The sequence below is a fragment of the Bacillus rossius genome, chromosome 11 (assembly GCF_032445375.1).
Source record: "Bacillus rossius redtenbacheri isolate Brsri chromosome 11, Brsri_v3, whole genome shotgun sequence".
NCBI lineage: Eukaryota > Metazoa > Arthropoda > Insecta > Phasmatodea > Bacillidae > Bacillus > Bacillus rossius.
Window position 1 is genome coordinate 8,554,668 of NC_086338.1, and position 72,089 is coordinate 8,626,756.

The following is a 72,089-nucleotide window of genomic DNA, read 5'->3' on the forward strand; positions in this document are numbered from 1 at the left end:
GACGAAGAGTATTGGGTTGGAGGCTCCACGATGGGTGACAGGGCAAATGGATTGCCCTGTGGTACAGAAGAAATCAAGGTAAAGAGAGGCCGCGATTTTGATTTTTACCCTCGTGGTGCTGCACTGGTTTTTGGCAAACCTAGTGAACTGTGTATTTTCCCATACTAAATTTTATTTGGACGGAACTTTTATTAGCCTGTTTGGTGAAGAGGCCCATTTGTTTCACACGTTGTTCCAGTGTGGGATTTTTTAATAAGGTCGCCCGTTTGCCTGTAGTTGTAATAAAAGTATAAGTTTGGAAGAAACGAACATTTTGCAATTTTTTTTTGAGACTTTGTCTTCGGAATTTGCATACTTAAAGTTGCATTTAGCTAATATATCAGCTTGTGCAGTATAATTAAATGTATGCGATCGGTATTGGACTACATGCGCAGCCTGATGTTGGTTGGTTGGTGCGGCCATTCTACGTTTTTATGAAATCATTGGCAAGTTAATAAAGAAGTAAGACTTTGTTTGAAGTATATGATAAATACTTCTGTGGTAACATAGTTATGTTACGTGAAGAGTTTTTGCTACATTTCCCTTAAAAATAAGATAATTTTTTTTTGATCATCGTTCACGCCTTTGTGAATTCGTACCTATGGCCCGGCGTGGCATTAGACTCTGGAGTTGGTGAGGAAGGTCAGGAAGCCAGCGCACGCCTAGGATATTAACTTTGTTTTTTTGGCAAGTCTTTAGCAACGAACATCTGAAGAAAGACTAAACCGTTGATTGAGAGTTTAAGAACTTTATTTAAATAATTTGTTTGTACTTCAGTATTATTTTTGTAGATTTTTTATATATTTGTATTGATTGTCTTGTTTGATTTTTTGGTATTAGGGCAGTCAGTATATTTTGATATTTTATAGTGGCCACGCCTCACGCCCTTATATATTTTTATACTTGTTGTTATCAGTATTTATATTTTTACGATTTTTTAAAGGTTATTGTTAGTATCGCAAATGGGGATAAGACGCTGCCATTATTAACGTCAGCTTTTGTAACTAAGCTTGTATGGTTATGTATAGTAAAAATTATTTTTGCAAATTTCTATTTTTTAATAACATACGTCCAAAGTCTTGCCTCTTGTTTGTTTAATGGTTACTCTACTATTATATCCTTTGATTTTTTTTGGCCTGACCCCTGGGCAGTGGTGTGGGGAATTTATATTGTTTAGCTTTTTATGCCTGGTTTTAATATATATTTTTTCCCTTCGCGCCCAGAGTGAGTCGGGGACGCAACCCCTCTTCCAATTAAGGAGGAAGAAGGGTTACATTATGATGAATGTATTTTGGAAAGTATGATGCATGTTTTTGGTTATGTTAGTATGGAATATGTATTTGGGTTGGTATGGTGTATATTTTTAGGATAGCATGGAGTATGTTTTGGGTTAGACAGTACAATGCATGTTTTTGGTTTAGTTAGTGTGAAAAATGTTTTGGGTTAGGTATTACTACTATGTGTTTGGATAATTAGCAGGGTCATTGTTATTCAGTAAAAAAAATAATTGGCCCCATTCTTTTGGAAACAATGTCATGTAAAAATTTAGAATTTACCGAACTCAAAGACACGTCACTGAAACAAATTTAACTCTGTTGCAGTAAATGTCTAAAAGAAAGAATGTAAATTATTTCAAATGTGGTCATAAACTTCCCGTCAAATATACTCAAAAGGCTACATAACCTTTCTGATCTGTCCAGTCTCCAAGGCGATGGTGGTTCATTTAGTGACCACTTCCAAAAACTATGCAATTAGTTGCAAAAAAGGATAAATATCATCTTAGTGCTTCATTGTAAATATATTATGTGCTTATGCATAAATATGTTTATTGTTACTCTACAAGAATTAGCTGATGGTAAACTCTACCAACAAAAAATTATAAAATAAATAAATAAATAAATAATTAACATATTTACATACATATATACTCACACTGGCCAATTTTATGAGTGGAAAAAATTTTTTATGAATAAAGAGAAATGTCCGACAAATTATTTTTCAACAGCATACATTATAAATATAACGCACAAACAATAAGCACAAGCTCAGAGTAGAACAAAATCACGAAACAAATACAAGTTTGACAAGTATGCGACAAAATATCCTCAAAATGGCTGCCCTGAACAGGTGGTGGTCAGTGTTGTAACCACCTAAACAAAAAAACATTGCTCACAACTGCTGCCAAGGGATCAATGCGAAGGTGGTTATATAACTGATAACCAACCATCTACGCACTAGAAAGGAAGCAGTACCGTCCAATATGTATGAGCCATTTAGGAGATATTGACCTTAAACGTTAGTGGTTATTGAAATGCATGAGGTAAACTGGAGCATTGCATACCATCCTACACTAGTGACAGATACTACAGTGGAGGAAAAACTTAAACAGATTTCATGACGATACAGTATGACTCTGCTATGCATAATGACAAAACATTTATTATTGTTTACAGGAAATAAAGGGACAACTGTTATTGGGTAATTCTCTGATGTTGCGGCTAGGGTACCATGTCTCAAGAACAAGGTATGGGTCCCGCCTACCATGGGAAAGAAATGGTGAGTGAAAACTGCACGCATATACTATTGAAGCTAAAGTAGTGTACAATTGGAACGAATACAGTTTTTTTTTCAGCAAGTGGCAAAGGAATGTTAGGTTTTGCAGTTTCGGGAAGCAAAATTTTCAATAATATCAAGACAGTAAAAAGGAGGCAGCAAGAATTAAGTGGACCACAAGTGCTCCTGTTAACAGGGACAAATGATGTGATGGTGAATAGAGAGATTGAATCAAATTATATCTCTTTACAGTTATCAATACGGCTCCATTATATGGAACATCATCAGCAAAACTGACAGCAAAAAACTTGAAAAAGTTCAAAACAAAATAAACAAACTTAATTAATCAAAATAAAAATTGTACTAATATTGTAAATTTACACTTCCTTCTTGGCTCTTTGTCATCAAGAAGAGACATATTAAGTTCAATGAACTTATCAGGAACATGGCAGGTATGTCTTTAGTGTAGCTTTTGATGACACACATCTGTGTTGTTGACACTGCTGTACTCGTGCAGTTATTAATTTTGCTTCGTCTGGATTACTGTGACATTGTACACAATTACAAGGCAGATGAACTTAAAGAAAGACTCCAAAAAATTCAAAATATTTGTGTTCGCTTGATGTATTTAACCTTAAATTGCGTGATCACTAGCATTCTTACTATAATAAACAAGGCTGGTTTAAACTTCATCACAAAAGCTCACTAAATGCTCTACAATAAACTTTAAAGCAGATACTCCTCCATATTTATGCCTGTGGTTTACGTTTATAAGTTGAGATCACACACTTAGGGCCCGTTCAAAATCAAACCGTGAATACTTAAGGCTGTTCAAGAGGTTAAAAACGTTTCGTAAATACTGCAGTTGTAACATTATGTCTATGTTATAAGTTGTTAACACTTACCAAAGAACTTTTTAATTCCAATTACAATAAAATAAAATATTATTTTTTATTGATTAATTTATATTTTGATACTGTAACTAAATTTTAACAATTGAGAGAAACTACTTAACTATGAGTAGTGAAAAAATTAATATCATTGCCAAATATATTTGTGAATGTTATGAGAAAATTTTATAATTTTATGCAATACCAGTTAAAAGAAATGAAATATTTGGTTTTACACTATTTTTAATCGGTAAAAACATCGTAGACAACATTTTATATCATGAATAAATTACATATTTCTATACTTATATTTTTACATAATGACATAGCCACAACTATTGACTTTGCAATGATGCATCAGCCGTATCTGTGTGGTCAACAGTATAATAATAATAATGTTTACATAACGTACGCCGTGTGTAACCGCAGCGCGAGGTTTGAGCCGTGTCGCCATTCCCTGCCCGTCGTCTTCTCCCGAGTGGCCGTACGCAGGCGCTCCCCGCGTGGCCCGCGGCAACTACTTGCAGCTGGCCTGCAGCGGACAGCTGGCTCCCTCCGTGAAACACGAAGCAAAGTTTCGCGCGCTTTGAGCCTGTTCAATGCAGTTATTTTGTAAGCGTTTGTGAGTTGTGAGAGAAGCGTGTTTTCTGGCAGAGCAGAGATTGTTTGTCTGTGAAGCATGCCGAAGAGCCGAATACCACCGAGCCGGAGATACAAAAGAAGTATTAAATCTAAGATCAAGCGAAGGTTTTGGAGGGAAAAAAAAGCACAACTTTACTAAACGGAGAAATATTCGACACAGGCAAGGTAAGTAAGCTGTGGATTTAAGTGTACATTTCAGCTACAATATTCCTCGCAATAATTTTGGTAGTGGCATTAAATAGAAACTTAGGTATACTTATGTACGCGCGTTAGAAGTTGTACATTCTTGGCATAGTAAAAACTTTAATTACGCATGAAAATGATTAATAGAAATAAAATAATACATACGATTGGTGAAGTGTAAAGCCGGAGTTACAATAGCCCGTCGCCTCCGTCCGTCGCCTCCACCCGTCAGTCACGTGATCTTCGGCCAATCAGAGAGTCCGAAAAATTTCATCCGTCCGTCCGTCCGTCGAAAGTTTATCAAACTCATACTTTCGACGGACGGACGGATAGATTATGTCTGTGGTTTCAACTGTGATAGTCAATTGTCACTAGATTAAAGGCCTATGGTATTTGTATTGTCTCTTTCGGATGGTTTTATTATGAAATTTGCGTTTCTTAAAACTCATTTCCAATCAATTTAATTATGACTCTAAAGTTTTCCAGTGATATACTAATACAACATGTGCAAAAACATGATGTAAATATTAAATAACATCGATATAATATTCTGAGAGATATACACTGTTGGTAGTACTTACTTGGGAAAATACTTTGACGGACGGATAAAATCGCGTTGTAAATCGTTTGCGAGCTGCGTGGTTTTGACGGATTTAAAAGTGACGGACGGATGGCGGACGGAGGCGACGGACTATTGTAACTCCGGCTTAAGTTCAATCAAATAAATATGTATTCAATATTAAGTATTTAGCAAGGCCGTCTTAAACTATGCTGGGGCCCTTGGGCACACCAGAATTTGAGGCTCTTTTGGAAAGTAAAGATAGCGAATTATACTAACTTTTTTTTTATTATGATCTTCTATTTATTATGGGCAATCAAATAAACAATATAACATCTATTTTAGGCCTCGTTTAGACTGTGTAGCTTGACTTTGGAATTGGAGTGGTTTACATTTTTGATCGCTAGATGGCATATTTAGTAAATTAGGATCCGTTCTGAAATATTATTAATTAGTGCAACCCGCAAACAAGCATTTTTACGGCGGCGCTGTTAGGTACTGTGCTCTACAAAAATGTTTTGAGAATAAATGTGAGAGCAATTGTTGGTCCTTCGGGGCCCCATAAGGATGGGTGGCCCTGGGCACGGGCCCCGTGTGCCCTTATGGTAAAGTCGGTATTGGTATTTAGTATTTATAATTCAGAAATCAATATTGATATAAACTCATGTATAAATTAAATATTTTAATTTAGTAAACTAATCGAGATTAATTGTAATTAATAATGAAAATATATAACTTATACAAATAAATCGTTAATACAGAATCACCACCTCACCTTTTATAAAAACAGTTGAAAAAGTTTATAAATACAATTTCTAACACTAATATTCACAATAAATAAATAGTTTTAATAACATGAACCAGTATTTGTATGTAGCCTTTTTTCATCCCATCAATATTTGTTGCTGGTGCGCACATATTGTAAAAATTCATTCATACATTTTTCCGTAACGCGGCTAAAGAAGTATAACTCCAAAAAAAATGTGTTTTGTACATAGCTGCTACTTGTGTCCGGTTGAAACATTGAAAAACAACAATGACATTTATATCACGAAAGCTGGTTAATTGGGAATTACATTAAATTTCTAGCACATTACTTTCACCCAACCATCAGTACTACAGTAGGTAGGTATATTGTAGCGACCCGAGAGGCGAAATTCTGCATTGGTAAATAAAAATAAATTAAATAAATACTCATTATTTAACATTTAATTCCATAAGATAATCTAGATAAATTTTATTTATAAAAAAAATTAATACGCATAATATTTGTAATAATAATCTAATGTTTAAAGGGTGTGAATGGTTTTCGCTACCAGTACCTACTAAATTAAAATACTTAACCGAGTTGCTAGAAAGTTTAGACGAAATCTGGATTTAACTTACACGTGTAGGTATTTACAAATGATACAAAATATTTATACTGGTAAATGTTAAGAATTATAAATTGAGATAAAAGTTTACAAAAGTTATCACTGAAGCGAAATTTAAAAAAAAATATACTACAGTTAACCACTACTTAGAAAAATATAATCAGGAAATATGCTGAACTGTCACTTCTACGACTTTAGATTACAAATTCATAACTTTTAAATTAAAGTATTTTTATATTAATTGTAATTTTAATACAGAAGTGATGTTTTGGTAACAATGTCAGGTTAGAACACAGACGTCTGAAAGTATTATTAAAACATTAAATTTATATCTATTATTTGCAGAACAAATTCAAGTTTATAAGTGATTATCAGGTTATATCTCTTGCATGGACTTTGAAATTGCCATAGTAACCAATTTAAAAAGAGTAATGGATGTGTAAATTCTGCATACATAAAAAATTCATAGCACGACACGTGGTTGTTTACCTGCGAAAATATATTTTTTGCGCGTGCCAAGAGCTGTGTGATGGTTGGTTTCCTGTCGTTAGACCGAATGATATGTCCACCAGGATCAAACAATGTTGCAGCGGAGGACATAGTTGCCAGCTGCTCCAGACTAACCGACCACACCACTACGTACTTACTCATATACATAGTTCAGGGGAATGCAAACGCAAACGACCGATCAATTTTGTCGGCTATAGTTTCGGTGCGGTGAATTCAAAAGTAGAAAACATCACCTTATTAATATTTACATTTACTTATGATTACGTATTTTCAAAATAAAATTTTCAGTTTAAAATTCACAATATTCTTTTAACTGCGATAATCCTTTTTTTCGAGTTTTCAATTGGTATTTATTACTAAAATTATTGATATATTAATTGATAGCATGCCAAGAAAAAAGGATACAGAAAGAAACTCGTGAAAACTAGGCTGGACAAATAATGTGAATAATCATAAGAAACTTTTACGGTGAATGTGTATAAATTTGTGACCAGCCGCGATGTCTTAGGTTCAGGAGTACTTAGTAGTACTTAGCTCCTGATTGTGGTCTAAATATGAATTCGAACAAGGATGTGTTTTCACAAAAACCTTTCATTCGGAGAATTTATCATCATTGTAGGACTTAGATCTCAATGAACCTAAATTTCCTGCAATGTAATTACTACACCTAGACAGAAACGGTGGTTATAAAAAGTAAAATATTTATATTACATTTACCTTTTGATGAGTGCTTAGTTATTATGTTTACAAAATTTTCAGATCAGGTGAAGAAATATCCAGCTCAGAAAAAAGATCACTTTCAATAGCTGATCACGAGAAACCCAAGGATTCCTGTGATGACTTCAATTATTTGGACAATAATTACGAGGAAAGTGAAAGTGACTTCCCCGAAATTGTGGTCGAACATGACAATAATCACATGCCTCTAGAAGAAAGACTGCTGGGAAATAGATGTGTAAATATTTGCCACTTGATGAAAGAAATGGCAGTAATAGAGGAGCATAAAAAAACCTGTACTTTGGGAAAATTCATTTTCAAATCTGAAATTCGCTGTGGACTCTTTTCTACATGGAAATTCCAATGCGAAACTTGTAATGAAATAAAAAAGATTACCTCACATGAACCAAAATATTTTGATGACATCAACGATAGTGTAGTATGGGGTGCTCTGTCAATAGGAATCGGACACAGCCAAGTAGAAGAATTGCTCTCTATAATGGATATTCCTTCACTTTCAGGAGAAAAATTTAGAAAACACGAATCTTCAATTGAACAGGTAAAACCAAAATCTTCGTACATTTTATAATATATTATTCTACTAGATAGTAAAGTTATAGTTATTAGCCGAGTTTCTTATTTACATCACTATATACGATTATTCAAAATACGTGTTACAATGCAAGAAGTTTGGTATGATACGGCCAATCTAATAACAGTTACTAGTAAACATGGAATCAGAAACGAGTAGTTACTTTTATACAGGACGTCAAAGTATGTTGGTTGGGCAATAAAAGTGATAAGTGATATGCGCTGACCTTGCAATTAATGCCATCTAATAGTTGGTCATAAAGTTAAAGGTTAAAGAGACTGTTAGAAATGGTATCCAGCTATACGGATGCACGGTTGATAACGACGGAGCATGTTGTTTTCAGCCGTCGTTAGACGGGGCGGGATATCACAATGGCGCCACATTCCCCTGACCTCATCAAGATAGACTTTTCTCTGGGGCTACATGAACTCACTAGTGTACGAGACTCCCGCGGATTCTGTGATGAACCTCATCACTCGCATTGATTCTGCAGATGCTGACGTTTAGGCTGCCCAAGACGTCATAACAATGGCTGAAGACAGCATGCTCTGTCTTTGTTAATTGTGCATCCGTGAAGGTGGCTGCTATTTTATACATTTATTTTTAATTTAGTGAGTAACTTCTGGATGGCATAAATTGCAAGGTCAACGCATACCACGTTGATTGTTGGTAGTATTCCAACATACCAACAAACTTTGACATCATGTAGCAAAGTAACGACTCGTTTACAAACCCATGTTTTCTAACAACTGTTGTTCCACTGCCTGTGTACTACCAGCTCTACTGCATTGTAACACAAATTTTTAAGCAGCTTACATACTTTACATTGGTTTATAAACACTGAACTAAATAACTGAAGGCTATATAAGTCGTAAAGTGAAAACTTATGTCATAACAGTTAAGTTAAAAGACTCCAAAAATTATACAAATCGTTATTTTCAGGCCTGGGAAACATATTTGACAGAAAAGATTCAAAAATATGGCGAAGAAGAGAAGAAAATAGCAGAAGGCAATGAACATTTTTGTAATGGAATTCCATACATAACAGTTGTAGGTGATGGTGGTTGGGGAAAACGCACTTACGGACATGGATATAATTCATCTACAGGAGTAGTGAGTATGCATTGACTACTGAAAGTAATATACATACAGTAATTCACATACTGTGAATATTTTTTTCTTTAGGAATGTTTATTACTTTTCATAATAGTGAATACCTATACTAATAATCAACTGGAGAAAAACCTGCGTCCAATGACATAATGCTAGAAAACTTCACAATATCATCTACTGTCTCCTTTTAATTTTTTTCTTTGGCTGCTGATTTTGTGAAAAGCTGTTAATTTTGTTTATCTCATATGACAGATAAATCATAAATCAACTCTGTTATTTTAAAATATCCGATGCTGGTTGAATTTCTTCAATGGTCACTTATACCTATATTGTAGAAAAAAAATCACTCTTTACAGTCTAGCCTATCGCTAAGAAAATATCTCATCTTGCCTGCATGTGTAGATAGTTAATGCAGCAAACTAAAAATTAAGCTCTGTTTATATTTTATACATAATTTTAAAGCTACATATACTTGCATATTTGTAATTCATGTTAATTGGTTGTGTACATGTATTCACTCAATCGCCTATAAGTTGTTACAAGTTACTTTTCTGATTTACAGGCTGTTATAATTGGACAAGAAACCCAAAAAATTATTTTTCTTGGAGTCAAAAACAAATACTGTAGCATTTGTTCCTTGGCAAAATCAAAACACAAAGATGTATCAAAACACGTGTGCTACAAAAACCATACAGGTTCTTCAACTAAAATGGAGAGAGATATTATCTGCGAAGGATTCAATCGCAGCATTGAAATGCATGGACTCATGTATAAGCATTATACTGGAGATGGGGATTCTGCAGTTATTGCAGCAATTCAACAAACATGTAGCTACGGACGACTAGTTACAAAAGTAGAGTGTGCTAACCATGCTACTAGGGCATTTTGTGAGAAAATGCATAAGTTAGCAACAAACACATCATACCCATTAGAAGGTAGAAAACTTCTTTTGGAGACTACTGTTGATAGTAAAATATCAAGACTAGAACGACTAGTCAAAGGAGTTAGAACGGCAATAAAAGAATCTGCTAAACTTGATGGCATTTGTGCAGTTGAAACACTTAGAGCAGATTTGCGAAATGCTCCAGAACACGTGTTTGGGTGCCATGAAAATTGTAGGTCAACATTCTGCAAAAGAAAATCAACTGGAGAAACAAATCTTCTTCCTGACCTGGAAAAATCTGGACTCCTCCGACCTCTCCGAATTTTAATAGCTAATTTGGAAAAGAAAGCTGACAAACTCGTTAGTAACAGCACCACGAACTCCGCAGAACGGTGAGTACCATTTAATATTTTCATAGCTTATGTATGTTAAATAGTTTATAAGCTTATATTTACAATGTTAAATATTATCCTATATGTGGGCAATGTTTGTTACAGGTATATGTCTCTAAATACTAAGTTTACTGGAGGTAAACGCATTGATTTTGGTAAACGAGGAAGCTACTACAGACGTTGTTATGGAGCAGCTATCGCACACACAAATGGCCCGGGCTGGCATTCTAGTCCCTGGAAGAAAATGCACGGCCGCAGTCCCGGTTCAGTGTGTAAACAACTATGCCACAAACGTGAAGAGAAGTCTTCGAAACGAAAACTTTACTATCAGGAAAAAGGTGCGCCCAAAAAAAAAAAGGAAACGAGGAGGAGGCCCCGATGAACACTATGGAGATGAAGATTTAATACCAGAACAAGATTTGGCATACCGCTGCGACCAAGTTTTACGTAAGCTTAAAGAAGAAGCTGACACCAAAGAAAAAATATATTCCATAGAGATCGCAACACGTGGTCAGCATGATAGTGAAAAATGGCACGAGTATCGCCTCAATCGTCTTACTGCATCAAATTTTGGAACAGTTATCAACAGACGCGATAACACATCCTGTCACAATTTCGTCCGAAATTTGTTATTTCCTAGGGAATTTAATTCTTTATCAGTAATGTATGGGAGGGTACACGAACCCGAAGCATTGTTAAAATACAGTGTTGCAAAAGGAGTGACTGTAAACCCATGTGGTCTCTTTATTTGTGGTGATCAACCTTTCCTTGCTGCAACTCCTGATGGCCTGGTGGATGAAGATGTGATAGTAGAAGTTAAGTGTCTACCCTCTGTAAAAGACAGAAAGTTAGTGGATGCAGTACAAGACAAAAAATCGTCAGTTTGTTTGGAATTAAAAAATCATCAGCTACGATTAAAAAGAAATCACAAATACTACTATCAAGTTCAAGGGCAGCTGAACATTTCAGGGAGAAGATATTGTGACTTCGTAGTATTAACCGAAAACAATTTCTTCGTTGAAAGAATAGAAAAAGATGAGAACCTATGGATGAATGTGATGATGCCAAAACTCCAGAAATTTTATATGAACTGTGTATTGCCAGAAATTGTAGATAGCAGAATCAAGAGCCAAATGAGTATTCGAGACCCAGTCTATATTATTCAAGCACAGGAAGAAATGAAAAAGAAAGCGAAATCTAAGAAATAAGGCGCTGAAGTGTTTTCACATCAAATTTGTGCATATGTATAATATAATATTAAGTAAATGGCGTATTGTTTGAGTAAATTTTCCAATAACTTATTTCCTAAATCTTAACAACTGACAAAAATTGGCACCGCAAGACTTCGTTATTTTAAATCTCCATAACGGTGCAGTGTTAATTATATTGTGTTCATATTTGTAAATACTCTTCACAAAAAGAGTTATGTTATGTTAGTTTTTGAGCTGCACTACTCTTAAAAATATTATTGTTACATTTTTTACAACACATCTTGAAATAATATGCAATAACATTATTTGGATTCGTTATAGTAGGCCTACAGCATTACGAACTCAGGAGAATATTTAAGAATGTGTTTGGTAACGAAAGTGTTGAACAATTTAAGCTTAAAACAATTTAAATATCGCAATGTTCTAGACATAGTTCGATGTCCAGTGACTTGCAAGTTAAAAAAAAATAAATACCCAATTCTGTGATAGATTAAATAAACTTATTTAAGATGCTACCAACTATGTAAGAGAACTAAAGCGACTCGAAGCAGAGACCATTCCGGCGTCGATTATGAGAAGACGGATGGGTTTCTGCACTCGACGTAGTGTACTTGAATTGCTGCAGTTCTCATTGTCCTCATACTGCTACCGACTACACCGACGGAACACCATCAGCCACGACGCATACTATATACGCCTCTCTGTCTCAGCAAGCGTAAGTCATTCCAAATCAAAGTACCATTTGTGTGTGTGTGTGTGTGTGTGTGTGTGTGTGGGCTCTAGTGCTTTAAAATAATATTTTATAAATATAACGTTTATTCCGGTTTGGCCTAGGCGCATGGCGGAAGTATTGAAATACTTCCAGGGTATTTAAGTGTTGTAATTTATTGTGTGTAGCTACTATATATTTATACTTTGGTATATGTTTTCTAATTTAATCTTCACGATCAAAACTATTTTAGTATTCACTATATTTGTTTGAAATTGTATCAGATATCATAATTTTAATTTATATTGTGTAATATTTAATTAATTTGGTCATTTGGTATATATCAAAAACAGTTTTACAGTCATTAATGCAATTTTATCTGTTCTCTGAGCATTCCTCTTTCTGTAAAGAACTTATGTCACTGCTTAGGCACAGAGAGTACACGAGCTGCAGCCATCGGCAAGTGTTTGTTTGATGTTTGCAGTCTGTTAGGATACCGAGTCCTAGGAGCTGCAACACATAAATCTTTAATATATATATATATATATAGCCTATATATATATATATATTCATACTCAAACGGTATTTTTTAAACAAACCTTGATATTCTAAGTAGGTATATAATTTTCACATTTTACACATTGTAACCTTTGTACACCTACTGTATAGCAAACGCCACTTTATTCAGTGAGCTCTCTCTTGAATCAGTTAGCTACATAGAAGGTTACAGATAAAGATTAACATAAAAAGTGACCACAAACCCTAGTATGCAAAATACAAATAACAACAATTTAACATTAGGGGCAACCAATAAAACATTTAATTGTAATTATCGAAAAAAAATGTATTCTGTTTAAACAAAATTTCATTTGAAGCAGTAAAATAACAATTATTAAAATTGGACAAATACTTTAGTTATAGAAATTAATGTCAATAAAATAAAATTTAGTTTGATGCAGTAAAATAACAATCATTAAAATTGGACAAATACTTTAGTTATAGAAATAAATTTCAATAAAATAGATTTTTCAATTAATTTTACACAATTAATAGAAATTATGACCAAAGTGATAATAATATATATATTTATATATCGGGTCAAACCAATCCAGTCCAAACTAGACTAAAATTGTAAAATTGCATTTAGGACGGCACACTAGAACAAAAGTTTTAGTTTTCTCAGGGATAATTGCACTCGGTCTAGCTCAACGGTGGAATCAAGTTCTCTTGGTTACAGACCTCTGAGTGTGCCGTCAACAGTTTAAACTCATTTAATAATTTAAATTTCAGGCCACAATGTTCAAAACAGTTAATGGAATAAAGGGAAAACAGTTTGTAGAAGCTTATAGGGCTTTAGGGGGCTCATGTAAGTCGCAGGAGGTACGGCGTCAGTATCCCCGAGCCACGCACAGGAACGATAATGGCCTACCTCTAGGCTGATGCTGTCTCTGGTGGTATGCCGCAGATATCTCGTCCCAGAAGCGTGCACTCGGAAGTCCTGTTGTACAACCACACTACGGCTATAATGGGTAGATTTTCTAACCACTCAAACGTTCTATATTAAAACTTTTACATCGCCTGGAGCAGCAGTGGCCTGCTCCAAGCCTACACCCTTATCAGCAAGATGGCGAACTTTTTTAAAAACTTGTTCCTTCGGCCCTAAAACCCACGCTAACTTCGTTTGAAAGCCGGGGCAACAAAGCATTGTTTCCCGGAGCCAATCAACGTCCGCATAGCATGATTAGATCACGGAAAAGCAGTTCAAAACGAAACTTATCAAAGTCACAAAAACGGTTCAGAAATAAAATATAATGGTCCGAAAATTCATTAAAATCCACCAAAATAATAATTTAGTTAAGTTCATAGCCGAAAATGTCACTTTTAAATACCGTCAGAAAAATGTAAACAAACAGACTGGTTGCTATGGCAACGACGGCATCGTGGCTAGCGGCGCGCGCATAGAGAAAATAACTCTATAATCACGTGTGATTATAACATAGACAAGGAAAAATAATAATTTTATATTTATTTATGTTTAAAAAAGACAAAAACAATTCCAATAATTCTTAGCATGCCTTGCAGTAACCTTCAACTCATATTTTTTTTCAACCTGTAAAGCTAAAATTGTGGGTTTTAGCAAACAAAAGTGCTACTCTTATGAAGTGCAATACATTATAGGAATCAAATGTTTTTTTCATATTAAGATAGTAATGAGGATTTTCTGTATTAAACTAAACTAACCTATTTATTATCCCTTGGACGGATTTTTTCCTACAAACGATTTTGTCGAGAATCTTCATCACTAGTCGGGAAGTAATTAGAACAAAATACGACAGTTATGTGATCCGATATCGACACGCTTTTTTTCGTGGACGACTATTTTATAATCTCTGTGTCATAAAACGAAAAACTACATAATATATTCCCGGCAGTCGCAACATGGTAACGACTACAATAACGGTAAACATTTCTAGCAACCCCAACAAATATGTTAACATTTTCTTACTGTTTATAAGAAATCTGATTAGTGCCAAGCTTTATTTATAGTATTTCAATAACAGACAAAACATGGCTACGTTTTTATAATTAAAAAGAATATAATAGGAAGAGATCAATTAGTCAATGTGAGTGGCACAGTTGTTCTTTTGGGTTCGGGCCCACCCATAATTTTGTAATAAAAAAAGTTTATACTATTTAAGTGCAAGTTTTTATACAATTGTGTTAAGTAAAAATTTACTATTATAGGTGAGCTGAGCAATTATTATTCAACTTGTTACATATGCATATAATAATATAATAAGACGCAAAAGAAATGTTATACATACATAAGTATAGATACATGAGTATTTTTGTTTGAAGGCCTGTATACAGTAAAGAGGCAAGCCTACTAGCTCCCCTACTAAATGGCCAATAAACGAAATAATCTTGCAAAAGAAAATAAAAAAATTACCCTGGAAAACGAAATGTTTTTATTGCAAATTATATGTAAAATGTCTAAGAAATATAATAATGTAAAAAACCTAGTACACAACTTTTCTTTAAAAATGGCCGGATTATAGGTGGAAATACTCAAGTCTGAAAAATTTGACAAATGTTTCTGTATTTAAAAAACCTATTTGTTATTATTCATTGAGATTTGATTATTATTATTATTTTTACTTTCGGTGAAAGCGTGTCTCTTATTTTTGCAGTGTTGAGTTTCTTAAAATTATAAGCAATTAATTCGCTTACCAGTTAGTTTCCATGTATTTCAAACTAGGAAATATGCAGCGCATGATACGTTGATAAATTTCAATGTATTTATTAACATCAATAATAATAATTAATCGACTTATCTTAGATACGAAAGCTAAACGTTATACAATTATATATATAAATATATATATATATATATATATATATATATAGCACACAGTGCGCAGGAAGTATATGTGTGGATGAAGCATCAGAGAATTGAGGAAGAAAATTAAACACAGTCAAATAACTATCTGTGAAAATACGGCATTATAGGCGTGCCATGGAACACATGTAAACGCAAAATTTTGTTCCTTGCTGACGTCAAGCTTCGGAACGGGCAGCAAGTACCAGGCGACCGACTACGAGTGGGTTCTGCAACTCTCAGCTGCCTCTCTGTGTCACCATTTCCCCCTCCCCCTGAGCACACACCAAGCCATCGCGACTACCTGCTGCCAGCCTGCAGGCAGTTAGCCAGCCCTCCGCTAGGAGAAGCACGGTCGATTTTCTTCCGCGCGTCCCCCTGTCATTGTTCGGGAGCCCAGCGACATAACCTTCCCCCTCGAACACTATCTCGCAACTGAGCGCGCAGCGGCGCGACCCTGAGTCTTATACAGTGCTCTTGGGGCGTTCAGTGGTCAGTTTTTATGCTATTGTGAGTTAAGTATCAGTCTGAAGTAATTCGGAAGTAGGGACGTTTTTTGGACCTCTTGAACAGCCTTAATACCAGTGTATAAAACAAAAACAATGTCGAAATCCTTCACAGTTACAACATTTTGTCTCTGCAACAGCCTCGATCAGGATGATAGACATATACGGTCTATCAAGGTCTTTCAAAATATATTTAAAAAAAAAAAAAAAAACAACAGACTATCTTGAATCTCAACACGTAACCAAGGTAACTGAATGAATGTATGTGAGTATGACAGTCTAATGCTAAAAACTTTATTATTTTTTGAATATATGCCTATTTAAAACAATGTTAAAAAATGATTTAGGTTAGTAATTACTTATATTTTAATTTCTTTGTATTTAAAAAATATTCTGTATGATTTAAACTAATACTTAACTTAGGTGTTAAATATTTATTGGTTTTATTTTCTAGTTAGTACTATGTTTCATTCTTAGGTGTAACATGCAGGCCTGGTAAATCAGTCACTTTTTCACCTATTGTCACTTTTTTTGGACTTTGTCACTTTTTGTCACTTTTTTCCTCTGTTGCAGTGCAATTATTATTATTAAGCTCACTTGTAATAATTTCCGGCGTCGGGATGTGGCGAACCCATCGCCCAACACATTGTTCTTAATGTGTTGCAGCCAGCCACTAACTGTCTCACGTTCCTATTTTTTAGTACTCACTATATTGTTTTTTTAGAATGTGTAGGGTACCTTGCAAAAGCAACAGAATTGTGTGTTTTTGAGCATATGTGATGTATAATATTTGTGTATATTTGTGTAAACACTATGCAGAACATGTGTAGTTTGAATGTGTTACTAATCCTTTTTTCTTCCAGTGCATCTTGGTTAAGAAATAATGTACTAACGATTTTAAGTGTTATAAAATATTAATTTCTGTATGTTTCAGATAGAATTTTGACATAGAAAAATAATGGGGAAGTGTTCAGTAAGAGACGAGTGGCTTCAAAACAATGATGGACAGGGGCGTAAAGTGTGTGAGTGGGCAGTAAAACATAGTAACTGTGAAATTTTTTGTAAAGTCTGCAACAAGACAATTAGTGTTTCAGGCAAAGGTTTCCAAGCTATAACACAACATGCTAGTGCAGTGAAGCACATGAATGAATGCAGAATCAAACTTTCACAGAGTCAATTACTACTGAGTGTGGTCCATAGTACACCCAGTACAAGTATGGGAGGGTCACTGACTTGGGTTTATGTTCTACCAAAGACTATGCAACAACAGCAGAACTGATATGGACAATGAAGACAATTGCTAGTAATTATTCATTCTTGTGATCGCATTCCTGCTGTCTTTAACGCTATGTTTCCGCCGCGCAAAAGTGCACTACCTCATCACTGATGCACTAGGGCCATATTTGAGGGATTCTGTCATTAAAGATGTGGAAGGTTCACTGTATACGTTGTGCTATGATGAAACGATAAATAGTGGTGGAAAGAAGGAGCTCCAAGTTACTGTTCAATATTGGTCGGAATCTCAGCAGCAAATTGTTTCACAACATTTGGAAACATTTTTCATCGGAAGAGCCACAGCAGAAGATATACGTGACAAGTTGATGCTTGCTATTAATGGGGCAAGTCATGGACCTAATGTTAACAAAAAAGTGTCACGTCTCATAAATGAAGAAATTAAGTTACTTCGTGGGAAAGGGCTTGTTGACATTGGCTCATGCAGTATCCATACCATACACAATGCGTTTTTGAAAGGAATGCATGAACTAGGGGAAGATGCTTCATATTTAATTACGTCTGTACATTCATTTTTTGATGGATGGCCTGTAAAATGATAAATTTATCAAGCATTGCAGTTAAAGATGGTTTAGCAGATAAAATACAGCAGCTAGGTTATTGTAACAGTGAAATGCTGTTCTATTCTATTTTCTTAAATTTTTCCCAGAAAAGAGGCCAGAAATATCCAAAAAGTGTCTTCAAGAGGATAGTAGGAGTGCTAAAATTGTCTACTATTAAAGCAGAATTGCTTTTTCTGTGTTCTAGTGCCAAACTTTTCACACGGTTTACAGGATAATTTCAGAAAGATACACCTCTGATACATCTTCTTCACAGTGAACTGGTTGCATTGATGCAGGCACTAGTAAGCAGAGTATGAAAACAAGAAATGGAAGGTTCTTCCAGTATGAAAAGTCTTACCTCAGATATATTTGTGGAGCCAAACCTTCTTCCACTAAAGAGACTGTTTGTGGAGATGGTGTTAAAGAAGCATTGAGTAAGAAAAAGAGCAGTTGTGTTTCTTGAAGAATGTTCAGACACACTATGTGCATGCATGTAAGCATATCATGGTTAAAGCTCCGGTCTCCTCATCTCATTTTGTGAAGCATTTCCGCTGCTTACATCCAGATGAGAGGAAAAGTAATCGTAGCTGTCAAGGTATTGTACGTATTGCTCAAGGTCTTACAATAAATGTTCGGGAAGATGTATTATTGGATGAATGGAAACTGCTTCAGCTTGAAATAGATGAAGAAGGGAGCAAGGGACTGGAGATTGATAAATTCTGGAAACAGTTTTTTGGCAAGACAAGGGAATCTGGAAGTTTGAAATATCCTAATGTAGCAAAAGTAGTTAAAGCTTCGTTGTCACTGTCCCATGGAAATGCTGATATTGAAAGGCGATTTTCAATATCAGGTAAAATGATGACAGATGAGAGAGTGTCTTTGTCAGAGAGAACTTTGAATGCTGTATTGACAGTGAAAGATGGCTTGAAAAAAACAACCCTGACTATGTTCCTATCACAAAACAACTTATTTCTATGACAAGAACTGCACACAAAAGTTACACTGACTACTTAGAAGAACAGAAAAGACAGAAAGAATTAGAAATAAAAAGAAAAATGTTGCAAGTAAAAAATGAGCAGGAAAAGAAAACAATAGAGCAGAAAGAAGAAGTGCTTAAACTTTAAAGACTGGAGACAGAAAGAAAACGTAAAGCTGGTGATATGCTGCATGAAGAAGGAAGTGAGCGCCTAAAAAAGGCTTTGCAGAAAGTAAGTTTGCAAGAGGTAAAAGTTGCTCAAGCTATGCTGCAAGGTGTTTATAAAGTAAGGAAAGAAGAAAACCAGCAAAATTATTGGCTGATAACTTGCAAAAAAAACCTGGAAAAAAGAAAAAAATCACTTTTTCGTGAAGGTGGTCACGAAAGCCACGAAAAGTCACGTTATTGAAGAGGTGGACACGAAAATCGGGGAGAGAAAAAATATTTCATGCAGTCATAAATGTCAGTACTTAATACATGCTAGAGATTTTTTTCCGGTTTAGGAAGCTTTAATAATACTGTACTCTTTATTTCTAAACACGCGGAAATAATTGATAACGCAGTCAAAATTTGTTTATACAAACGAGAATGGAAAGCAAAAAGCTGTATTGTGAAATGTTAACTACGTCGAAGTCGAACCTCTATCTATCGAACTAACTCGCATATATCGATTGTCCGTGTTATCTCCGTGTTATCGTATACTTGTTATGGTCCCCGGCGAAATGGCTATTCAACTACAGTTAAAAAAGAGTACGCTTGTACCAATGTTCAAATATTCGTTTTTCCCGTATTGATCGTACAAAACTATATGTTCCCTTCACTATAAATTATAGTCAATGATAGTTTAACCATTAAGATTTTGCGTAAATATTCATATTTTAAAAAGAAAACGTGTGAAAAACAGTAACGAAGTATTAAAAATCACCTTAAATCTGCAGCCAATTTCATACCTGTCAAACTCCCGATTTTATGCCCTTTCTCCCGCCCTCCCGATTTGTCATTCAAATGTCCCGTTTTTTGGTTCTGTTCCTCTTGAAGTTTCTAATGCCATACATTTATAGAATTAATATGTTTGTACCATTATTCCGTACAAGAGTATAGTAACTACGGTTCGTACCATAACGTGTGGTTATTTTAATCAGAGATTAGAGAAAGTTACAGATGGAGCATGTCACCAATTTCTGCGGGAGGGGTCTGCATACCTGCCAACTTTTACGGATTTTAATACTATTTTACGGTTTTACGGACGTCTTTAATATCTTACGGATTTATTTTTGCGTGGTGGTTTATTACCGTTCACTGTAACGGCCATGTATACCTGCCAACTTTTACTGTACCGGCCATGTTACCGACGCACCGACGGAAGGCGGAATGAAAACAAAACAAGAGATAGTTATTTGTATTTTGTATATGGTTTGGACTGAACGGTCTGCGGTTGTTTTCCACTTACCGCAACGAAAAAGTGCTTCCTTAAACGGAGGAACGGACCACAATAATTGTGACGTCAGCCTTACCTCCTTGGTCTGTTCCTTGTTCCTTATATTTTGTTTAAAATGGCTGACTATTGTTCGTAGTTCCAATTTAGTGCTGCGCAACCGTTTTTTTCGTGTGTATTTGCGTGGTGGGTACCATGAGTAAGCCAGCCAACAAGAAATATGTTCAGACTTACCGTGCTGCGTATAACAACGAATTCCCGTGTATTCTGAAATCGCAAAAAGGAGAAACTTTTGTGTTTTGCACAGTGTGCCGATGTGATTTTAGTATTGCTCATGGAGGTAGGTCCGACATAACTACACACGTTAAGTGTCCTAAGCATAGGAAAAACGTGCTTTCTGAGGAAGAAAATAACAAGATTGATAGCTTTTTCACCAGTACTGCACACACGGGGTTGGAAGTGACGAAAGCAGAATGTCTCTTTGTTTCGTTTTTGAATGAACATAATATTGCATTAAATGCAGCAGACCACGCTGGTGCATTATTTAGAAAGATGTTCTCGGACTCTGAAATAGCAAAGAAATTTGCTTGCGGTCGTACTAAAGCAACGTGTATCTTAAATGAAATGGCGTGTGATGTAACATCTGAAGTTGTGAAATGTTTGCAGGTTAGTGCATTTTCCATTGCCACAGATGGAAGTAATGATACAGATAAAAAGCTGTACCCGATTGTAGTTATGTTTTTTGATAATGATGAGAGTAGAATAGTTAGTAAGGTTCTCTCAGTGCCTAAGTTAATCGATGATTCGACTGGCAAGAACATAGGCAATATGTTGCTTTCACAGCTGAAAATGAAAAATATACCTCTAAAAAATTGTGTCTCGTTTTGTTCTGACAATGCACCGAATATGGTCGGTTCTAAGAATGGTGTTGCAGCTTTGCTGAAGGAAAATCATGAAGAAATAATAGTTATTGGGTGTTCATGTCACCTAATAAACTTGGCAGCAGAGAATGCTGTAGCAAGTTTGCCACTAAAAGTAGAGGACATCCTGATAGACATATTTTACTTTTTAGAGAAAAGTGCGAAACGAAAAGAGAGCCTGCAGAAATTTCAACAGTTGCACAATAAAGAAACAAAAAAAATTTTGAAACATTGCTGTACGAGATGGCTATCACTTGGCAGAAGTTTGAAAAGATTGATGGATCAGTGGGAACCATTATTTAGTTTTTTTTAAACAAGAGGTGTCTGCAGCAAAGAAATCAAGTAATGCCATTTCTCTGTCGTCATACAAGATCCCTAAAATTCAGAAACCTGCAGATGATCCTGTTCCATCAAAGGGAAGTGAAAAACATGGGAAGAGAGTATCCGACGTGGTTGCAGACACTGAGGCAAGTAGCAGTGTAAACGAATTGCATTGGATGATAGATATAGCAGTGCTCCAGTTTTGAAAAATCAGAATCTGTCTTTGAGCCGTGAGGAAAAATTATTTCTGTTTCTTTCCTCTAAACTGAATTGTACATTTTGTACGTTCCTTCTAAACACGATACCTATGTTTGACAAAGTAAATGTTTTACTTCAGTCTGCTTCACCACAAATACAAATTCTTCAAGAAATTCTCACCACATTACTGAGAGATCTATTATCAAAATTTGTAAAGCCAAAAGTTGTGAAAAGTGGCAATATTCTTCTGCTTAAGTACCATTTGATTGAAAATCAAAGAGAAGATGATGAAGTAGTTGTTGAGAGTGAAACTTCAGCTTTAGTGTCTCAACTAGAAAAAAAAGAAAAAGTTTTGTTTTTTGCATCAGTGCGGAAATATTTTGTTACTGCATGCGACTATATAGTAAACAAGTTTCCCCTCAAGAGTGAAGTTCTGAAACATGCAGAAGTGGCTCGACTAAATGAGTTTGAAATTGCAAAGTTCTACTCTGTTAAGTTTTTTGTGGAAAAGTTTCCATTTATCCTTCCTTTGAAGGACAATGCAACAATAGATTCAGCCATGGATGAAGTCCAGCAACAATTTGTGGCACTTCAAGTTGATGACATTTCATCTCTTCTAGAAAAAGAAGGCACTGTTGATGTCAAGTGGGCTGAATTATCTAGAGTTCGTGGAGTAGATGGCTTCCTGAAGTATAACAGACTGTCAAAGATAATGCTATCAATTCTGTCAATCCCCCACAGTAATTCAGAATGTGAGCGCATTTTCAGTATGGTAAAAAAAAAACAGAACCCAATTTAGGTCCTCCATGTCATCTGAAACTTTGCAGTCTATTTCTGTGTTGAAATCAAGAAATTGTGTTTGTTATGAACAAAGGTTTACCTCAGATTTGTTAGGTAAAGCAAAGAAGGCAACTGCTGCACATTTAAAGTTTTAAAATTGCATCAAGGATGATAATCAGGAGATGACTGAAATATGTAACAAACATGTGATATAGCAAGGTATGTCTTTATGTAATCTTGTTTAGTGAATACTATTGCTTTTGTTTTGTACTTGATCATTTTGCTTTTCATATACATGCTGTGTAAATTGGCACATTCTGGATAGGTTTAGTTTCCCAGTACATTTACAATATTGACTGTATTAGATTTTCATTCTAGGCCATCATTATGCCCTTCATGTCATTAGCAAATTAGCAGAAACCAAATGGAATAGAAAAATATAAAATAATTGCACATAAAGCATGTAAAAAATTGCCGCATTTGATTTACGATACATTTTCCCAATTTAAAAGTTTTCTTGATGACCAAACTAAAAAGTTGGCAGGTATGGGTCTGAGGCGCTGAGACGGAAGGGAAATGCTTTCGTCCGCCATATTGGAACCTGAAGAAAGTTGTGTTTTCCCGTAAGAGTTAAGTTTTGAAGTGCTTGGATTTAATTAAGTATATTGTTCGGTTTCGAGTGTTATTAGTATTTTTGCCAACATATATTTAACTTTCGTTTCCACAATCGTGTGACGTTTATTACTTCAGGAAGTTAGATTGTGTTGAGGTGACACTCGTATGGGAAATGGGAAATGGCATCCTGTGTAGCCTTTGGTTGTACTAATATGAATGCAAGGAAAGGAACAAAACAACTGGAATTCGAAAAGGATAATAAAATAACGTTTCACAAGTAAGTAGCAATAAATGGCGGGGCTGGCTTATAGCCTTTTATAATGTTTATCAATGATATAGGTTATCTCCCCATAAACGGAATAATGTGACTGTTGATACGCAATATGGAACATTTACCACCCAAAATATTACAAAATAGAGCTGTGAGTAAACTGGGTAAATGTTCCGTATTGCGTATCCAAGTACTGTTGGTCCTGTTTAAGTATTTTTACTGTCAGAAGTTTTATTAAAACTTTTTTTAAATTTAATTTATAATATACAATACTAACCTAACCAAACGTCAAAAATGTTTTCTTTTTTTTAAATATTTTTAATGTAGCTACACTAACCTAAACCGTTCATAATGTTTTTAAGGACGATTGGAGCAGAACATGTAAGTAACCAGGGGCTTTATAGGCCTAAAATGTTTAATGTGAGGAAGAACTATATAGAAAGGGTAATTAGGGAATTGAAGCTCAGTAAGGAAGTGGGGCCAGACGGAATGGAAAATGATGCATTAAAGTTTGGTGGGAAGGAGTAGAGGTGTAGTTAGATTAGTCGCTAGTGGTAGACAGTGGAAACAACTTGCAGGCAGATTATGATAGTTTGTGGCCTTAAAACTGAGAACCAATTTTTTGTTATTTTTTAATATTTTATTTAAGTATTAACATTGGTTTCCATAAAATTAAATGAACTTAAAGCCTACTAAGTAGGATGATGAAGAAATTGAGATGGAAAACATTGAAAGACAGGAGGAGAATAGAAGACTGGTCAGGATGTATTTGGTGATGAATGGTGAGGTTGGATGGGAAATGTTGCTCTGCAAGCTAAGTACAGGATTGTTAATGGGGGAGGGACTAATAACAAAAAGATTCAGAGGGCTTGAAGGAAAATGAAGAGGAGTAGACAATCTATGCTTGTGAGGACTGTAAGTACAGGAGTGGAATGTAACATAGAAGTAATTGGTTACTGTGAGAGGGGTTTTAGGAAGGGTATGGAAGGCTAGCATCATAGGTATGAGGATGAATCCACTCACCAATGGGTGTTAGCCCAATTGCAAAATTAAATTTATAATAATTTTTATTATTGTATAAGCCATTGTTGTCTCTAGGATAGAACCATGTAGAACGCCATGAGAGATTATTACATAACTTAAGATTGACTGGGAATAAATTTAGGTGCCTTAACAGTAGTAAACGTAGGCCTAGTGCTTCAAATTTGCAAGTTTACAGATATGGTTTATTAGGCCATGTGTTCCAAATAAATTAGTGAATTTTTTAACAGTGTCATGTTTGTCTTTTTTTCTGTTCTAGACTATGTGTTCCTTAATTTATTTCATTACAAATAGAGTAATATGTTTCAGGTTTCCAAAAGACACATGCAAGCGCCTTCAGTGGATCAGAGCTGTGAGAAGGGAAAATTGGGAACCTTCAACCTCAAGTGTTCTTTGCTCGTGTCATTTCACTGAAGATTGCTTCGATAGGACCTCTCTTTGCTGTGTACGCTTGCAGGAAAATGCAGTTCCAACATTATTTCCTGCACACCCACCTCACTTGCAGAAGGTGGGGATTGTTTAAAGCGGTATTTGGTTATACATCAGAATATCTTGGTTTCAGAAGTGTGCAGACGGAATTTGAAAGTTATGTTCTATGGTGCCACATATCTATCAAAGTTGTTAGATCATTGGTAGCTATGGCTAACAAATGTTTTCTGCTTAAATTTAACCTTTTCAAAAATATGATAACTCTGAGAATATCCTGTCGATTTGTTTCGAAACAATTTTTAAAAAATTTTGTGGTATTGAAGTTTACCATTTGATGTGGCCATGATCATTATTATTTTGACAAACAATTTTGGCAAATAGCTTGTGAAAAGGCACATATTGTTTTTCTCAGCATTTTGTTTCTTCTTTATTTTTTATTTAAAATATACACTCTGAGAAACTCGTAAATAGCCCAATTGGGCTACAGATAGGTCTATACAGCATCTCTAAATCTTACAAATAACACAGTACAACACAACTAGCACATTACAAACATTTAGCACATTACAAACATTTCTCACAACAGGCACACAATAAATTTGACACTTTCAGCTGGTGGTTTTCAATGAATAAGGCCACACATTTGGAAACTCTCCTATAAGTTCTTGCTGGTACATTCAACTGCAGATTCTTATTCATGTGTCCCACTCATGAGCTGCAGTTTGAAAATTTTGTAATTTTATAACTACAGTTTAATTCATTTAACTTAAATATTTTACCATTATATTGTTTAGTATACTAATTACTGGAAAAATGAAGTATAACAGGTAAAGTGTGATAATAATACCATCCTTTCATTAATTTAGTTTGCGGAACCTAAAAATGCAATTTTTTTCCCAAATGTGCAGCAATGTCATGTCTTGCACCTTATCATGGCTTTATGTACAGATAGGCCTTTGTTACATTCCCAGATTTTACACATGTTTTCTCTGGTCCCATAGAAATGTACAGCATAAATTTCCCTCATTTTACACTTTCCTAGATTTTATACCAGTTTCCTTGAGTAGTTTAAGAAAGAGGGGAGGGGGGGGGGGGCATTTCACTGTATTGGAAATAACAGTTATTTCCAAATTTACATGATTCCATGATGGCCGGTCATTGTTACACTTATCAATGGTAATAGCAATAGTTAGGTAGGCTACAACCTTAAAATTGAATGTGCCTTTTGAACATTGGTAGTAGTAGGTAATGACAATCAGGAAATGGTTTACAATTCTAACGTCAAAATTAATTTTACCCAATTATCTCGGCCAGTACTCTACCAATAGTGCACTAAATAAATTGAGCAGTCTATGCGCAATATATGTATTAACACACTTAGGTGTTAAATGGCATGTATTTGTAATAACGAGCATTATTTAAGAGAACAATTTAAGAAGTAATTTACGTTTATTCTCAACGGTCGTTTGGTATGATTACATATGATTACATTGTATTTAAACTTGACTTTTTTGTATTAGTGTTGAGCTTTTATATTTTTTTAATTTACAGACTCAGAAGAAGAGGAAACTACCTCGGTCCGTAGCAGGTGCCAGTACAATTTTTCCTGACGGTGGGGAGGAAGAAATCCCAGCCAAACAGGTGCACCATGATTCACCCGAAAAAAGAAGTAAGAGTGACCAGAGTACATCAATTTCTCCTGGTAAATTTTCAAAGCCCAAGCAAGCAGTGTCTCCGGTCAAAATTACATGAAATTGGAATGCGTTATAAGAGGAAGCTTAAAACTTTGCGACAAAGTAATAGGCGATTGCGAAAGAAGGTAGCACACTTAGACAGTGTCATTGAATGTTTAAAAAACAAAAGCCTTGTGAATGGCAAAAACCGCTGTTCCCAAAACGTACAGCAAGGAGTTGCGAACATTTGCTATAACTCTGCATTATTATTCTCCACGTGCATATTGTTATGTCAGGTCACATTTCAATTCATGCTTGCCTCACCCTAAGACTATCGGCAAGTGGTACTGTTGTGTGAATGGGGAACCAGGTTTCACAGCTGAGGCATTTCGTGCTGTGAAAATCAGAGCAAGTCAGGAGAGTCATGAGATAGTTTGTTCCCTCACTTTCGACGAGATGGCTGTGAGGAAACTTGTTGAATTTGATGGACGTGGTTACCATGGATTCGTAGATACAGGGTCTGGTGTTGATAGTGATGAACGGCAGCTAGCCAAGGAAGCGTTAGTTTTTATGCTAGTTGCTGTGAATGCATCATGGAAAGTACCTGTTGGATACTTTTTAGTGGACGGTGTAAATGCTGAGCAAAAAGCTAACCTTGTTTTGCAGTGTATAAAACTTGCCGAATAATGTGGTATACGTATTGTTTCTGTCACTTTTGATGGAACATCCACAAATTTTAGTATGGCAAAGGAATTGGGTTGTTCCTTGGATCCAGCGAAACCTCTGAAAACTTGATTCATACCACCAGGTAGTAAAAATAGAATATCAATATTTCCTGATCCTAGCCATATGATAAAACTTGTACGGAATGCATTGGTAGAAAAACGTGTGCTGGTTGACAACACTGGTGGGGTTATTATGTGGGAATTTTTTGAGAAGTTGCATCATATCCAGGAGCAGGAAGGTCTACATTTATGAAATAAACTGAAGTCATCACATATTTTATACCAAAATGAAAAAATGAAAGTTAGTTTGGCTACCAAACTCTTAAGTCGTTCAGTAGCAGACGCTATGGAATTTTTGTCTCACTCCATTGCAGATGCAGAATTTCAAGGTTCAACGCCCACTGCAAGATTTGTTAACATTATGAATGACCTGTTTGATGTTTTAAATTCAAAAAACATAAGGCAACTTGATATCAAGAAACCCATTTGTGAAGAAAATCATGTCAGTGTGTTGCAATTTTTTGATGAAGCTGAGCAGTACTTACGTAGTTTGAAACTGAATACAATTCCAGTAATCTATTCATGTAGGAAGACAGGCTTCTTATGTTTTATTATATGCATTGAAAGGATAAGAATTTTGTACAATGATTTATGTAGTGGAAGTGGTTCACCTTTGAAGTACATACCGACATATAAATACTCACAAGATCATCTGGAGTTCTTTTTCGGTAACATAAAAATGCATGGTGGTTTCAATAACAACCCTTCAGCACGACAGTTCAAATCAGCATACAAGAAATGTCTGGTCCACATGGAATTGAAGCCATCCAGAACTGGAAATGCAATACCTCTAGAAGAAATTACAATGTTGAATTGTTCCTCAGTAAAAATAATAAATGCAACATCACAAATGATTAACTTGTGTAGTGAAGAAGGAGAAGATGGTTTGAGTCTAGAACCTGACACAGATCATGTATATTTATTTCACCCACAGGAACTTACAGAATTTGCACGTCATATCATCATCTACATAGCCGGATTTGTCATTCGTCGTCTGAGCAAAGATATAAAAGGTGAAGATTGCCTTAACTCTTTGTCCGGGAACTCAGAAAATTTGGTGGATTCATTAATTCATAAGGAGGATCGTGGTGGATTATTATACCCATCCAATAATGTAATTCAAGTTTGCATAATCTGTGAGAAAGTTATTCGAACTCCACTGGCAGAAAGTGGTGAAAAATTTCTTCAAAAATTTACAGTTTCAAGACTTGTGTATTTTGCATTGAAAAATTTTGTGAACTCAAAAACCCATCTGTTTGCTCACCTGGACGAGCATTCAAATGACCAGGAGCCCTTGAGCAACCACCGCATTCATTTGATTCGAGCAATAAGTGAAGCCTATTTTGAAGTTCGTGTACATTATGTTTGTAAAAAGGCAGTTGATAGGTGCAAAAGCAAAAGGAAAGTGTGGACCGAGCTTGAGCTCTTCAAAGGCTATTAGTACCTACTTACTGCAGTAAATTGTCTGGAAAGTTTTTTCTGTTTTAGTCACAGTTTGTCATTAAACTTCTGACGGTGGTAGAAATTTAAGTATGTAATTTTAATTTGATATGGTATTTAAATGCTAGAAAATATTTTTATTTGCAATGAAAAACACCCAATTGTTTGCATAATGTATGTATTAAGATAATTTTTACATTGTGGTTATAGCTATTTAAGTGAGAAAATTTTGTACATCAAAATGTGTATCATATGAAACTACAAAGGAATTGTTTGTCTCTTACAAATTGGTTTTCTTTCCCCTTGGATTGAGGTGAGCAAGTTGTGTTCTGGTTTACATAAATTACTTTCTTCAAACATTTTAACATGTTTAAACTGTCAGTGTTGTGTTTAATTACTTATGTTGGAGTTGTTTTTGTTGTGTGTTGTAGTTTGAAATACATAAATTCATAATCTTTTATGTATAGTTGGTGCAAATATTCATGGGTTCTTAAAACATAATAACACTTGATTCTTTGCTTGTGGGTCCAATACCAAAGTTAAATATGTAAGATTTTATTTCTAGAACTACAAGGACACTTCACCTTGTAACGTTGCAAGACCTCTGCCCTCCTAGCTAAATATTTTTCTTTTAAACTATTTTTATGAATGTAAACATTTCTTGAAAGGTCTCACTAAGAATATTTTACCGTTTTTATGACTTGCTGTATGTTTTAAAAATATACGTTGATTTTAACAGACATTTTAAATCATTACTATTTTTTATGTAATTATTCACAAATAAGTCGTCGTACTGGACTTTTGCCTGTTTTGGCCTACTTTTTCAGGTTTTTCTAAATAAGTTTAATTTTGTAAAGTAATTTGTATTATGATTGCTGTTACATAATGTTCTAGAACAATGGACTTGGTGTGGGATGTATTAGAGAGAGGCATAAGAGGCCTGTAAGTGTGAGTGAGAAAAAACAGGGATTTCCCGCCAACAGAGACAAAAGTTGGGATTCCCCACTGGTCATGGGAACTGAGTGATAACTGCTGTCTCACGGTGTGGGAGAGAGAACAAGAATGTAAAGTCCCTGGCTCTGTGTATAGAAAACTGTTTTCAATGTATGTTTTGGCTTGTAATTTGTAGTGTGAATGAAGCGTGTGTGTGATTGGTCGGTGAGGTCATGTGACTTCTCCTCCCTGCGTGAAGTACACAGTGCCATGATCTCACCAGTCGTCTGTCGATCGCTGCACAACGAGGGCGCGTTCGGTGGCTTCTCACTAAATATGTAGTAATTGTGGAATAGAAAACTTATCGTCGGTAGCTAGAGCCATGCCGAAGATAGTAATTTAATCATTTGTTGTTTTTGGAACTTTTTGGACATTTTTAATTAGAAATTGCGGCTACCGACGTCGTCGTATGGCTCATGGCAAAATCCATTTTCGCGGGGTGCGGCCACGTTTGAGGTCGCACTGATTTCGTGTACTTACAGTAAAATGTTACTGAAGGACTTAATCTACGTTATTTTTCGTTAATTCTCATCGCCCGAGCTGCGAGCAATTCTCGACAGGCGGATGTACGAGTTGAATGAGTGAGAAATATTTTGAAAGTGATTGGATTCGTCTGTGCATTCTATTTTGAAAATTAAAACAAAAACTATAATTAACGCTTAACATTTTTTTTTTTTTTACATAACAAAACGTTATAACCTTACTAGGAAAATTGCTTGGTTTTTAAAAGAAAGTATATGTAGCTGTGTGTACTTTGTGGTTAACTTGATTTTGTTTTCTTGTCTGTTTGTAAAGTTGATATTTGATGTGTATTTATATAGTGTTAGTATATGGTTTACTAAATGCAGGAGATGCAAGTAACTTACCCTGAGATATAGTGTATTTATTATGCAAAATGTTGTGCTTAAATGAGGACTGCTTGGTTAACTTTGTTCATCTGATTTGTATTATCTTTTATTCTATTGTGTATGCATCCTCTCATGTCAAATAAATGCAATAGTTCTTACCTTAACTAGACAGCTAACATTTTTAAAACTGTTTGAATTTGTAACACATTTTTTACAACTAAGAGTGTTGTAGTTTGTGTCTGTTTTGTTATGTAGTGTATGTTTTCTTATATTTGTTAGTTTTCAGGTTTTTATGTACTGTATTGTTTTGTTTTGTATGTTTTACGTTACCATAATTTTGTTTTCAGTTACTTAAATTAATTTTTTTGGTCACTAAGCACTGTACTTGTAATTATAATGTTATGTTAATTTCAATATTATGATGGTACAGACTGTTCACAATAAGCATAATTGTTTGAAAGTCCTGATTAAATTATATTTTCAGTCAGTTTGTATCTTTCCGCTGCTTGTAAACATAAACATTCCCACCTCCTTTTATTTAGACGTACAGCCGGCATGTCGAACAGTAGGAAAAAAATGTTGGAAAAAGTGGCATTTTTGTTAGTCACTAAGGGGTACGAGTTTGTTGTATTTATTTTGTTCATTTTTTTACAATCCAATTACGACAAGTCTTGGTATAGAACTTGTCTGTTTTCATACATTAATTTTTTTACAGTATTTTACAGAGGTGCATGACAAGAATCTTATAATTATTTAAGCCTTGTCGCCAACTAATTTTTAAATAGGGCTGTAACATATAACTTGTTGGCTTGGCATTTGTTGAGGTATGTTCTGCAAAAAAAAAAAAAAAAAAAACCCTGGTAAAAATCCAACGATAGCGTAAATAAGAAAATGTAACCATAACTACTGAGTCAATTCTACATACAACATTTTTGTAAGTGCCTCTTGGAAGTGAGAAGCTGAGAGGAAAATATTGTGCACCATTGCCATTAATGATGGCTTACCCAAAACTTAGTAGTTTGATAATATTACCAGATACACTTTCCCAAGTGATGCTAACAGCAGCTATTTTTTTTCCTCCTCTTTGCTGGTACTAGTAATAACAGAATTAGCACATAGGCTACATTAAATTTGTTGTAGAACTCATTTGAGTGTACCAACCATAATGTACATTGCACAGATTGCAACTTGTAGTTTGCATTGTTGCTTTGAAGAATAATTATACTTCACATTTGGATGCTCGTGGAAAATATTATCTGCTACCTAGTTAGTGTTGAAAATTGGATAACAAGCTAATATAAAGGAAAGTATTCAGCCTATATACTAAGAAATTAGCCTACATATAGGGCAGGGCTTAAGTTTGGCTATGTTATTAGATCTCACATTTTAATTGCTCACAAAGTAACATATGTAAGAATAGTACTGCAACAGCCACTTCACTTTATTTTTGAAACAATCCAGGCCTTTTTTTGTTGGTAGTCCCTCTTGCACTGCATGTAAGTTATACTGTATACACACAGTAAAGCCCATAATTTTATTTATTTATTCAGTTTTTGATCTGTAGATCCCATATGGAGGTAAGGACTCCGGGATATAGAACAAGTCAATTAATACAAATATATACATATATACAAACCTACTGTACAACCACAAAAACTAAATATTACAGAGTACCTATTTTTACATTTCAATAGTAAGAAAGAAGAAAAAACAAAAAAAAAACATGGGTACATAAGAAAGGTAATTTTATGACATGTAGGCTACGTTACAAACTGGGTAAGTAAGTTTCTGGTTTAATGGGTAAGTGCAAGTAATTTTTAAATAGGCATTACTAGCAATGGTATTTCTTAGGATGGGAGCAGTAAAATATTAATGAAACTGTAGAAACCAATTTATGTTGATTTTGTGAACAGCTGAATTTTCATGCCGATGGAACCGGTGGATGAACTCAATTCAGCCTGAATAATTGGTTAAAAATAAACACTACGATTTAACAGTAGGCTACATTATCCTACGGACGTGATAGCTTCAAGTACTTACTACAGCAAATTACAACAGATCTGTCCGACATTAGCATTGATAATAACTTATCAAAGTCTAATAATTTTATCATTTACTGTTAGAAGTCATTAATGAGACCGGTAATAAAAGAAATCTACATAATTCATATTTATTACAGCATTTCGCCAACCTAAACGTAATCAGCTGACTGAAATTCAAAACAACCACCTGCCATATTGGAACCTGAATGGCGAAACCTACTCGGCCTCACCATAGCTAGTTTATGCTCCATCTGTAACTTTCTCTAATCTCTGATTTTAATAGCCTAAATGCCCACAATTGTCGGCTAAAACTCTTGGTTAAGCGTGCATCTAAGAAAGAAACGTAGTTATTTACAATAAAAATGGGAGCTGTTTTGGTACACGTTCGTCATTGGTGGTGTTAGCCAAACAGAAAAAGGTTTCATTTGTTTTCCAAGATGGCGTGTGTTGTCAACATAATAAACTGTGTTTTCAGTGGTGTTGGTTTGAAATAAAGACGGACTGGATTAATAATGAGTTTATGATACCACTGTTTACATTCGTGCCCAAATTCGCCTCGGTTTGTCAGCCGGCTATGTGTGAATTGTTACTTCGTGCCCGAACAAATTCACCTTTTTTCGTGTCTGTGCTCACAGACGAAGAATAGAGGTGGTAGCATTATAGTATAGTCTTCGAATTTATTCAACGGTGTATTAATAAAAATATTATTTTGTGGAAGCATTTTGTACGCGTTGTTTATTTGTAGGCCTACTCTGCTATATGGATTTAATAGAAATGGCGCTAAGTAAGCCTACAGTGAAGTATCTTGCTGTGTACAAGCAGACATTCAGTGACGAATTACAGTGCATTTTGCAATCGAGGAAAGGTGAACATGCTGCATTTTGTTCTTTGTGTCGTCGTGATTTTTCCGGCTCGCATGCCGGAAAGGGCGACATTGTGAAGCATATAAATACGAAGAAACATGCTGACAATGCTAAATGCATATCATCAAATCAGAAATTAGACGTTTTTTTTGTGACACAAGTCGGAAAGAAGATAGTGTGACAAAAGCAGAGTGTTTGTTCACGTATTTTATTTTAGAACACCATTTTCCCATTGCTTGTGCTGATCATGCTGGTTTACTCTTAAAAAAAAAATGTTCCTAGATAGTGAAAAGGTCAAAAAGTATGGTTGTGCTCGCACAAAAACGTCTGCCATTGTGATAGAAATAGCAAAATCAGAAGAAGAAAAACTTGTGTTAACACTTCAGCAAGGTACTGTATTTTCATTGGCCACTGATGGTAGCAATGATAGTGATGCCAAACTGTATCCTGTGGTGGTAAAGTACTACAATAAAGATAGACAAATGATTGAGAGTTCTGTGTTGTGTATTTCTGTTTTGAATGGTGATTCGACAGGTGTAAATATTATCAAACTTGTATTGGATTCATTAAATGACGGAACATTCTTCTTCAAAATTGCATAGCATTTAGTACTGACATTGCTCCAGTTATGGTTGGGGTAAAGAATGGTGTTAGTACTCACTTCAGGAAAGAGATGCACACTATGTTTGTAATTGGCTGTCCTTGTCATTGATAAATTTGGCTGCAGAAATGGCGGCTGGGCACTGCAGAACACATATATATTGGAAAATGTCTGGAGTGACGATGCGCACATTTATTAAATAATGAAGTGTCTCTTATGCTCGGGTTCAAAATATTATACACAGATTCAGTAAGCCTATATAATTATAATTACATAAGTTTTACCTCAGCTAGATCAAAGTAATTTAAGTCGGTAGAGCTTTGATGCTCTCTCTCCCAGACAACTCGTTAATTACAGTTGTGTGTAAAAATAGAGTGTCAAATTAGATTCACGTAGTTAATTTTACAATATTTCAGTTTCTCAATGTTTTCCTTGAAATTAGGCCGCAGAATAACTAAGTATGTATGTGATACGTGTTTCGTACTAACAAAATGGAGTAACAGACACAGTCATTTCTTACTCACGTATTTATACACTCCTAGTATCTTTATCCTTTTGGATAAAGCCCTATTACTATACACTGACACTTAAACAATCAGTTCCTTTCATCCTTTGGTGCGGATGCCTAATTCTAATTAGCTATTTTTCAGGATGAATTTTCGACGATGTCTTATACGTGTCCATTCATTAATAGGCCATTACATACTTCTTAAAAACCTTCTTAATTTAAGTAATTTAACAATGCGTGCCGCATTTAAAATACTTCTTCTGATTGGCCGAGAACTAATGATAGTTACATTATTTTAAATAAAACACATCAATAGCGCGGAACTCAAAATCTCACATTAAATTCAAAATAAAATTATATAGTAATAACATTTTACATTAATAAACACGGTGTCAAATTAGCAATTTACCGTTTAAATTTCAATTGTTCCTAGAGGGGTCCTTGCAATTGCCCGTCTCAAACATTCGTTTTAGTCATAGAGTTTCAATTAGGTACATATATATACATATTAAATCCAAAGAGTTTTAGAAAAATAAAATATATACATGGAACGAAGAAATATAAATTAAAATAAATTATTAGCTTAATCTGGGCTGGAAATATACATAGTTGCAGTACATTAAGAACTAAATTTGTAATTGTGGTTTGCTGTAGGAAACATAATTAATTAAGACTTGCATCAGGTAACTCCCTTGCTGATGCTTTCTTTTCCATTTGATTTGGCTGAAATGTGAAGACGATCAACAGGAAACTTTAATGCACATCAAGAACCTTACCACTTTTATGCACTCAGGTTGGTATTTTTTCCATAACAGCACTCTGAAAGAACCATATTAGTCGTTTAGAGGGGGCCGAAAACCATATTTCTATCAAACCATCCTCGAGTATTTTATAAAACATTGACCCATAGATAAACGTATATTCTTTTCATGTACAATCCTACTGACAAAACGTTAAGTACTTTGACTCAGAAAATAACACGAATGACATGCTATTATAACATTATTTAGCAGCCAGTAGAGATTTAAGTTAAGATGAATGACAGCAGTGTGAAATAATGTTAACATTAAAAACACGATAATAGTAACATTGTTTGGCAACAATAGTATTTAAACAGAAAAAAATAACACAGTCATAACACAATAGTAACATAGTATAATAGTTACAGTGTATCCTAGTAGACAAAGCCGAAGTACTCTGAAAAAACACCTTTTTTGACAAATATGTTTTAAAACATTTGTATTTAGATTAATAGAACTCTCTCAAACATAAAAGTATGAATTTTGGCCATTATCTTTGAAAGATTAGTGCAATGGGAGTGCATGACTTGATGTACGCTTTTGGACGTATGCCATTGCTAAGCACATGTATGTCTGTAGAAGAAAACTACAAAAAACACAAATGACAAAAACACAAATTAAGCAAAAAATTGCTGTTGTCAGGATATAAACATCACACAATACTCCACAACAGGAATATGGTCAACAAACAAAGAAAAACAATGAAACATGGACTAACGAACGAAAAAAACCCCACAAATGATGACAGCACAAAAATACTGAACCCAAAAAATTCAGCACAACAGTTGAAACGAGACAAAAACACAGCAAAACGAAAAGACGAAACAAACATAATAGTTTTCCAAAAACAGAAGAGAACGAAAAAAAAAAAAACCCACAAATGATGACAGCACAAAAATGTTGAACCAATAAAATTCAGCACAACAGTCAAAACGAGACAAAAACAAGACAAAACGGAAAAGACGAAACAAACACAACAGTTTTCTAAAACAGAAACAAGCGACATTTCGGGAACTTCTATCTGCTCCCGTCCTCAGGCAGAGACGCACATGGTACGAAAACACAGGTGCCGTTTTTGTTTATTTATTTATTAATATTGTAACATGCCCACCAACAGCCGAGGGCTTTAGCAGTGGGCACGACACATATATACAAAGACAACATATAAACAATACAAACAAGTAAAGTTAAAATAAGTATAACTATTAAAAGTAAACATAAAAATGTAAATAGCATAAAAAGAAATACAAAACATAGACATTACAGTATAATGAAATTATTACTAATTGCAGGAATATGTAAAAATTAATTTAAAAAAAATACATTATATATCTAGCTACACTTTCACAGATTAAGATGATCAATTTTATTGAAATTAGAAATGAGTCGAAAAATTATATAATTCTTTTTGTGGTATGTACATAGGGTAGATGTTAAACGACTGTTAAATTGGGGAATTTAATGCCAGTATTATCAAGAATGGACTTACAATTTAATTTTGAACAGTAACAGTTTTTAATAAATACATAATCCAGATAGATACGGCATTCAGAAAGAGAATCTATAGTAAGCTGAGGGAAGTTTTTAAGTTTATTATTTTATCAAATTTATTCTGAATGGATTCTAATTTATTGATATCGGAAGCATTAATTGAATTCCAAATAACTGAATAATATTCTAACTTAGATCTAACAAGTGATAAATAAAGACAAAGAAGAGTGTCACTGTTGGTAGCATAGAACGTAATATATTTGATTAATGCTAATGTTCTATTTGAACTAGTAACTAAGTAATTTACATGCAAGTGAAAATATAATTTTCAGTCAAGTAGTATACCTAAATCTTTTATAGAAGAAGTGATTGGTATTATTTTATTGTTAAGAACATAATCATATTTTACAGGATGATATTTCCTAGTGAAGGAGATAATTTTAGTTTTACTTGTGTTAAGATTTACTAAATTTAACAAGCAGTCATTGATAGAGTTAATACTTCTGGAAATTTTAAAATCATTGGCAAACAATACACCACTCGAATGTTTAGGTACAAATGTAATATCATCAATGAAAATATTGAAAAGTAATGGAGAGAGAGTGCCACCCTGCGGGACCCCAGATGGAACTTTAAAATATGAAGAATAACTGTTGTTGATGGAAACAAAAAAGCATCTATTATGAAGGTAGTCGGATAACCAGGTTACAAAATTGCCACATAAACCAAATTTAGCATGTTTCCTGAGTAAAATATCATGGTTAACAGTGTCGAATGCTTTCGCAAGGTCAAAGTAGCAGGCATCTACCTGACCCCTATTCGTTACCTCATAATAAATAGGATTTAGAAAGGACACAAGGTTAGTTGCTGTGGTCATACCAGTTCTAAAACCATGTTGTGAAGGAGACAGTCGGTTTTTAATTGGGAAATTTAAGAATTTAAAGATAATTTTTTCAAATATTTTAGACAAACCATTAAGGATAGAAATAGGACGGTAGTTAGATACCTTTAGTTCAGAACCGCTTTTGAGAATGGGAATTACCCTTGCTATTTTCCATTTGGTGGGAAACGTTTGACTTTTCAAACTTACGTTAAAAACATCAGAGGCTGTTTCACGGTCAAAGAAAGGAGTGTAATATATATGTAAATATAAACATATAAATTGTAAATAAATAATATATTAATATAATATACATTAATATATATCATAAAATCATATATATCATAAAATATATATAATGTATATGTATCTATGTATAATGTATGTAATGTAATATCATGTAATATAATGCAATACATATAATGTGTAGCAATATTGGCTACACTTGTAGCTAACAAATATTCTAACAAGCGGTGCAGAAAGTCTGGAAAATTGCCAAATGCAAAACAAACAAACCGCGGGTGAAATTACGGGAAATGCGTTGAAAAACTAATAATGTAAGTATTATTATTTAAAGTTATGATTACCTTTTTTGCCTGGTGTTGTTTGTTTTTTATTTGGCGTCTCTCTGTTGTGTTTTCGGATGCGCGAAACTGATCTTTGGCTTTACCTGTGTATCGCGCAGGTCTTTCGGTTGCTTTTGCCAAAGGTACTAAGCAGACATTTTTTTTTGGCAGCTTCATCACAGCACTGGATTACACTACTTATAATTCCCCTCTCCCCACTATGTATTATCCATTGTTCACTTCAGACTGAGAGCTTGGCGCCTGATGTTTTTTGCTATGAACCGCATAGCGGCTGATGTGCGCGCGCAGCTGCTTCCCCTCTCATTTACTCTTCCCCGCTTCCCGCAAAACGACACGCCAAGATGTCGCGGCCCTACAGTAGACACCCTGTCTACGTTGCTGACAACCTACTTTTCAAAGATACCCAAAGCTAAATGTGACAGTTTATAAAAATTGCTGTACAAAACTTTACTTAACTTTCAAAAAATATTACTGCACTTGTATTTTTACTTTATGCTCATTGTATTGTTTTTTTGTTAACAATTAGTATTTTTCTATTAATGCTTTTGTAATTTTTATTTTTTAAAATTGTGATAAATGTCTCAAGTATGGATAGGCGTATGTGATTTTGTAATAAAAAAAAAGGCAATGACTGAAAGCTTTTCATTTGAGCGTTAGGCGGCTATGGGGATGGTGGAGGCCATAGCAACTGAAAATATGTAATATTAGGTGCTTTACAAAAAATAATTTCTTTATGGTACAAAAATGTCACTTTTCTCACTTTTTTTCATTAAAAATAGTTACCAGGCATAAACATGTAGTTAATAATTTTATGTTTGGTTTGTAGATGTAAAATAATGCTCATGTCTCAAGGTTCAGAGTAGGAGAAGGCATACATGACTGAACTACGCCAAACATAAGCCAAAATAAATACCTAATTTTATAAGATTGACAATACAGGAAATGCATCCATATGTAATGGATGTTATGTGTTATTGATCAAATTATTGGAATACATTATACACGTCTTTTATTTATTTTATTTATTTAATATTTGTTGCATGCCTACCTACAGCTTATGGCCTTGGGTGGTAGGCACGATATAAACAACACATATACATACAGACAGAACAAAACAATACAAAATACAAGACAACAAAACAAAACAAAATGATACACACAACATGCAACATTTAATAATTAGTAAATAATTTATTTGTAAATTTTATAATGTAGAAAATAAGAATAACACAAAAAAAAACTAACTTGAAATAATATGATTATTCACCACAAGAAAGAGAAAAAAAAAAATTAAGTTAGGAATAGTTGTATTTTTTTTAAATTTTATTTTGCTATCTAATTCAGGAAATAACCTTGCATATTTATTGTAATTTTTAGTTATTCTGTTTAATAGATCATTAGTTTTACTTAACGTACAAATTAAAGATTGATTACGACTATTGAAAGTAGGTATTCTAATTCCAGTGTTGTGAAGAAAATAGTTACAATTAATTGTATTTTTATAACAATTGTGTACAAATAATGCATCTAATACTTCTATTCTTAATGGTAAGGAACCAAGAAGGGAGTGTAAATCTACATTTAGATTAATGTTACTTTTTAGGTTTATAATTTTGATCAGTTTGAATTGTATATTATCCAATTTGTCACTATCTGATTTATTAATGTTATTCCAAATCAAAGAACCATATTCAAATTTAGATCTCACCAAGGATATATAAAGACTAAATGTTGAATCTAAATTAGATGCATTAAATGTGATATATTTAATCAACGCTAACATGTTATTAGCATTTGATCTAAGTGTTTCAATATGATTGTGAAATCATAATTTTGAATCTAGCAAAATACCTAAGTCTCTGACACAGTTTGATTTTGCAATAGTACGATTGTCTAGTTTATATTCAAATACAATAGGATGATATTTTCTTGAGAAGGTTATTGTGGTGGTTTTACTGTAGTTAAGTTTAACAAGATTAGTCTTACACCATGCAACAACAGAAGAAATGTCATGTTGAAGTAAGTGACAGTCATTTAATGAAGTAATTTTTCTATATATTTTTAGGTCATCTGCAAATAACAAACCAACAGAATAATTTAGTGCTTTGGTTATATCATCAATAAAAATGTTGAAAAGAAGGGGAGAAAGGGTACCACCTTGAGGTACTCCAGAGTTTGCCATATGTAAATCAGATTTAGTTTTATTAATAGAAACAAAGTATTTCCTATCTTTTAAATAGCTGCCAAACCATTTGATATATTTGTCACTCAATCCCATAATGGATAATTTGCTGAGTAATATCTGATGGTTTACTGTATCAAAAGCCTTTGCTAAATCAAAATAGCAAGCATCCACTTGTCCTCGGGTTATCACTTCAGAATAAATTGGATTTATGAAAGTTATCAGATTGGTAGTAGTAGATTTGCCAATTCTGAAGCCATGCTGACAATCAGATAGTTTATTTTTGAGATTGAAATCGAGGTCCTTAAATATTATTTTATCAAAAACTTTAGCAAATCCATTTAAAAGAGAAATAGGCCTATAATTTGTGACATTACATTTACTACCTTTTTTATGTATAGGAATGACCTTGGCAGTTTTCCATATATTGGGGTAGATGCTGTTTTTAATACTGCTATTGAATATAAACTGAAGGATAGGAACAAGAGCCAGAGAGTATCCTTTTATTATGAAATTAGGAATACCATCTGGACCTGTTGACATAGTAGATTTCAAGGATTTGATCCCCCAAAGTACAAGACTCTCAGTAATAGTGGACATAGGAATGGAGCAAGCAGTATTATCAGATATCAGAGTGTTGTTATTGGCTGGAGTTACATATACGCTAGAAAAATAGTTCGCAAAACTGTTTGCAATACAAAATGTGTCATTAGTGACAGTATCATTGACCTTGAGAGAGAATGGCTGATTGTATCCGTCTTTCATGATTTTTATGTAACGCCAAAATTTTTTTTGGATTTTGTTTGATTTTGTTGTTTAGAGTTTGTAACCAAAAATTGTTGTCTCTTGAAATGAGATATTTAGCCTCTTTACGTTTCTGTGAAAATAGAGCATAGTAATAAGGATTCATGTTTCTTTTGTATAATTTATGGAAATGTTTGTTATGTTTTAGTGTTCGTATAAGTTGCTTTGAGAACTGAGAACCAATGCGGATAACTATAAGTAGTTTTCACAGTGACAGGAATGTAACTCATAATATATTGATTAACTGTAGTAGTTAGAATGTCTACCATAATATTCACGTCCGTAGTGTTATATAATATAGACCAATCATGATTTTTAATAGCATTATACAAACTTAAGTAGTCTCCTTTTTTATAATTTATAAAGGTTGTAGATGTATTTTCTTTTCTGATTGTTAGACTTATTTCAATATTAACAATAAGAGCCGGATGGAATGTGTCTTCTTTAATTAATGACTCTAAGGCTTTACTAACCACACAATGCTGTAAATTAGAAAAACATAGGTCCAAAAGGTGGATAGGAGGCTGAGTGACGTTACATTGGGACAAACCCAAACCTGAGATAAAGTGGAACACAGCTTTAGCTTTGGATGTCATACCAATAGGATTTACGTTTTTTGAATGTAAGTAAGACCAGTCAACACCAGGCACATTAAAGTCACCAAGAATAAGGATATTATCTTGGCATGTTGCAAACTTTTCTTCGAGCTCTTCAAAGTAGGCACCATACACTGCAGGTGATGTATCCGGTGGAATATAAAGATTACCAAGCACTAAGGTATTTGTTTGAGAGGTTTTAACTTTAATCCATACAGCTTCAATGCCTGTATGATCGAAAACATGGGTTGGGTAAGCATATTTAAATTTATTTTTGTTGATAGCAATTAATACCCCACCTCCCCTTTCCTTCATTGTTAAGGCTGGATCTCTATCTGTTCTAAAGATGAGGTATTTATCATCAAAGTAATGCGAGTTAATGCTATTATTGTTAAACCAAGTTTCAGTAAGACAAATTATATCAAAATCATTAGCTGCTAAATTATCGTAAAACTCAATTGATTTTGATCTTAGACCTCTCACATTTTGATAATAAATGTCACACACGCACGCACACGGACTAGCCAGAAGAGAGAGGGCCAGGCGCTCCTCCAGACGCTGACGTGGAACATGATGATAAGGGCGCCTCGTTTACTTCTGATGACGTAGCAGATGACTGCGGTTTTGTGGGGTTTGTGCTATCGGTAACGATAGATGCTTGACTTTTGGCTTGATCATACCCGAATATTTTTTCATTGTGGAGTCTACCCCGAAATTCCGTAATTAAGCATCCCGAAGGCCAAAACACAGTATTATTAAGTCTATCATAGTCCTTCTCGTGAACAGCCACAAAGAATGATGCGTATGTATTGTATTTGGTCTTGAGCTTGGCTACGCGAAGGTAGGAGATATCAAGTTCACCTTTAATATATGCTGTGACTTCACTTTCAGTAACTGAGGGGTCGAATCTAGAGACAAACAGGGCTTTAGATTTAAACTGCCTAGGGTTCGTTACGGTTTTCAAAGTGGATGTGGTTCTAACACCAATTTGCATTTCACGTTTTTTCTCGGAATGCTGCGCCGTTTTTGTTAAATTATTTTTTGATTTTTGGCGATACCTTACTTCAGTAAATCCTTCTTCATCTTGCTGTGTTTTTGTTAATTCATTTGCTTTAGTTAATACTGAATTGATCTGAGCTGACGGACTATGGACTGGGTGATTTTGTACACTCCTGGCATTCTGTTTCCGCTGCGGTGACGGTAACCGGCTATTGTTCACTGACCTACTTACCGCTCCCTGTTGTGTAACACAGATGTAGGTCGCCTTGCCTGGAGATGCATTAACAGGATTAATGTCATGTTTCTGCTGCGTTACCGCAGCATTAGTGAGCTGCGATAATTCACTTCTTGTGTCATTCAATAATGTTTTTAAAATACAATTTTCATTTCTCACTTCTTCCATTTGTACTGTGAGTACATCCAGCTTGGCGCATATTTTTTCTAGTAAAGATTCCGTTCCAGGAATGACATTATTCAAAGATTCATCAGTCTGAATGCCTATCTCACAAGCAGTTACACACATCTTATTTTATTTATTTATTATTTTTATTTATTAAAATCCACCACTAGATCCCCTTACAAGCATTACACTTGGGGATATGGGCTTAGTCAAATTAATATAAGTATACATATTTACTATATATACATACATTCCTTTTTCAATACTCATAACAAATTACAGTCACAAATTAAAATTAAAGAATAAAATTTCCCATATTATAGATGTATCAAAAGGCCTGAATTACATAATAATAACATGTTAAAAATCATTGATATCAGATATTGAATAAAAATTTATTTTAATTATAAAATTTCTAAGTTCTTTCTTAAATTCATTATGATTGTTTAGAAGTAATATGTTTTTAGGCAACTTATTAAAAAGCGTAATACCTTTATGTTGAACTCCCTTTGCATATAACGTAGTTTTAAAACACTTAGGTTTGAGTTTATATTGATACCTAGTTTCATAATAATCGATAAAATGAGTTTCTTTAACATTTTCCACATTTTCTTTTGTAAATAACAGTAAACGATAAACATATTCGGAGTAATATGGTAAAATATTTAGTTCTCGAAAATATGGTATACAGGAAGAATTTGGTTTCTTATTACAAATAATTCGAATAGCTCTTTTTTGTAATCTAAAAATGTTCACACTGAAACTACTATTTCCCCATATTTCAATCGTAAGTCATGTAAGAGTGAAATAAAGCAAAATAAGCAGTACGTAAGGATTCCTTATCTAATGTATTGCTTAAAATTCTAAGTGCATAACATGATTTGCTTAATTTTTTTACTGTTTGTTCAATATGTTCTTTCCATTTAAGACTTTTGTCTACTATTAAACCTAGAAATTTGGTTGTATCAGTCATATTTGTTTTTTGATTTAATATTTGTTCTAGAATACTTTTCTGATTAATGTCATAATTAGGCCTAAACCTATTTTGAAAATACATAAATCCGGTTTTATTAATGTTAATTTTCAAGTTATTAGCAATTATCCAGTCACACATGATTTTAAATTGTTGTTCTGTTTTAGTCTTATGTTCAAATAATGTATCAGTTGATACAATTAAATTAGTATCATCAGAAAATGATATGAGGTTTCCATTTGTAATTTGATTAGGTAAATCATTAACATATAATAAGAATAATAGAGGACCCAAAACACTTCCCTGGGGTACACCTTTTTTCATATAACCCCAGTCAGAATAATTTATATCATTATTACTTTTTAAAAATACTCTTTGTTTCCGCATATGTAAATATGACTGAAACAACTTCAATTCTTTTCCTCTTATACCGTAAAAATCTAATTTATTTAGAAGTATTTCATGATTAACTAGATCAAAAGCCTTAGAAAGGTCACAGAACACTCCAAGTACATGGCGGCCAGAATCCAAGCTATTCAGAATAGTTTTAACAAAGTGGTACATAGCCAAAGTAGTAGATTTGCCTTTTTGAAATCCAAATTGCTCAGGTCTAAGAATGTTATTATTTTCTAGAAAATTAATTAATTTAACATGAATGATTTTTTCATAAATTTTTGAGAAGATAGGAAGTAAACTTTTAGGCCTATAGTTATCAGCAGATGTAAAAGTCCCTTTCTTGTGTACAGGAATTAGTTTTGTAATTTTCATCCTATCAGGGAAAATACCTTCCCTAATAGAAGTATTAATAATATGAGTCAGTGGTTTAGAGATTTGTTTTGCACATTTTTTTATCAAAAAAGAAGAAAGATTGAAAAAGTCAGTTGACTTTTTATTACTAAGGGATGAAATAATTTTAATAACTTCTCTTTCAGTAACTGGACACATATGGAAACAATTTACATTTCTAGTAAGTTTAGAAAGAAAATGTTGATAAGAATTTATATTAATTTTTTTTAATTCATCCGATATATTCAAAAAGTAGTTATTAAAATAATTTGCGATATTAACCTGTGAAGTAATTAATCCTGATTCACTGTTTAATTCATTAATCATATTATTTTGAGATTTGAGTTTAGTTTCATTGTTTATTATTTTCCATAGCATTTTAGTTTTATTATCGCTTTTACTTAATAACCTTTTTGCATGTAATTTTTTAGCTTCTTTTAATACTTTTTTATATATCAATTTATAACTTTTGTAATATTCCAATATTTCATCACTTGATTCATTTCTTCGTACTAAGGAGTAAAGCTCCTTTAGTCTTACACTCAAAGTTCTTATACCTTTTGTAACCCAGTGTTTATTATTTCCTGTGGGCATCTTATAATTGTTTACTTTAAGTGGGAATACATTTTCAAAGAGTTTCAGAAAACTATCTAAGAATTTATTATACATAGTATTTATATCATCAGATTCATATACCTCTTCCCAAGTGTTATTAGTCAATTTTCCAATAAAATCTTTTATCTGGAAATCATACATAGGTCTATACATTTTTTTATTTATTGTATTAGTTGAACTTGATATATGTACAGGAAAATTTATTAGTTGAGCAAAATGATCAGACAATCCAAAATCAATATTATCTACATTGATAGATGAGATATTAGATATCACATAATCTAATGCGGTGCTGTTTTTATTTGTTAGACGAGTATAACCACTAATCTTGTTTTTTAAATTGTATTAATTCATTATTTCCATAAGTCTTTCCCTCTCCCTAGACTCTACCATAAAATCAATATTTATGTCTCCACAAATTATAACATTTTTATTAAAATTATTTTGTTTAAATAATAGATACACTAGTATCTCAAACCTTTCAAAAAAATATTTGTAATTTACTATTTGGAGGTCTATATATACAGACAAATGTAACAATTTTCCTACTACATTCTACTGTTATTGCTACACATTCAAATTCACTAGTGACACTGAGATCTTTTATATAATTCAGTTCATTGCACATTGGTAAGTAGTTATCACGAACCAATATGCAGCTACCTCCATACCCTTTTTCTCTACAATATATGGACTTTATGGAATATTTATATAAACCTATTTTATTGGAGCCTGCTTCTTGTGGATTGAGCCAATGTTTAGTGAGACAAATTAAGTCAATTTCTGTCTCTAAAGATTCTAAATAAGCTGTTAATGCTAAGTATTTATTTCTGATTGATTGAATATTAATATGTAGTGCATTTAAAGGACCAACATTATCTGATATTCCTACAAAATTGTTACACATACTAGTATTTTCTTTACCAACATTACATACATTTTTTCCACATTTCCCAGAAATTTCATTAAGATCAAATACCTTTCCAACAGGCCTACTTTCTAGTTTTTTTGATGGCTAAATGAGGGTAATTCAATTATTGGATGGTTTACAAGACCAGTACATACCACACCTGCAGCAATCATCTGTTTACCTCTCCCATCTTGAAAGATAAATTTAGGTCAGTGCCCTTTGCGGCGGCTGACTTCTGTTTCGATCCTTTAGCTTTAGTAGAAAATAAAGCAGAAAGCGATCCAGCAGTGGAACTTGGATTCATGGTTTGAACAGTATTAGTAGTTTGGCATTGAGAGCATGAAAACGTCTTTAAACCGTTATTTATATTAAAAGTCCCTGCTCGTTCAGCACAGTTTTCATGACATTTAACTGAAGTGCAGCCTGCACAACTGATGAAAGGATTATATTTATCTTTTCTATTGGTGTTGCAAACACAACATATCAGTTCATTTTCACATGAAAAACCCCGAAAATCTAGCGAATCATCGCACAAACTAACGTTGAGCATGAATTGCCAGTAACCTAATTGCGTAACACGAGCTAGAAGCAACAATACCGTGGAGCTCGCACTAAACATGTCCGTCCGCTTGGGACACACGGCCGCGACTGTTACATGCAATGTAACATTTCTAATTTCCATACATATTTTTTTAAACTTAAAAAAAAAATGTGTTTGTTTCAATTGTTGACAAAGTTACATAATGATACATTTATGAACATAGTGCATGAAAGAACCTAATCCTTTCACCATGCATCACTTATTACCTTGTTGTCCAAATTGCCATTTTTTATTTGTGATATTAAGTATGTATTGAGTAATTAGTTTACTTTATGTAGCAGTAATTTATGTAATGTGGATGTATAAGGGGGCAAGGCTTAACAGAACTGAGTTTGCCCTCTGTGTCACTCGTTTGAGTTGTGATAACATGTGAAAATGGTAACATGTGAAAGGAGAAAGTGTAGATGAAAAGTTTGTCTTGATCTCTTCCAATAATGGCTTTCATTTATCACTGGGAGTAGTATATAATAGGGCATACTGAAACAGGGTCCTGGGTGAGGATTAAGGATTGTCGGTCCGCCATATTGGATTTGGCGGCCATCTTGGATGGTTGTGACCTTGACCTTTGACCTTGACCCCGACGGCCATTTTGGATCCGCCACCTTGGATCCGCCATTTTGGATGACGTCATTGTGTTCTCGAACATTCCGGCATTGTGTTTTCCGCCATTTTGAATGATGACGTCACCGTTGCAATTACCGTTACGGTCACCATCTTTAACTTTTTTATTTATTATCCAATTTTAATGAAATTTTTTTTAAAAATTATAAAAAAATTTAAATAAAAAAATTTAAATAATAAAATTTTAATAAATTATTTATAAAAAATATACTTTTACGACACGGAGTTCGGAGTCCTCGGTTCGAACCCGGTGCAAAAAAAGTAAAAATGGCGACCGATCCTTCCCTCACAGTGGACGCTGGCATACTGACCCCCACCACTTTTACCAACGCATATACGAACTTACAAACCCCCCCCCCCCCCCCACCTCCACCCCCCCCCAAAAAAAAATTATTTTTTTTTTCGCACACGACTATCCACCACTCCCCCACCACCACTGTTTTAATTTATTATTATTTTTTATCGTAATAGCCACCCTCCTCCACCACTACTCTAGTTTTTTCCCCTCCCTCCCTCCCTCACTTTACCGTCATTCCCACCCCTACCCTCCTCCTCACCCCTATTCTACCTTTTATAGTATAAATACCGGCCGCAGGACCCGGGAGCCGTCAGTTTTGCAGTCGCTCCCATCCTGAAGGAAAGACGATGTTTGCTTGTTGTGCGAGCGGAGCAAAGATCTTGTCGGCCATCTTAGCATACGGTAAAGTGCGCACGCTTGCGGCACTGGATAAAGAGACGGAGTTGCCGTACTTACCTAAAGAGTTTCTCCTGGTCTACGCCTCTCATGAGATAAGATACATCTACAAGTTCCTGCCGGTGTATCTGCAGCAAGACCCAGTCATGCAAGACTGTTTGCCGTGCACCGAGTGCGACAGAGGAAGCTCCAGCGTCCCCGACACACCACACATGAAATCGTGGTGCAAGATGCGATGAGATGCGTGGCGGCGGCAGCAGCAGCATCCTAGATCCTGAGCGCCGTGCCACAGTCGGCATCTAGGTACCACTCCAGCAATTTTGCAGAGCCAGCATCTTTGCCACGTCACTCCAGCAATTTTGCAGAGCCAGCATCTTTGCCACGTCACTCCAGCCTCGTCGTATGCGTAACTGTGAGTAATGACAATATGACACTCTTTCTTGTCAACGTCCAGTGTCTTACGTCCCAAAAGGGGCCTGTAGTGAAGCAACTGTCCGTGACGTCCGTCATTGGCGGTGACGAAGTCAAGATTAGCGAATACATCTTTAAACCTCCATGCGTCTGGTCGGATTTGGACAGATTCTCTCAACGCGAGAACCGTCGTCTGACCTATGAAGTGAACGGACTCTCGTGGAATGAAGGTGATGTGGACTATGAACAACTTACATCTGTGCTACGTGATCTCGTCAAGCCGGAAGACGACGTTGTTTACGTCCGTGGTAATGAACAGAAACGTATTGTGAGTGATTTGTGCAGTGCCAATGTAATTGACCTACGTAAACAAGGCAACTGTCCTGGCTTCAACAAACTGTTAAAAATGTACCGAAACCAAATTGAAAAGTGCGATAAATATTATAATGGTTTCCACTGTGCACATTGTAATAGTCAGTTACTGAAACTGTGGCTCTATGAGCATCCTTATTACTACCGTTGATGTTTAATTTTTTTTTTATTCCTTATTGCAATTGTAAATATTGTTTCCAATGTAAATGTCTGTCGTGTGTAGAATGTCGAATTTTATCTGTAAATTAAAAAATGATTACCAATGTATTTGTTTTATTCTTTCACCTTTATTTCATTGTATTTTTTTGTAAAGTCTATTAATTATACTCTTTCGAAAAAAAATTAAAATATAATAATCATTTTACATTATTTTCAGCAATGCAATTCCAAGCATAAATTATATAAAAAAAATCAGCAAATTAAAAAAACAAGGGTATTAGTAGTATAGAAATAAAACTCAAAGTTCAAAAATTTTACAGATATATTTTCGTTAACATATACAATTAAAAATATATATCCATATTTTATTTGACATGTGTGAGAGTGTAGAATCGCAGACCATTCTCGCCCCGCCGTCTCTCTCCATCTCACCAGCTCTCTCTCCTCCTCACGCTGAATCTCTCTCTCCATCCCAGCAACCACTCACCTGCTAAATACTTAAACAGAACATTAGTCATTTAAACAAAAAGCTTGCATCGCAGCTCTCTGTGTTTGGAACGGGCTGGAGACCGACACCGCTAAACAGGCATGTCATGCACAAGACCCTTGCCTCCATATATAATATACGTCACATATGTAGTCAAGTGCTTGTGAACAACGTCTCTATTTAGCCGTGGCCCATTACAATGATGCAAGCCTACCAGAAAGAACTAGCATATGATACATTGACACAAAGCACGTGGCTAAACTATCATATGTCACATACAAACGCTGAAATTGACCAGTAACAACGATGTATCAACGCTGAAATCTTGCATGCCAACGACTGCAGAACCCAGCGGCGTAACAGTCCAGCGTTGACACACAACGCCGAAATCTTGCATGCCAACGACTGCGGAACCCAGCGGCGTAACAGTCCAGCGTTGACACCATCGACATGACACCATCGATGTTAGGAGCCCAACGTCTGACCCCATAATTAGGACACCATCGATGTTAGGAGCCCATCGTCTTGACACCATCGGCGTAAGGAGCCCATCGATGCATAAAAAAAACGCATCGGTGTAAAAAAACGCATCAGTGTAAAAAAACGCAACAGTTTTAAAAAAAAATATGTATTGCACCACAAATTAACGTAGGTGCATAAAACCACCACGTCCATCCCAACCAACCAACCAAAAAAATGCAATCTCCATCGTCGACCACAAATGCTATATCGCAGCGAAGCTGACACATTCTAGTGACGTCAGTCGCCTAGTGAGCAGACAAGGATGCAAAACACCACCACTTCCATCCCAACCAACCAACCAAGAGAGCGCAGCATCACAAACAACGAGGATGCAAAACACCACCACTTCCATCCCAACCAACCAACCAAGAAAATGCTTGCATCACAAAACAACGAGGATGCAAAACACCACCACTTCCATCCCAACCAACCAACCAAAAAATTCTTGCAACACAAATCAACGAGGATGCAAAACACCACCACTTCCATCCCAACCAAACAACCAAGAAAATGTTTGCACTACAAAACAACGAGGATGCAAAACACCACCACTTCCATCCCAACCAACCAACCAAAAAAAATGCAATCTCCATCGTCGACCACAAATGCTATATCGCAGCGAAGCTGACACATTCTAGTGACGTCAGTCGCCTAGTGAGCAGACGAGGATGCAAAACACCACCACTTCCATCCCAACCAACCAACCAAGAGAGCGCAGCATCACAAACAACGAGGATGCAAAACACCACCACTTCCATCCCAACCAACCAACCAAGAAAATGCTTGCATCACAAAACAACGAGGATGCAAAACACCACCACTTCCATCCCAACCAACCAACCAAGAGAGCACAGCACCACAAACAACGAGGATGCAAAACACCACCACTTCCATCCCAACCAACCAACCAAAAAACGTAGCATCGCAAACAACGAGGATGCAAAACACCACCACTTCCATCCCAACCAACCAAAAAATTCTTGCATCGTAAACAACGAGGATGCAAAACACCACCACTTCCATCCCAACCATCCAACCAAATAAGCACCACGAATATTGTGGGTGCATGAACAAAACAAATCGCACCACGAAACAGTGTGGGTGCAAAAAATTAAGGTTTAATAGCACCAGAAAACCAAAAATCTAGGTGCAAAAAAAATTAAAAAAAGAGCACCACGAAACAGTGTGGGTGCAACACAATTACAACGAGCGGACTCAGGAAACCAACGATGAAAAATCCAACGGTGAAGGCTATGTACAACATCATCAACAGGGACATGAGTGGCTAGCAAGTGGCAAACACCGGCTCTGTGCTCGCACATTCCGGTTCAGATTCCCGTCAAGGTCTTTTTCTCCGCTACCACAGCAGAAGCCTGGGACCCCGACAGAGAATCCTGTGCGAAACGTACGAGCACAGACGCAAGTTTCAACATTTCATGTTATAAGGTTTATTATGTGAAGAAAAAAACTCATTAAAAACCATTCAGTCTTTATAGCATTCTCATTCTTTCACGTATGTATATATTTCTATTCAGTCTGTATAACCGTACGGTAATGTATGAATTCCATCGTCGCATATTATGCGTTTATCGTCGTGCCATGTTAGTGCTAATTCTTTGAGCATTCTGTATATAAGACCATATTATGTGAACGTATGGACCGGACGTTTGCGCGCTTCTCCGTGTGCTGCTCCAGGACCTCGAGAAAATCTTCAAACAATATTTTATTTCTCACCACGCATTTCTGTATACCTTTGGCCCTTTTTGTGATATTACTATTGTATTTGTAGGTGTACAGCTTTGCCCTTAGGCCGACGAACTCCTCCATTGCCACTGCACTGCACTCGTGTTTGAACTTGCCTACTACCTTCTTGTTCGTAGGGGAGTAGCACGGGTGGTCAATGGGATAGCTGCTGGTGTCGAACTCGTCCAGGAGCGCAGCGTCGTCGGCCAGGTCCTGGTAGAAGTCACGCGTCTTGATCTCGTATATGAAGCTGTCCGTGTCCATGTACGCCAGCGTGATGTCATCCTTATATTTTTCTTTCATTGTCATAATGGAACCCATACATTAACGTCTTGGACAAGTCCAGGACCGCGAACCCCACATATATATTGGGCGGTCAAGAAAGATGGTTTCTTGCTGTAGTCTCACCAGCGTCAGAGACTCATCAAGGATGGTTCGGTCCTGGAACGCTGGCTTTGCCACAACTTTACGTAGCCTGCCTTCACTACAAACAAGTTCCATACGCTGCCGACGAAATTTGTTCTCACAGAGTTTTCCAAAAGAAGAGTTGTTGGCAAGCTTGAAGAATTCTTTCTCGAAATCATTTGTAGCCGCCTGTCGTTTCAACGTATTTTTCGTAATAAATGGCTCCATCCAGGCACACTGCTTGAATTCGAGGACTGTATGAATTTTCTTGAGTCTCAGTCCGTGCAGGAGAGCTTGCTTCAAGTTTCTAAAATGAATTATATAATTTTCTTTGGATTCCAGTGTTGTGATTAATTTCGACTGACGCGAGCCGGGTGGGCACTGGCTGACGGGCAGGAACGGTAGATCTTTGTGGTCCTCGTGGAGGGCAGACGGATACTCCACATCGACTTCAAGGATGTAGCCCGTCTGCCCCTCGTCAGGTATCGACATCACGTCGATATCAGCGCCCACCCACTTGAAGCCGCTGACTGGAAGAGGCAACGACATGGCCCACCCATACAGATTGTTGGCGTCCAGGTACGCAACATGAGTTGATGGTTGGCTGGGATCGTAGGTATGGGGCAGGCAGATGTTGTTCGCCTTGCAGTGTCTCTTTATCACTTGTGCAACCCCACCCCTGATCCCAGCTTCGACGAACATGTACATATCGTAATCGCTCATCAACTCAAGTCGTACCCCCGTCTGCCTCAACATTGCGTCGAACGCGAACCCTGGTGCGCTGACGTAATGGCTGCAGTCAAGGCCGTACGTCTGCAGGCACAAGTTATTCTGGGCAAAAGCCCGGCCAAGCCTCACCACCTCCTCCACCAGGAACTAAACCCCAGTAGGGGTGTACCAAGTGCACTACTTTAATTTCCCAATTTTTTGGCCTATATTCCCATATTTCCATTGAGTGACTTGATTTTCGTCACTCGAGGGCCATTAACCAGAATAACCTATCCAACCTGTTTTCACCGCCGGCGCTGCAGCCAGGTTATAGCTTTGTCAAATTTTCAAATATATATGCATTTCTTGTGTCCACAATTATATAAACCGGCGGTGGATATATAAAAACTTTTACCTCATCAATCCACGTGGAATCACCCCGCATGTCCCCGGTGACAGGACGATTACTAGTACCCGGCACCGAACCTATGCAGGGGCGCCGATTCCACAGCCAACAAGTGTTTCTCTTCTTTTCCTTCCATAGTTTTATCATAAAATGCCAATCCAGTCCATCTGTTGCATCCGCAACCCTCTCCAACACCTGCTTCCAATTCCCTTACTTAATCATTCTAGTTCCATCAACAGTTGTCACTTTAGTGAGTTAATAAAATGCCAAATCCGAGCATGGGCTATGTCTTGATATTCTTCAACTATTGTCTCTTGTCTAACTATTCTCCACTATTGCAGATGTTATTCTCCTTCTTGATATTCTAGAAGGTCCATTGCTGCCATCCAGCTATCGAACTCTTCTAATCTCTTGCCAATCTCATTGCAATAATTTTTCCATATCCTTTGACCCTCTGGATCAGCCAACAAACCAGAAATGTTCCAGAGGGACAATTGTAAATTTGATGCAAGGTCTTCATAACGTTGCCGAATGTCATGCACCTTAGAACATTCCAACATAACATGAATGGCAGTATCTGGAAGCCCGCAGACTGCACACATTGGGTCGTCCACCAAGTTCATGGTGTACAATTTAGCCTTGAAATTTCCGTGACCCGTAAGATACTGAGTGCAGTAATGGTCCACTGGAATAGTCCGTCTCTCGAGGCGTTCTCTAATATTCGGAAGTATCCGATACGTATATCTGCCATTGTTGGAAGAATCCCAACGTTGTTGCCATGCATCAAGAGTGAGTTCTCTGGCGATCCGCTTGTCTCCTTTTGAGACTGGGCCACCGGTAGCAAGCAATGACAATTCTCCTCGTTCCTTCAGGAGTAAGTCAATAGGGATTGCTCCCGTGACTACTTGCAAAGCCTCAGTGGATGTTGTCCGATACGCCTTAGCCGCAGTTCTTTGTGCAGTAAGCAATTTTCTCTTGATGTGAACTTGTAGTGCTGCGTGGTACCAGACCACTGCAGCATAACAAACTACTGCAATAAAGGTGGCTTCATAAATCCTCATCCAGCCGGAGCCACTGAACGCATTTCATGAAAGAGGATAGTTGACTTGCAGCTCGTTTCTTTGGCATGTGTGTTAAATTGACCACATTGATCCAACCAAACCCCTAGGTACTTCAGAGATGACACAGCTTTCACTGGTCTTCCGTCGTACCTGATCACCGGGGGTCTATTTGAGCTAAGTCTTCCCTTTAGCATAACAGACTCCATTTTATCCGGGGCTATCTTAAGCTTGCACCGCATGGTCCAGTCTCGGACAATGGTAAGAGCCTCCTCCGCCTTTTCTTCGAGGAGCCGTCTTGAATTGCCTGGGATGATAAGCAGGCCATCATCGGCATATCCGAAGATGTCACACCCGTACGGGAGCTCCAATCTGAGCAGTTCATCAAACAAGACATTCCACAAGAGAGGACCCAAGACAGGTCCTTGGGGGCATCCCTTCGTAAGTACCTTAATGCAGGAGACATATCCCATAGTGCACACACATGTTCTGTCATGAAAAAAGGAAAGAACCACTTTGTATAGGTTCCTTGGACAGTTGAGCTCCTTCAACCTCCACATAATCTGCGGCCACCAGGCATTATCAAAGGCCCCTGCAATATCCAGTGTAATAGCCATGACGTACTGTGCGTTGATGGTGTTAACTTTTTGCATCATTCGCAGAATTGCCTTTTCCGTGCTCCTACCCTTCCGAAATCCATACTGCAAATCACTCAGTCCATTATGGACATCCAGGAATTGAGTGATGCGTAAGGTTATAAGCTTTTCCAAGATTTTTCCAAAGAGAGGAAGCATGGTCAAGGGTCTATATGATTTGACATGGCCAGGATCCTTACCATTGCCCTTATACAAAATCTTCAATATTCCCTTTTTCCAGTCACCTGGGAATGTCCCCGTCAACAATGCACTGTTATATAGTGCTAGCAAATCCTTATGGACTTCTCCATAGACTCTAAGAAGTATCTCAGATGTCACATTGTCGTGCCCAGGAGCCTTTTTTAATCTCAGGGTCTTAACGACCTGCAGTAATTCAGCTGCACTAAATGGGGCCGTATCCTCCGTAGAGGGAATGGCAATCATTGCTTCTCTCTTGACCTTCTGGTCTTCTGTGTCATTTTCTGGACTATCATCCGGAAGCAATTCATGTAGCACCATATGCAAGTTTGCCCTTATAGATGGTTCCTCATTTTCATCCAGCAGAGAAGGTATCTCCAAGAGTCGCTTAAGTTTGTTCGTACACATCTTATATATCAGACCCCATGTATCAGTATTTCCGGTCTCCGTTACGGTTTTCCGCCAAGAAGCTCTCTTGGCACCCCTGACTGCTTTGGTATAACTTTTCTTGTTTCTTCGGTATTCCACGAGTGAAGCACTCTTCAACTCTTGATCAGTCTGCCGCTTCATTCGTTTCCGAAGAGACTTGAGTCTTGTTCTCTGATCTTGCAGATCTTGCGTCCACCAGCTGTGACTCCTGTTCTTGCCTGAAAGCTTTTCCATGTGCTTATCGCAAACTGCCATAACTGCTTATCTAAGACGGACTGCGTCTTCTTCAACCTCTTGCAACATATTGGACCGATATTCGTCCATTTGCGATTTCAGCATGTTATTGAATGCCTTCCAGTCTACCCTCTTGCATCCATATCTGGTTGCAGAGGGTTCGTGAGTAGGTAGCTGGTCTTGGGTGGCAATTTCAAACAAGATCAACCGATGATCACTTGTAATCTCGTCAGTTACTCTCCAATTTGTAACTGCATGCTTTAATCTCCTGCATGTCAGGGTGACATCCAGGAAGGACTCACTATCATGGGCCGGTGACACATATGTGGCCATGGATCCAGGTTCATTAATGACTCTTAGGTCATTAGCAACTATAAAGTTGCTTACAAGTTCACCTTTATCATCCATAACTGGTGACCCCCAAAGAGGGGACTTCGCATTTATATCACCACCAAACAGTATTCTGCTTGTTCGTACATGTTGTAATATTTTAACCCATTCTTGCAGGTGAACCTCTGTTTCTTCAGCGAACTGAAAATAGGAGGAAACCACATTGATAATAGTGGATCCAATCTCTAAGCGCACGCACACATGATGCTCCCCACTGATCTTTGATAAGAAAAGTGCCGTAATCCGAGGATTACGAATCCATACAGCAGCCTTGGGATTCTTCCCAGAGGTAAAAGTCCTGTCAGGCATGCCAACCAGCTTTCCACGTACAACATAAGGCTCCTGGATTAAAACAACGTCCAGATGCATTTCCTCAGCAACCAATTGGATTTCAGTTGTTGCTACAGCAGACCTTTGAAGATTGATCTGCCCGATTAGGATGCTCTTGCTCAAGTTATCCATAATCGATTCGATTTAGTTCCCTCGACAAGGCCTTCTGGTACTCTGTGCAGTCTGTAGAATCCACTCTGTGGTTAAAGTCCTTTTTTAATCTCTTACAATTAGCACACTTCTCACCCTGTTCTTTAGCCTTACACTCCGAGTACTTATGTCCCGTCTCCCCACAGCACGAACATGTCAATTGGCCTCTACACTTGAGGGATGTGTGGCCATATCCCTGGCACTTATAACATCTGGTTGCAACCACATAGTCACGAATCCTACAAGAGGAAAACCCTATGTAGATATGGCCCTTAACTATCAGCATGTTCCGGGTCTTTGGGGAACACTCCACTACCAGGTGGACCTTATCCTTATTCTCTTTCGGCCCCCTGCGTAACCGAACTGTGCACTCAGAAAGGAACTGCTCTTGCGTCAATTCAGTACCTTTAAAATTCTGCTCATAGACAGTTTCTAATAATTCCGGCTCGTCGAGTTCCCTGGGAACATCATATAGGATAACCTTGGGTCCTCTCCCTTTAGGTGTCTCAAACCTTAGCCCGAGAGCCTTGAGTCGTTCTGCATTTTTGAGCTTCTCAATTGTTCCACTGTCATCGGACTCAATTAGAATCCCACCTTTACCAATTTTACGTACACCTCGGACCTGAAGTTGATCCTTAACAGGGTCCACATTCTGCATAATTTTGCTTTTAGTCTCCTCACTGCTCTGGTTGACATCCTCTGGATATGCCACAATGACCTGCTTCTTAGGTCTCACAGTACTCCATTCTTCCTTATTCTGTACTGTTGTCTTGTCACCTCTTTTCAATACACTTGAGAAAGTAGGACGCAACGGTTGTGTCTCTTGGTCTTGGGTTTTATAGACTCTTTTAGAGTTTAACTCGCCACGCAATTCTGCATTGTTCAGGAGTGCCCGGTCCAACAGGCCCTTAAGCTGTACAATTCGTGGCAGCATGTAATTGCCAGCCTCCTTGTTAACCTTTGATCCATCACGCGTTGCATAGTCCGTCAGATCCTTCAATAATGTTTCGGCCTTTTTTAGCAGGATCTTTTCAGGAGACTCCTGCTGATCCCAATTCCCATCATCCTCTTTCTCATAACAGGTTTTCTTTACCAAGTCCTGTAAGACAAGCTTTACCACTGAAGGTTCTTGACCATATATGATGGGATACACAGTTAGGATCCATGCCCTTTCTGCTGGAGTAGGTACAGGCACACTACTCCACACTGTTCGGCCATCCAAGATTTTGTCTATCCAATATGATATCTTATTTACATCAATCGGCTTTTCCAGAATTACTTTCTGTAAAGCCGGTCGCCTCACTCTCCAGTCACCCATTAGGGGGTCTGGAGGAGGGACCATCAGGTCTTCATACCATGTTTTAGTCATTTCAGAGTTCAGTGTATACACTGCCCGTACTATTGTGCCTTGTTCCCTTAGCTATTTATCTTTGATACAGCCTCCGCCTCCCGGCGGGGGGGTTTTAAGGCCCCCTTTACCCTCTTAGCCGTCAGGGGACTTATGGCAGGAAAGTCCAAGGACTTCTTCAGCTCAGTTTTAGACAGAGCCTAACTGACTAATTGCCACTGATCGTTGCCACCCTTCGGCCCACGTTGAGGGGGGGTATTGTCCGACCTAGCTTATTGCGGCTCTCTACCTTCCGCGACACTCAATGACACTCAGTGAGTGGGGGTTGCTCGAGGTGCGGCACAATCCGTCGGGTGGAAACTAAGAGTACCCCGAGAAAACCCCCGTCTGCAGGCACAGCCGACGAAAGTTTTCAAACACGTCAGTCAACAGCAGCACATCCGTCTTGAGGTAGACATCGCTGTAGTCGCCCAGGGTCACGCAGCCGAATGTTTCCCACACTGCCTTTGCATGTTCATAGTCATCATTAGTTATGTGCGAGTCATTCAATATATTATAAAAGTTATCTTGTGGTGGCAGTTGCGGCTCGTCCAGTTTCTCCCAGCTGGAAACATAGTCATACGGGAACACACCCTTCCTCGTGATGAGGGCCATTTCGTCATGAGTAAAAAATTTCATGGTGTCCGTGAATTGGTCGGCTGGCAGGTACGAGGCAAGGGACGCCAAACTGTGAGCCATGAACCTGAAACTATCGACAAACTGTACGGAGAATTTGTTGCCCAGACTTTTCGAGAAGGTACCTAATCATTTTTTCCTGCATGTGGGGGATGATGAATATTTCTTTATTGTCGTAGCCCAGTTTCTTGATGATGAACTTCTCATCATAGGCCAGATTGTGGAAGTAAACCACGAGTTTCTTGGGCCGCCTGCGCAGGAGATTGCAGCTGTTGCAGGCGGCACCAAGGTACTTCCCACTGAAGTGGTCGTGGTCTCGGACCTTGTAATTACCCATGGTAAATACCGCATTGCAGTAGCAGCACTGATGGGCTGCGGCGAAGCTGGCATACTCCTGTGCCGTCAGCGTCGTCATGGGTATGCTGGTCTCATAAATGTTCTTTACTTGGTTTCCGATGTCAACAATCGTCTCTACGAATTTCTTCTCAGCATCGGGACCCCTATATAGAATTGGTTCTTGCGGCAGCGAGGAAGTGAGCGTAGCTGGGATCATGCTATTGTCGACCTTTACATAGATACAATAGCTGTATGCCTCGTATTTTTGGTACGTGTGAGTGCTTGACTGCTGGGGGTCCGGCTGGCACGAGCATGGCCTAAAAGTCTGCGTATGCAACAATGGGCATCTTGGACATGTGGTGATAGTTTTTGAATTCCAGGACTGGGGGCTGGCCGTTCTTGTCTGGCTTAGGCATCTCGACGCGCACGGGAGCATGGGTTTTGCAGAATTTCTTGTGCGCGTCGAGACACTGCTGACCTGACAGTCCTGAAACTCGGTGCTGGTCATCGTAGTACGTGAAGCACCTCTTGCAGACATGTATTTTCTCTTTGTGGGCTGTGATCTGAGGCCGGACGAGTCTTGAGAAATTTTTTATAAAGCAGAAATGAGAGTTGTTTTCGCTCGTCAGCATGAGGAGGTCGAAATGGTGTTGCTTTTCCTCCTTCCCCACACGCACCGGCGCGATCTTGTTGTCTTCGTCAATGCTGTAGACGTTGACGGAAACATCGAGATTGTTCCGTTCGAATACTTTGATTTGGTGGAGGGGGGTAGGGAACTCGAGTCCTGAAAAATCAAATTTTCTCTCCAGGTCGTGGTACCTCTTGTCAACTCGCCACGGATTCTCCCCCTCCACGTATCGCGCCAGTATGGCCCACTTGAAGCACTCGTTATCTTCCAGGTTCTTGGGATTTATTACTGCTTTCCTGTTCTTGATGGTGGCAGGCAGATCAATGTAGGAGGAGACTCAAAGAGGTACTAACTTGTTGAAGCGGAGCTGGATTCGCTTCACGACAGACAAGGTCCACCCGGATCCCTTGCTGACGTAGTCCTCCTCCTTGCATATTTTCAGGATACTGTCATCAATTGCTTCCTCGATTTCGCTTACCTCATATATGGGAATATTTTTTGTCTTGAATGCTCTCTTGTCGAAACCTTCATCGAAGGGAGCAGGCTTTGCATAGTCGCACTCGAGCCAGATATTGAATTATACTGGACCATTTTCATTGACTTCATTGGTTATCTGATTTATTAGGTTATTCTTCATTTGGGCCATGTAAGTACAAATATCTTTTGTCGCACCATTATTTTCTGCAACATACGTCTTTAAATTTCTGCGGAACGCAGTCTCCGCCTCAACGAACCCGGTACCTCCTGCCTCCAAGTCTACCTGAGCCTGGTCAGGCGCTTGCGCCTCCAAGTCTACTCGAGCCTGGTCGGGCACACTCGCCACGTATTGCGGACGAGTGCTGGGGCCGGGCTGTTGACGGCCAGAGGTCGCGTCCGTGTGCCGTCTCTTAGGAGCCAGGCCCTTGCACATCTTGATGTGCACAAGCAGCGTATCTTTACGCATAAATTCTCCCTGGCATGTAGTGCATGTAAATGTAATGCGGCCGGGATTGAACTGGCACTGGCTCTTTTCGTGGCGTCTGGCATGACGACAATGTTCAAATACTTGACCACAGAATTTACACCTCGAGCTCGAGCTGTGCTCGACGGTGCCCCCACAAGTTCGCATATGGCGGGTCAAGCTGTCTTTGCGGCTTACTATCTTGCCGCAAGTATGGCACTGGCTGGTGGTAGTACAGTCGGGATTAGATTCACAGATGCGCTCGTGCCGTCTAGCATTACGAGTAGCAGTAAAAAATTTGCCACAGAAAGCACACCCAAGCCCTGGTGGTGTTGGTGCACATACCTGTGCTGGCCCCGATGTTGAGGGCTGGAGGGCTCCGGAGGCGGGCTGGCAGGCTCCCGAGGTCGAGGGCTGGACGGCTGCCACGGGATCACCAGTCGATGTCCTCTTCATGATGTAGTCTGTAACACCAACGGAAAAATTATAGCAACAAGAACATCATAATTACCACATACACACACACACACACACACAGAAACGTGCATAAAGACAACCACACACACACACACGCGCGCACAAAAACACACACACACACACACACACACACACACACACACCTACACACGCATGAAAAAAAATTAAATTCGACATACCAGAAGAACACAGGAACGACTCTGTGTGTACTGCACGCACGCACAACGAGGAGGGCTGGAACACCGTACAGCGCACAGGAACCTGTAACATAGAAAAGAGACCACCTGGCTTAGCACTCAAAATTTTTTTTTTTTCAAGACAGCGCAAAGACACTGATGTCAATATTTTATGTTTTATGTACTAACCGGAAACGTGGCAGAACCGCACAGAACTCCAGAGGGCAGACAGGCGTTCTCCAAGCGGATCACACTGGGAAGTAGCTCGGCGCAAGGAGAAGCACTGAATACCTGCAACACATACAATATTTTTACGTAAATGTACTACAATAGTAATTTACTCGTTTTTTTTTTGTATATTTTTGTATTTAGTTGTTATTAGAAATTTTGTATTTTATTAAATATAAAAAAAATTATATTTTTTTTATGAAACAAAATATTTTTTTTTTCTATTTGATTATGAAACAAATTTATTTTTCTATTTGATTATGATAGCAAGTGCGCGTGCATCTGTTATTTTTTTTTGGGCCAGGCGAGGGGGCAGGCAGGACGACTTGAGCGCTCCATGCGGCGGTGCGCGGTAACTAGCCAGACGTAAGCCGCACGGCACGGCGGAAACATCGCTCCGTGCACCACGGGTGTAGGGGTGAATCAGGGAGGGGGGAGGGCATGCTCTGCGCGCGCTACCCCAACGGTAGGACACGGGTGTGCACGGCATCCATCTTGTTTCAAGCTAAGTCGTTCAGGCATGAATAATAACTAACATGTATGCCAGGGGAAAAAAATATTATTTCAAGATGTAATATACTGCTGCTGATGACTCTAATAATTTCGACTAGAAAAAAAAAATAATCACGACTGTAAAATATTAATACTGAACCTAACGCAGACGTAACATCTAAACAGTTCCACTCGCACACATCATCTAGGCAGTACCAATCTTAGACGTGAAAAAAAATACACTCGAAAAATTACGAGACGGAAATTGTAATAATTTCATAAAATTTTTTGGGAAACAGGTGATTACTATGCCTCGTGCGTACGCCTTGCTTCTTTTTTTATTATTATTGTTTCTACTCTCTCTCTGCCGGCCGGCTGGCCGGGGAGCCGGCGGGCGTCGCGTCAGCCGTGCGCGCTCGCTCGGGTGTTATCACCACGTCACGTACTAGCTGGCTCAGCAGCGGCCTTTACCCAGTGGCCAGCTGTTAGGCTTGCTGACTGAGTGAAGGACGTAGCGAAGGCGTACACACACGCGAGACCGTAATGTAAAAGATTAAAAAAAATTACAGTTCAAAAAAATTTCAAAGTTTGAAAACGTTCGGAAAAATTTCAAAGTTAAAAACGTACCGAAAAATTTCAAAGTTTAAATTTACGTCAAAATTTTCAAAGTTAAAATTTACGGAGAAGTTGTACTTACCAAGCTGCTGGAGTTGAAGAGGCGGAAGGAGTCGCAACGAAGCTCAAACAGGAACATGCGGTGACGGCGGCAAGACCAAAAGTGAAGCCCCCCGACGTCTCACACGCCAATTTATAGGTAAATTCCCCCCTTGGTCACAGGTCCCAGCCAATCAGGTCCCGTGAAAACTGCAGCATGGTCAGGACGATTTTTTGCAATCAGGGGAAGGGATGGGGAAAAGTGGGAGGAGCGAATGTTGCGGGAATAAGGAGGGAGGCTGACAATCCCCGCCTAGGGCCGACCGCACGGTGGGGATATTCACTAGCCAATCAGATTCACTCAGCTCCTGGCGGCTGGAAGATTCACCACGTGAATCGTCATGCTCCAGACGAAATAATTACCGACTTATTGAAAATATATATTATGACACTTTATAGATTAGGTTATTTTTATCACTTTCATATTTACATAACCGGCTGTAAAATATCATTTTTTTTTTTTAATTTTACGATTACCTTTGCAGTCCCAAATTATTATTTTTTTAAACGGAAGGATAAATAAATAAGTAAAACACATTACAATAGTTTTTTTTAATTTTTTTATTACTTCAAAACATCTAGCAAGGCAGAGAGTACAGAACACAGGGCGGTACGAATGGTTTTTACAGAATCAAATTCGTAAAAGTCCGTAGCATTATCACTGTAGATCTGCGGCGTATCGACGCTCAATCCACGTCTCTTGATGCTGCGGCGACGTGTTGCCGGTTCGAGTCTGCGAGAGGGTCGACGACGAGTCCTAGTCTTGAGTTCAGGTCTGGACAGGTCGCTGCGCTTCGAAACCTCGGGTTTGGACTGCTCACTGCAGCCCGGGGTGCCGGGATCGATACCGCTACAGTCTTCAGACGTGCAGTCGGATGCGTGTAGAGTTGTACCGAGAATTTCTTCCTTGGTGCATGGAAGAACGGATGTTGGTCTGAGGTTAAACACGACACACTTTTCCGCCCCGCAACAGTTTATTTGTTGTTGGGATGGCTCATAACTGTGTGGCGAATGAGCCATTAGGAAATGTAATACTCCACCGTAACATATTTCCGTATATGTGCGTAAATTTTCTTCTTCGTCCAGGAAACTGTATTCAATACAGCTGTAGTCTGGTTTCGCACTCAGGTACTCGGTTTCCGGCTGGAATGGCGTCATCGTGTCCGAACGTCAACTGATTGATAGAGCTCGATTGTCGAGCTATTTATACCAAAAAAATTAAATTCAGGTGTGCCAATATTTTGACAAAAAAAAATTGGTTTGCCAATATTTAAAAAAAAAAAAGTTATTCGCATTGCTGCGCGTGCCATTTCTGCATTAGCTGCGAGTTTGTGCAGGCACAGACACGTTCGAACTTGTCGTTTGGATGCTTGGCTTCGTACATTGCACAGAGTTTGCGCAGGGAAGGACAGCCGTAGTCGGTCTGTATATCTATAATTTCAGCTGCTCCGACGTCACACAGTTCTCGTAGCCATTTCTTCTGTTCAGGTCCGGCAACGTAGATTATTTCGTTTTGCAGTAGTAAATCTTGAAGTGTGTTTTTCACTTGGTGGTACGGAATTTTTCCTTCGTCCCATTCTAGTCCGTGATAATATTTACATAGCCATTCGTTCGACCGTTTACTTTTTTCGTCTAGTAGTTTCCACGGATACGGGGGTCGGAAGCCGCGGGTTCGAGTCCAGCCGTCGTGAGTGACGGCAATTTCCTTGAGCACGAATCCATTTTGACTCTGGAAACCTTGCAGGTTGCAGTGCATTCTGAAACCGACTGATGATGTAATGATACATGCAGTCGTATTTATAATTAGTTCAATATTTTCACGAGACCTGAAAACGCATCATAATTAATTACTCTGTCGTGAAGGATTAGACAGAACGCCGTTGTGAGTGGCGGTACGTCATCTTTCGTGGAAATTTCCAATCGACAATCAATCATAGAACTGCGAATCGATTCGTCTTGTTTGCTCACGTCAAATACGATTAGCGGAGCTAATGTTTTATAGGTGTCTGGACTTAGGATCGGGTGCGATTCTCGTCCGTGGTACGAAGATTGGAACTGCGTGTACATGTGATACGGCAAGGAAATACCGCCATTTTCAAAATCAATGTTCATGTCCACGTACGGGTAACTTTCGCTGTTTAAAAATAATTTTACATTTTCCATAAAACAGTGGTCAAACACCGATCTGTCAGTCTTGAGGTTCATTTGTCTGTCTGTCTGCAAAGCTAATATTATATACCTTGGTTTTTCCGTACTGCTCGACGTCTTGACGACCCAGTGATTGCGTCTATTCTGGGTCAGTAAGGGGCACGTTACGAGATTCCAGCTCCTGAACGCAATTTCGACCGTCTTGTCCTTTTTGACGTAACTTAAAAGTCTGACTCTTTCTTTCGTGCTGACGGTTATGTGCGGAACAAACCACTCGGTGCTCGTGACGGTAACTGCGACCGGCTGGGGGTCGTTTCCGGGTGCTCCCACGACGGCATTCAGGTGCGATGTCGCTATAATTAACACGAGTTCTTGGCGGGTTTGAATCAATATTTTCTTGTAATCCTCCGCGAAGCCGAGAAGCATCGAAAGCGGTATGCTAACTTCGAATTTTCCAGATTCGTAGATGGGAATTTTGAAATCGGGTTCCATTCCAAAACCCGCGATTTTGGTCGCGCTCAGGTCGTTCGGTGTTAGAGACAGGTAATTTTTCATCGTGGCGGTAATGCCCAAGTCCCACGATTCATTGATCGCAATATTATTCAATTCGAAAATAACTTGTTCGAATAAATGCAATATTCCGTTTCGTCCGAAATACGCAGTTGTCTGGTGCGTACCGTCCACCTTTGTCAACGTGCCTCTTATACGAATAAACGACTGGCAGGGTAGAGTATAAACGTCTTGTTTCTGTACCGGGATGCGTATTTCCCTACCGGGCATATACGGTCCTTGGAGGTAGGGTGCGTAGCAGTGATATTCAAATTTATTTACATCGTCGCTAAACTGAGCTTTTTCTGACACGCTTAAATAATCTTCCATGCTTGTGAACTTTGTAGCCTAAACTGCGGAGATACTTAACGTTAAGAGGTGTTAGCGCGTCGCGGCCTCGCAACAGACTGGTCCTGGGTTTGTGTCGCTTATTTGATTTATAGGTCTTGAAAATCATTCCCATCGCTTCAAGTGTAAACGTAGTGTAATTTCTTTGTTTCTAAAATTTACTAGTTTATCGTTTTGATCGACAATGTCCACTACCACTTCGTGTACTGTTTTGGCGAGCACAGGGGCGTAAATGATACTTTGCGGTACTTCGACCAGTTTATATCCGGGCGAAACCGTTGGCGAAAACTCGTGTACCATGTTGTTTAGTTTTCCGTCGAGATACGTTCCACTTGCCAAATTACAGTTTATTCGTATTACATTTGTCGACATGATATTTACAGGTCGCGTGGAGACGTGCAAGGTCTTGGCTACTTATATTTTCGGTTCGAATCCGAGCATGGTACCTATGGTGCCAGGTTTCGTAAAGTCAACATTTTCACTGCAGTAAAGTTCGCACTGTAGCGTGTTTGGATTATCTCGCAATTCGAATATTGTGTTTGGAGACAGGGCTTGCTTGATGTAATTTGTAATATCGCTCAACTCGTATGCGCCAGTAGGTATGACAACTTCCCGAGCTGATGTTCCATCACTTTTCAAGAAGCACATTTTGCAGTTTTCTTCGTCAATGTTCGGTTTGAAAATCTACGAGCCCGATACACCATTCTCCGTTCAAGTCCAGCGGCGGGTAGAATGTGGCTCGTAGCTGCGAGCTACAACCTGTCAATATGAGTGTTACGGACATGACTGATTGTTTTTCGCTACTGTACGTTTATTTTATATAAGAAATAATATACTTGTTTTTTTTTTCATAATTCATATTTGGTCAGAAATCTCAAGCACAGGTGTCCGCAATTTTTTTGATTAGGCCTCTGTTCCGTTTCGTAATTGTAAAACATCGTAGTGGTCCGGCCCAGGTACCGTCTAAGTTCGGGCGGAGGGCGTAAATTACCGAAACTGTCGTAGTAAGTTGCTTTTTTCCCCGTCTTTACATAAGCCACCCAGTGCGTGCCGCGACCCGATGACGTGTCTAAATTAATTATGGCGCACTCACGTGTGTTTGGCTTGCTGGGCAAAGTGTCTCGCATAAACACGCCACGGAAGTTTGGTATTTTAAGTTTGCGTGCGTACTTTATTAAATCTACGTTCGTGAGCGGTCGTTTCGGTAGGGAACTTAGGATTTTCTCTTTACACGTTTCTTTTTCATGCCTTGGCCTGCCTTGTGAGGCCGTAAGTACAGTCCTGCGCCGTTTTTTTTTTACCGATGGCAATGGCTTCCATGCTTGAATTATGTCTACGTGCTTCTTTTAACTGCTTGCGCTCATTCTTCGAAGTGTTGACTGCTCTAGCGATATTTGCCGCAGCTGCTGCGATCTCGCCTAGTGCACCTATAGCAGGCACCAGCAGTGGTAAAAACCCGCCCTTTTTCTTATTGGATCTTTGTGTCTTGCGCTTCTTGGTCTTGCGAGACCTGGTCCGGCGACGAGCACCCATTCCTAATTTCGTCTTTGCCTTAATGATTTTAGATACGCCCCACGCTGCGATTTTCTCTCCTAGTCCCGCGTCAGGCGATTTGCTTATATCTTCGGCTTCCTGTGCCAGTATCTGATCTGCTCTGTGCCTAGATTCAGAATCCTTGCTTAATGAATATGCGATATCGTGCTGCTTGCACTTTTCGTCGAGAGAATTAATGCCCACGTCACCGCGAACTAACCTTTTCGCTAGTTTAGTCCCGGGACCGCAAAATCTGTAGCCGGGAATGTGTAGCTCGAATGGTAGGTTGTTTATCAGCGAGTTTACGAGTCCCGCGCCAATGTGTTGTTTGTTCCTGCCTCTTCGAGACATTACATGCAACTGACCTAATATCAATAAATACGATTGCTCTTATAGAATTTACGTCAGTACGATGGAGGTACAAGCAAGATGTTTGTTTGCCAGTGTGCATTACGCAAGACGATGAAACTGTCGGTCGTGAATCACGACATGGTATATTATTACCGTCCAACGTACGTTGCATCATAGCAGGACAGTCAAACTGCGGCAATACGTGTGTTTTACTGAGTTTACTGGAGGAGCCAAACGGTCTTCGGTTCGAGAACGTTTACTTGTATTCCAAGTCGTTGCAACAGCCAAAGTACCGGCGCTTGGCTGCCGTTCTACGCTCGGTGGATGGTCTGGAGTATTTTCCGTTTAGCGATAATACCGATGTGGTGTCTACCGACGAGGCAAAGCCTAATTCCGTGTTTGTGTTCGATGATGTGGCTTGTGAGAAACAAGGCATAATACAAGAGTACTTTTCCATGGGTAGACACGCCAAGGTAGACTGCGTATACCTATGTCAGACGTACGGTAGAATACCCAAACATTTGCTGCGAGATAATGCGAATGTCATAGTTTTGTTTCGCATGGACAAACTTAATTTACGCCACGCTTATGATGATCACGTAAACACCAACATGTCGTTTCAGGAATTTAAAGACATGTGTTCCTTGTGTTGGAAAGAAGAACACGGATTTCTAGTCATTGTAAGGGACTGGCCTCTATACAAGGGCAGGTACAGACAGGGTTTCGATCAGTTTATCGTCAAACATGAATCATAGCATTTCGAAATTTGGACGTAGCAGTCGAGCTCCGCGTACCGAACTATGCACCGTGAAACACGATGATGAAATACGTAAATACATTTCGCTACTTGGCCAAGAAATAAAACGTGCAAAAGATGAAATAATCGTGTACCTCGTAGCCATAGACCAGCGTGTGGAAGCTTCGGATTCTCGATTTCACGACATGATCGAAGTTTCGAATGCACAAAGACGCGACGACCTAAAGTCGCTTCTGTCAAAACTTAATTCACGTCTGGTGTCTAAAGGTGCTTCGAAATAAACAGTATGGATGTTAACACCGATTTGGCTAAGCAACTGCACGATGTCATCGAGGCCATACGAACAAAGTACTTGCTCGCCAAGCAACACAGATTATGCGACGAGGTTCGAAGAGAGGAAAAATTGAAGCCCTTGAGTGCCCGTCTGGATAGCTTCATAGCCAGGCGAGGGGGTGTCGAAAACGAGAAACCGACTAAAATCGAGGTAAAAGAGGAGCCGTCAACTACGTCCGCGGGCAAACGAAAGCGAAGTCTACAATTAACAGACGATTCCAACGTATCTACTAGCGAAGACGAAGTTTGTGTCGGTCCTCTCGCTAGCGAGTACCTGGCCTCCTCTGTGCCTCGAAACAGCGATGCGACGTATGGCGTGCATAAACGAGGTAGTAAATGGGTCCTTGGTTCGAAGGAGGTTCATTTCGTGTCCGGCGATAATATTGAATGTGGCAAAGAGGTGATAAAACTTACTCGCGGATTATGCGAACTTTTGTTTCGTAAAAAACCGCGACGATATTCAGAGGTGGATTTGCGAAAATATAGAAGATTGCTAGATGCTTCCAACGCCGTTTACGCGAAAAATGACCCGAAAACGGGTCGATTCAAAGATTATGAACATGAGAAATATCCTTTGATAGCTAGTCTTTTCTTAGACATCAAAGGGGCCGGACTTTATAAACTCGACACTGGTAGAAAATTGGACTATGTATATTATGACGAACCGAACAAATTAGTTGATCGTCTTAGACTGCTACAGGCATCTCAGAGCGTGGGAAATAATTCGCACACCAACGAAATCACTTCCATACTTGAGGAATTACGGGAAGCGGGTTATATTGAATAGTGATCATGTCAAGGTTTGCCATTGCGGGCCAGTTGCATAAACCCGCAAGACTTAATTATCCACGTCGAAAAATAAAAATCAAAGGATTGGACGACAATTGGCAGTCTGACCTGATCGAGATGATTGAGTATTTGCGTGTGAACAAGGGCTACAGGTACATTCTCATAGTCATAGACACCTATTCAAAGTTCCTGTGGGTTAGACCCTTAAAACAAAAAACCGCTGTGGAAGTTACGAGTGCCATGGCGGATATTTTGAAACATAAACGAAGACCTTCGTTACTGCAGACTGACGACAGGAAAGAATTCTACAGTGTATCATTCAAGGCATTGATGAAAAAGTTTGACATTACGCATTATTCTACGTTTAGCGGTGTCAAAGCGTCAATGGCAGAACGTGTGATTCGTACGATGAAGAATAAACTGTATAGGAATTTTACAGCGAACGGTAATTACAAGTGGCTGAGTTTACTTCCTAAACTAGTACGAGAATACAATTCGACAGTGCATTCTACAACGAAACTCAGGCCGAAGGACGTAAAGGACAATCGACTGCTTTGAACTGTGTACTCCAAGACGAATATACTAGATTCGCGAAAGAAAAAAGCGAATATCGGCGACATTGTGCGGATTTCGAAAAATCGCGGAATTTTTCACAGACCTTACAAGGGGAATTGGACTGGTGAACTTTTTCGTGTATGTAGAATAAAAAATACGTATCCGCGTACTTATTTTCTCTAGGATCTGAAAGGAAAACGTATAACAGGGGCGTTTTATGGAGAAGAGATTATGAAAACTAAATTTCCAGATACTTTTCTCGTTGAAAAAGTGTTACGGCGTAAGAAGGGTAAGGCATTAATACGATGGTTGCATCATGGACCAGAGTTTGACTCGTGGATTGATGAAAAAGATATTTAAAAAAAATAATTATTTTTTTTAAATTAAATACTTGTGTGTGTAAAACATATTTTGTGTGTAAATAAATCTTTGTATGTAATAAATTGTATTTTTTTTTAATTTCTGTACGTGTATATATGCGCCATGCGGGGAGCGTGCGAGAAGCGCGACCGCTCAGTTATGCGCTCGGCGGGGCAGTGAGGCGGCTTTTACCCCCTCCACAGCGCCCGCGGTGGTGGTGGGGGTCCGGCGCCCCCTGGCCGCGGCGGTGAAGGCGGGGTGGGGGTGGTGCAGATCTTAGTTTGCAAAAATTTCCCTCCTCTCCCCTGGATCATGCAGGTGTATCTTCCCCCTCCATGTGGCTCGCCGGAGCGTGGGACCCGGCGCTGGGGGCAGAGACCTAACGTCCTCTTCAAGGACTCGTGTGCTGGTCGCCACGTGCTAACAATATATTACAAAATTATTTTATAAAGAATAACTTTTAATATTTATTCCAAGTATAAAGTTATAAAGAATTTATTTTCTTTACACGTATAAAGATGAAAAGAATTAATTTTTTTTTACAAGTATAAATATGTATAATTTTTTTTCCAAGTATAAAGATGAATAATTTTTTTCCCCAAGTATAAAGCTGAAAAGAATTAATTTTTTTCCAAGTATAACGATGTATAATTTTTTTTTAAGTATTTTTTTTTTCAAGTATAAACATGAAGAGATATTTTTGTTTTGTTTTTAAAAACAATGTGTGTATAGTGACTTGGGGGATTTATTATTATGATAAAACACAAACATTAAAAATTTTTTTCCATTTTATTTTCTCTGCATTTCATACATACATATATATACATCGCTCACACATTAGTTTTTGCCCCAATTCCCCCTTCACCCTACCGAGTACCTTCTTCGTGCCGAGTAGACGTAGATTTGTTTAACAAGTTTTTTTAATACATACTTTAACATCAAAAACATTAT

General features: G+C 37.6%; 1 protein-coding gene across 1 annotated transcript; it reads left to right on the plus strand.

Moving 5' to 3' along the window:
- Nucleotides 1–3,568: 3,568 nt before the first annotated feature.
- LOC134536621 (uncharacterized) lies at nt 3,569–14,209 on the plus strand. The gene is made up of 2 exons (XM_063376413.1): nt 3,569–9,171; nt 9,734–14,209. Exon 2 carries the CDS (start codon nt 10,632–10,634, stop codon nt 11,652–11,654), a length of 1,023 nt encoding a protein of 340 aa, XP_063232483.1. The 5' UTR covers nt 3,569–9,171; nt 9,734–10,631; the 3' UTR covers nt 11,655–14,209.
- Nucleotides 14,210–72,089: the final 57,880 nt, after the last annotated feature.

Excerpts from the sequence above, each read along its gene's own strand:
- LOC134536621 (XM_063376413.1), top strand. The coding sequence starts at position 10,632 with ATGGAGCAGCTATCGCACACACAAATGGCCCGGGCTGGCATTCTAGTC.